General features: G+C 57.3%; 3 protein-coding genes across 3 annotated transcripts; all 3 read left to right on the top strand.

The window, feature by feature from the left end:
• The first annotated feature begins 48,170 nt into the window (after positions 1-48,170).
• LOC146187908 (iripin-8-like) lies at positions 48,171-49,425 on the top strand. Its single transcript, XM_084603058.1, has 2 exons — positions 48,171-48,757; positions 48,819-49,425. The coding sequence occupies exons 1-2, from the start codon at positions 48,171-48,173 to the stop codon at positions 49,354-49,356; spliced, it is 1,125 nt and encodes a 374-aa protein (XP_084459184.1). The 3' UTR covers positions 49,357-49,425.
• A 2,851-nt stretch (positions 49,426-52,276) lies between these two features.
• On the top strand, positions 52,277-53,071 carry LOC146187907 (E3 ubiquitin-protein ligase XIAP-like). Its single transcript, XM_084604950.1, has one exon. It carries the CDS (start codon positions 52,277-52,279, stop codon positions 53,069-53,071), a length of 795 nt encoding a protein of 264 aa, XP_084461076.1.
• A 2,002-nt stretch (positions 53,072-55,073) lies between these two features.
• On the top strand, positions 55,074-56,309 carry LOC146187906 (5'-3' exonuclease PLD3-like). Its single transcript, XM_084604949.1, has one exon. It carries the CDS (start codon positions 55,074-55,076, stop codon positions 56,307-56,309), a length of 1,236 nt encoding a protein of 411 aa, XP_084461075.1.
• The last annotated feature ends 14,401 nt before the right edge of the window (positions 56,310-70,710 follow it).

Raw genomic sequence — 70,710 nt, 5'->3', positions numbered from 1 at the left:
ACGTCCCTGAGCGACGTGGGCTGTTGCTCAGACACTATGACGAATGCGCCGTTCGTGTCCGAAGTTAGCCGATGCCTGGGAATCGTGAGCTGTGGCTTTTCGGGCTTCCTCGAGGACGTCGTCTGTGCACAATTGTTGTCCTGGGGAACGGGCTGATTGCTCAACAGTTGCCTAAGCAGCGTGGCATCTTCCTTTCGCTGCTGCATCGGCTGCTGCTGCTGCTGCTGCTGCGGCTGCTGCGGCTGCTGCAACAACAGCGGGGGACACCTCGCCGTGCGCGTCTCGTTTTCCGGATCGAGAAGTGTCGCGCTCAACTCCCGCAGCCAGGCAACCGTTGCCCCAAAGTGAACCCAACTCGGATCGCCTTGCGCGGGATTTCCGGCGAGTCGGCACGTGTCGTCCGCGTGCACTTCGGAGAGGGCCGGGGCCACTTTCTTCCAATGCGCGGCCAGGTTCCACAGATCGGTCAATTGCCAGCTCTCGCCTACGTCGATGCGGTGCAGTCGGGGCATGTGGAGGAACGGCGGTTCGACGAACGTACGCCACGGCAGCGTGATGCGCCGCAATTCCGCGGCCACGGAAAGTATCGAGGAGCGTCCTCCTTCGCCCTCCTCGACGCAGCCCAACAACGAGACGGGTCGCGGTGCACCGGCGGGTCGGTAGCGCAGCGCGTAGCGAGCTCCGGGGCTGCACAGCTTGAGCACCGCCAAGATTGCCGCGTGGTACTCGATGGCGTCAGCAAAGTTGGTCATCGTCGCATCCTCTATGACCATTTCAGCAAACGAAACACAGCGTGCCTTTGCCTCGTCCAATAGCTTTGCATAGAGGGCCAGCATTCGCTCGTTTCTGGGGAGCTGGACGGAAATGTGGTCGTAGTCGCGGTTTGCCGTCAGCACCGCGCACACTGCTTTCAAGTCGCAGTCGCTGATGATGGACGGAAGCTTTACGCATCTCACTTCTTGCTTGAATTCCGTCAGCAAGTGCTGTAGCACGAGACGCGTGGCGTCGCAGTGATCGTGGCCCAGCTGCGGTTCTCGGCCGCAGCAGGCGGGCCGAACGACGAGCTGCGGAGTGACGGGCAAATCGTCTGGCGCCGCAGACACCGGGTGGTGAACAATCTCGTCGGGCACGGCGTTGACTGGGCCCTCGACGAACACCACCTCCACGTCCGGGTCGAACGCCTCGTGCAGTTGAGCGAAGGCCTCGTATTTCCCTCGTCGCTGCTGCTGCTTCTCCGATGATTGAAATATGAGCGGGGCTCCAGATACGATGGCACGCATGCGATCCAGGGTCTTGGCCAAGCGTTTCTTGGGCGACTCGCCGCCTTCTATTTCTTCGTCGTCGAACAGTTTGCGCTTGACGCCCGACAATTGCCATACCTGTTCGTCGGAAAGCTGAAGTGGCGAGGACGAGTCCTCGCTTGTCGAAGACGACATACTGTCCTCTGAGTCGGCCATGCTACGCCTGGTGCCGCCGCGGCGCCCACGACCCTCTTTATCGACGCCGGTCGGGTTGCCCCGCCGCCTCTGTCCGCTATTGGTCGACGCCGGTCGGGGATAACTCCACCCCCCCCCCCCCCCCCGTCTACGTCCACGCCCGTTGCCGGACTACAGTGCCTGGGCAGTGCCGACAAACAACAACCCGATGGCGATAGGTGACAGGTGACGTGTTGCGATGGCACTGCAAAGCGCAAAGAGGCCGGGAGAGCAGGGGGAAGCATCGAAACGTAGACGGTTGGAAAAGAAAGATCGCTGTCGTTTGAATGACGTTCGTATCACAGTCGCTCGTTCCGCGCGGCGTAGGCCTAGAGCAAGTACGCGAGAGGATGTTCTCGCTGCACCGGATCCACCCGACAGGGCGGTGCTGTTTGCCCCGCCGCCTCTGTCCGCTATTGGTCGCGTGGCTCGCTTGTTGGCGACCGGTAAAGAGGGCTCCGAATTGCACAAGTTTGGTCTTCCCACCAAGCAGCGGTCTGAGCCACGGAAGCGGAGTGTCATCTCGCCTTCTTCTCCGATAACGTTCTCTTCCGACGTGCACCGCTTCGGACCGCCGCCAAAGGAACGGCCGTCAATACCGTACGCGTCAGCTTTTGGGTCTCGCGAAATTGCGGGTCGAGCGCCGGACGTTGTTGCGCGCGGCTACTACAGGCCTGGCAGTAGCCCCCGTAAGGACGAAAGCAGCCGGGAGGAAAGTAGCAAGAGCGAAAGCAGCAGCGGTAGCGGTTCGCGCGAAACAACGAGCAGACCCAAAGTGCTGCTTCGGTCCTCGAGTAGACGCCGCTACAAATCGTACTCCCCGTGGAGCAGCAGCGAAGACGACGAGGATATACTGCCGTCGTTATGCTCGCGGGCGCTCAAACGCCAACGACACGAGGTGCCTGCGTGGCTCGAGGCAATCGCCAGGGGAGAGGCCGTGCCCGAGCCACTGCCGCCCCGGCCTACGGAGCCGCGCAGCGTTGAAAATTCTGGCACGAATCCCGCTCTCGTGGCACAACACTTGGCTCGCAAACCAACACGGGGCTTGGACGTGGACAAGATATTTGCGCATCTACAATTGCCAAGCGCGTTCGCCAAGGCGGGAGAGGACCTGGTCGTCACATCGTTGTTGGGCGAGCGCGCTAAAAGATGGGCCGAGCGAGCAGAGGAGATGCGCCAAGAGCGCCGCAGGACGACGAGACCCAAAAAGCCCAGGAGAAAGAGGCCCGATTCGCCGGTGTGGGAATTGGACACGTCTCTACTCGAGGACGACGCGCCAGCCCCACCGCTCGATGCCTTGGCAAACAGTCGGAAGCACTACTTGCTGTACCGCCGAGCCAAGGCGAGGCCGCGAAGAGGGGTCTCGGTCCCCGTAGACGACGTCGTGACCACCAAGGGCGCCTACCACATTCGAGGTGCCCCAGAAGAGAGTATAGATTTCTATTATTCTCCCGCGCCGTTGGCGGAGCCGCCGCCGCAGCGGCCGGCGCTAGAGGAGGCGCCGCGCGGCCAATCGATATTGGAACTGTCGAGACATCTGTACCTGGTAGACGGGCTACATCGGGGTTTGGGCGTCATCGCGCTCGTGACGGTGCCGGCCAAGACACTCAACTGGGCCACGGGGCGCAAGCGGACCTTTTCGAACAGCGGCAATTGCGTCCTCGACGCGCGCCTGGCCGTGTACGACGAGGTGACGCGCACCGGAGGAGTAGACTACGTGTTTCATCGGCGGCATTGCCTTCTGTCCGAAGTCAGCGTGGAAACGTCGCCGGACCACAACCTAGCAAACAGAGCAGCCGAGAAGCTTGTTCGCGTGGTGCGCAGTGCGTTTCCTTTACAAGCGCGACAATTACAATAAAGACAAACGGTGCGCCCGTGTGTGTGTGTGTATTTATTGGTCATAACACAAATGCCATCCGCGACAGTAACTACTCCGACTGGGGCAAACACTTTCTTTGTTCGTCTTCATCGTTGGGTCTGACGCGCTTGCGCTCTTGTCGTCGGCACTTATCGTCATCGCCATCATCACACTGCCTGTTGGCGGCCGCCTCGCGAATGTGCCACGGCCGCAGCCAGCGCCTGTTGCTGCCGAGCTCGTTGACCAGGTGCTCGTACGTGCCCGAGCCGAGCCACGTCCTGGGCACGGCGAACAGCATGGCCCGGGCGCACACGTCGAGGGCCTCGTCCACCGCCCTGCGCGCGGTGGCCGGCAGCGCAAAGCCCAGCAGCTCGGCGACGGCGTCCCGGAAGGCCGGGTAGTCGGCCCAGCTTTCCATGTCGTGCACCACGTCCGGCACGTAGCCGGAGCCCGGCTCGAGGGCCTCCTCCTTGACCCAGGCGCGGCTCCACGCGAGCGCCTCGGTTCGCAGCGGGCCGAAAGGTACGCGCGCGTGCTCGGCCACGTAGTGCGCCACGCGCATCATGCGGCTCTTGTTGCTCTGCGCAAAATGCAGCCACACTTGCGACCGGCCCGCGCCCACCGCGTCGAGCGGCGACACTTGGGTCAGGTACCTGTTGCGCATGCCTGTGATCACGTCGAAGCCGTCGAGGCGCGGCAGCCGGCACTCGTGCAGGGTCTTGCGGCGCAGCAGCGCGAGCACGGCGTCGTTGTGGGCCTCGCCGTTTCGCCGCCTAGCCACGGCCGTCGCCGAGCTGGCCGGCCGAGGCAGGTCCGCGTCGGCCAGCTCGATGCCCCAAAGCGCTTCGTTGTCGGCCGCGGCGCGCACGAACGCCGGCAGGTTGTCGCCGATGGCATCGGTCAGCGAGCGGTGTTGCAGGCGCAGGCTTCCGCAAATGCCGGCCAGGTGCACCAGCGCTGTCGCCACGGCGTCCTCGTCTGCTTCTTCTCGGTCGACGGGCAGGCCCAGCACCAGCTCGGGCGGCGACCGCGCGTGGTCGTCGTCGTCATAGCCCCACAGCAGTCCGGCCGCGTTCTGAAGCATCTCCTCGTCCATCTCGGGAACCGGTCCGGCGCCCACAACGACTCTCAGCGTCACGACCACGTCGACGGGCGTGTCGGTGGCACAGCGCAGCACAAACACGTAGTGACTGGGCACGAGCTCGACGCGTTCCACGTGCTTGACGAACCCTTGCGCCGGCGTCGTCAGGTCATCGAAGCATCGCTTGGCGAATGCGTCGGCCAGCTGTAGCAGCCACAGCCTGCCGTCTGTGCCGTCGTCGTCGTCCGGCAGCGGCCCGCTGTTGGCGGTGGGGAATTGAAGCTGGCCGTGAACCTCGCGCAGAGTCTCCGGGTAGGCTTGGTGCAGGGATTCCGCCTGGCGCCACAGCTCGGTCGGGTCGGATAGCGGCCTGGTAAGGTGGACGGCTTCGGGGCCGCAGTGGGCGACGCCCAGGCTAGCGATGCGGTCGCTCTTGGAGAGCGGAATCGGTAGCGCGACGCGCGCGGCCTCCGCGTCGGGCACTCGGAGAACTCGAGTGTTGGCCACCAGCGCGCCCGGCACGGGCGGAACGAGGGCCGCGTCTCCTCGGTTGAACGACGGGCCCGGGCCCCGATACTGCACGTGCCTGCCCGCGCGCAAGGTGAAGCGCCGATTGGTGCAGGCCACGAGCGCGTCTACGATCTTTGTTTCGCACGGCGGCGACGATGCGGCGCAGCACAGTTCGAGCACCGCCCAGCGACCGCACGCGTACATGGGCACCGCGTCTGGCAGCGCGTCGGCCGAATTGAAACGCAGCGCTAGCGAGCACAGCCTGGGGCGACGCAGCAACCGCTCCAGCACCTGCTTACCGAAATGTGTGGCCGTGCCGGCGACGATCACGTCGAAACTCTGCACACACGTGTGCACCGCTAGCAATTCCAGCGTGTGCCTCCTCGCCAGATCCGAGGCGGACTCGGCGTCGCAGTGCACGTACAACGCGACCTCGCTGTTTGGGTACTCGGGACAGGGACCAATGCTCAGAGTGCCCGCGAGGTCGGCCCCCCTGGCGACCGGTTCGGTCGTCGACGACGCCGCGGCGCGGTGGCCCCGTTTGTAGAGCCAACATCTCATGCGCTGTTCTATGGAATCGCCTTCCGCCTCGCTCGACGGCGCTCCAGCGGCATCGCACTTTGTAAAGCGGGGGTCCACTAGCATGGTTATGACTGTGGGACGCGGTGGTGTTCTCCTTCCTAATAATAAAAATATTTGGGGGAGGGAGGGAATAGTGTTCCTGTATATGCTCCCTAGGGAGCAGAGTTGCGCGACTGACATCCCTGCGCCGCTCTTGGCGATGACGTCAAACGTTCCATTCGAAGGAGGAGTCAACTTGCCTAGCGCAACAGGAGGAGCCAACTTTACAGGAGAAACATTTTTCTCGCCGCTTGCAGTGCCGTCAGCTGTCGTCGCATCGGTTTCTACAGTGTGTTACCACTTTTTTGTGCGCTCTAATGGCATGGCTGTGCAGTGCAGAACGTTCTCTTCAAATATGACGGGGTGCAGTGCGCCGAACTGCATAAACCGCACCGAAAGCGGCAAAGTGTTTTATTCAGTGCCCTGCGGAAGGTTAGTCCTACGTCGGCGACTGCAGTGGCTTTTAAGTATGGGCCGCGTGAAACAGCCCCGAAAGGAGCTCGAATATGCGAGGTATGTTGTTTTTATTTCATCTTAATGCATTCTTTGCGCTTATTTTCTGTAAAATGGCTTTGTTTATTAAATTTTGTGCGATCCATAGACACGTTAATTTGCTTGCGCATCTGCCGACTTCATCGCTCGAATTCGTCGCGATGCACTTGAGAACTGCTCTTTTTCCGAGTGTAAGACAACAGCTCCTGCAGTATAATATGTTGGCGGTATATAATGCTACATCGCCTGCTTTTACTGACTGTCACCTCAGCGTTTCGTGAACCACATTATTACTTCCAGTGCAATATTAACTTTCCTCTAATGTAAGTCTGATTTCACTCTAGCATCGCCGTTTAGTGAAGAGGGTCACGAACGACAGTGAAGTGCAGAATTTAATGCGAAGCTAATGTACGTCTTAAAGTATAACTGAACAACGCGATTCATGACTTGCACAAAAACTATCTGTTGTGCTGGCTTTTTCTCTGGCTGACTGGTTTTAACAGGTGTAAATTGCATCCTTTTCTGTAATTTTAATGTCTCGATTTTCTTACTTGCGGCTCAGTTGCGTGTAGTTGTTGCTGTTCATTCGCTAATGTGTACTACAGTTAATGTCACCGCGAAGCTACGGTTAAAATTCTGATCGTAACTTCACCAGCGGGAACCCTGGAAAAATGCACGGAACGTGGTAATGCAGGATTACTGCTATTTTTTGCACACTTCTATTGCGGGGGTCATAAAATATGGTCATGAATTCATGATTGCACTGTCGCGTTAAACCCCACAAACGAACCATGATTGCACTGTGCATCACCTGTTGCACATGGACCTTATTTAAATACAAATCCAGTCAACAATGTTGGTACATGTTTTCATCTGCACATAATCCTATGCAGGATCATTTCACAGCAGACCATGCAGTTTGAGTGGTCCTACTTCAAAGGAAGGAAACTACTCAAGCCAGATGTGCCTACCATCTTTTCTGGTGAGTGAACCACTTGTAATTTCCAAACTTGCATTGCTCTTAACTTTCCGTTCATTGGAATACCAACAGTGTACTCTTGCTCATACAGGCATGCCTTTGCAGGCACTGGAAAACATGGCTGTTGTGCCGTCCACACAGACGTTAGGTGAATACATTCAGCTCAATCACTCAATAGCTGTGTCATGCATGAAAATTGTGAGGTGCACATTTTTCATTCTGCCTCTTTCACCTGAACAGCCGTATCAGTGTGCTGCGCCTGTGACTGCCCAGAACATGCATTCAGTATCAGCATATGAGATCGTTAGTGTCCAGTGCACAATATGAATACTGAACATTAGGCTTTTCTTTGTATAATAATAATTGTGTAGGCTTGGAAATAACTCTTCATTCATTGCAATGTCAACAATGTAATCTTTTTAATGCACACATGCCTTTGCAGGCACTGGAAAACAGCATGGCTGATGAGCCGTCCCCACCGAGTTAGGCTAATACATTCAGCTCGATCAGGCTGTAGCTTTGTCGTGCATGAAAATTGTGAGGTAAAACAGCATGGCTGATGAGCTGTCCCCACCGACGTTAGGTTGGGTAGCTGACCCTTATTGTGCCACAGATTCTCCTTCTGTCACTTAAACTATTGCACTTCTCGCACTGTGGTTAAGCATGAAGTGTGTCTTCAGGCAACATATTTTTATCTCTGTGCAGGAACCTCGAAAAAAAGACCGGATGCTAGAGCTGGACGACCGATCAACCTGGACCTCCTCAAACAGCTCTCAGCTGAAGACACTTAACCATGTTGAATGTCATTCCTGGTTTCTCTTTTTCTTTTATAACAGTGCAGCGCCTATGATTTACTCCAGTATTGTACTCAAATGATATTTGTATGGCTGACATTGTGTCTACTTCCCCCTGACGCTGCAACCACCATTTGGCAGCTTAGTCTGAAACTGAAAATAGATGCTCTATAATATTAATCAGCCACACACAAACTTCAACGTGGTGAGTCGTGCTTACCTTTCAGAAATAACCTTTGTCTTTCTACACTATGCATTATCCCAAATAAAAAAAGTCTATGGAAAACTAGTGTTTACACCTCTATGGTGTTATGGACTTTAATGACTACCAGTGTTTCTGCACAGGGCCTGCATGTCCATCTGTGTGTTCAGCATTACAGTGAAGTGTACAGTGATTGTCAAGTACAATCTCTTTAGCCTCTCTACTTATTCTGCAGTAATGGTGTTATGTAATGTACCTGTTACAGGAGCACTGTTCGGCTGTATAGAATAAAGTTCTAAATACCAGCTGTTTGTAAAGTGTTTTTCTAATCCCTACTCCTGCACAGAAGTAGGTTGTCAGTCTATGTCTGCATGCTAACTAGATTTGCCTACTTTGGTTAACTGTTCTACTTATCAAAAACCCCTGAAGGACCCTCTGATAACGATGGTATTTAGGGGGGGGGGTACAGAAAATGAGATGAATATTAAAATACAAATTGGGATGCTACAATCGTAGCATTTTGCGTTACAGTGAATGCAGCCGTTAGACAAAAACATTCATATAATAAAAACGAAATGATGCTTACAAAAAGCACGCGACTGGATAAGGGCAGTTTGAACGATCGCAGCATGGAAAAGTTTCAGTGGACGAATGCAAGTCATATATGGTGCTATGGGTAATATATTGCAAGATAATGGAGCGCGAGCAAGTCTGCGACCTGTGCTATTGGTTCAATTCGCATGTCTGTCAATTGCATTGCTTTAGACTGCCTGGCTTTGCATTGCGTGCAGCGGGGTTTCGTTGTAAGCTTCGTCTAATATTACAGACAATCCCTACAGAATTGTGCATTGTAATGTTCTTTCTGCCGGGGGTTGCAAAACGTTTCCACCATTCGCATGTCTGTCAAATGCATTGCTTTAGACTGCCTGGCTTTGCATTGCGTGCAGCGGGGTTTCTAAGCTTCGTCTAATATTACAGACAATCCCTACAGAATTGTGCATTGTAATGTTCTTTCTGCCAGGGGGTGCAAAACGTTTCCACACAAAACTTGCCTAGTATTGTCATTACTTGTATTTTTACATCATTAATGTCACAGCTACGAGCTACTGCAACCGTTTCGCCATCTCTGACAGATCATGCTGTGCCAGCATGTTATGCGAATCACATGTGTTTTCGATGTTATGTTTTCCAGAAAAATGCACGAAAAAAAAAGCGAACTGCTTTACATCGTCTGCCCCGCCGTGATCACAGCCCCTGTACGCCCAAGGAGTGGCTTTCCCGCAAATCCCCCCTGTAGACGCAAGGAGCGGCTTTCCCGTAGAGCTCTGAACATAATGGCGGACCTTCGCGCAACTCTGCTCCCTGCGGCAGCATATACAGGAACACTAGGAGGGAAAATTTGTGGTCGCCACCTATTGTCTGCAGCGCGTTAGCGACAGGACTCGGCGAAGAGTGTCTCCCACCTGCTCGCGCACTGCCGCGGCCTCGCGCTCGTCGTCGAGAGCCGTGGAAATTTGCTCGAGCGCGTTAGCCAGAGGTTGCATCAACGCGCCGTCGTGCTGGGTGTTGGCAGTGCAGCGCTCCGCCATGCAGTCCCAGAAATTTCCGACACGACGCCCAGAGTATCAGAGTACATCTTTATTCATGATCCGCACGCCAGCGCGCGTAAAGAAAATTTTGTCCTAACACAACACCAAAGAGTCGAGCTTTTCGCGGCAGCATTCCGCCAACCTACTCCACTGTCGTTTGAGAAACGCCTCGATGGAGCGCGCCGCGTCTTCCGCGGTGACGAATCCCATCTCGACGGCGACGGCCTTCCTGAAGGTTAGACTGTTCTTCCAGGCGTCGATCGCCCAGACAATGTCGCTGGTCGACTCGTGGATGCGGCCGGAAGCCACCCTACGCGCGAGCTGGGCCATTTCTCGCGAAACGTCCGTCACAATTCTGCAGCCGTAGCACATGGTTTCGTGCACCGCCTCGTGCGCGTTCACCAGCGCGTCGCCCGCGCAGTTGGCCACGGTGCAGCGAAAGCGCGGCTTCGAGAGGTCGGGGTCTAAGCCGAGGTATTGCGTCAGCTGCTCGTTGACGGACATGGCGTGAATGCTTTCCTTGCACCACAGCTGGCCGACGAGCTGTCGCATTTCCTCTATGGCCGTGTTGTTGTCGCTCATGGGAGAGGGCACGGCCACCACGATCTTGTACACCGCGTGTTGCGAGACCAGTGCTCGGATGTTGGACACGACGACGTCGTCGTCTTCTAGCTCCGTGGTCCACGACGCCAGGCTGAGTGGGTGCAGCGTTACAGCCGTTAGGTACGGGTTCTCGACCAGGGCTAATGCGGTCGGTATCACGTAGGGCGTCAGTTGCGCGACCGACAGGGAAAACGTGCTGCAGCGGCGAGCGGCCTGTTCGATCTCGAGCCACGGCACGGGCAGGAATGCGTTGGTCATCAGGGACACGTGGCGACCGCTGACGAGCGACGGGCGCGGAGGCACCAGTGCAAACTCGCTCAGCAACGAGCGCACCGATCGCCCTTCGGTGGTAGTCTTCAGGTCGAACTCGTAGAACGTCGTGACGCTCGGCAAAGGCGTTGCGACGGCGACTCCCACCACGACGTGGTTGTCGAAGCATAGCCGCGACGGCTGGCGCACCTGCAGTCGGAAAATGTCCCCGTAGGGCCTGGGCAAAGGTGGATCGTTCTTCTTCTCTAGCAGCCAATCGAGCCAGCGGGCGAGCGGGCCGTCCTCGCAGGTCGAGCACTGCTCCAGATTCTTGCGCGTCAGCCTCTGGAGCACAAACACGTAGCGCAACTTTGGCAGGACCGGCAGAGCGGCCACGTCGAGCGCGCTGCAGGAACACGGACACCGCGGCAGGAATACGGTGTGCACCTCGGGCCAGGTGTAGTCGTTGGGCGCCTTTGGGCCTCTCGTGAAAGTCACTACGCGAGCCAATCGCTGCAGAGCATTCCAGGGCGGGCATGTGGCCTCCAACGACGGCCGAGTGCCCCACGGAGCGCACACCTCTGCTCGCACGCGCCAGATGGGATATTGCCGCTCTAGGACGCTCGTGTCAAACACGCGTTCAGTGGGACACCAGCGCACGATGTCCGCAAGCACGTTTGCTGCCTTATCACCGATGAGCGCTTCGCTGTTGCGCAGCCGCATCTTGAGTGCGCGACAGCGGGTCATTGCAGACATGTCCAATCGCACCATCCGCAGCGACGGGTCGTCCATTTCGAGCTCCAGGGACGACAGGTGAAGTTGCGGCTGCTGCAACACGGCTATCAGGGCAAGAGTCCACACGTAGCTCTTGCCGGGCATCACGACGATGCGGTCGATGCATTCGGAATGCACGTTCAACAATCGGCGCAAGAGTTGAACGTGCGCTTCTCCCTTGGCCGGATCTATGATGTGGGTGTCGATTTCCCGCACTACGACGGTGACAGTACCCTTTGTTACAAATACGTCGGCTACCACTAGCTGCGCCTCCGAGAGATGCTTCTCGTCGGTGAGCAGTTTGCACGCTGGGCCCCCGCGGCACCTGAGGGTTACTGTGGAGGAACACATGGTGATGTATTTGCCTGTTGTGTACCCTGTCCGTCTAATATACCTACACGGAAGTGCAGGGCGGGATCCGGGCGGGGGCCCGCCCCACAGCGAAGTGCAATGATACCAGAGTCCGAAACTTCCATTCTCGTTTCGCGGCTCGCCCTCTCCCCCCAATGCGAGAGGCCAACATATCCGTGTCGCGGATCTCTTCTCACTCTCCCTGTTAGCCCATTGCAGGAGGGGGGACCCGCCCCCAACTGAGAGAAATGCACCAATGCCAGAGTTGAAAACTTTATTCCATTCTCGTGTCGCGGATCTCTTCTCACTCTCCCTGTTAGCCCATTGCAGGAGGGGGGACCCGCCCCCAACTGAGAGAAATGCACCAATGCCAAAGTTGAAAACTTTATTCCATTCTCGTGTCGCGGATTCCTTATGCCTCCTCTCCCCTGTGCCATCCGCGTAGAGCAAAGGCCGCCATCGCGTCAGCTGCCTCCGTCTCGTGAACGTAGCCCATCTCGAAGGCGACGGCTCGTCGAAATGCGGGGCTGTTGCTCCACACGTGCACGGCGTACGCTGCTGCGGGCGACGACTCTTCTTTTTGCACCACGGTGCGCGCTAGCTCGGTCAGATGTTTCCCAGGATGCACAGCTTCTAGCTCAGTAGCGAGGTAGTCGTCCTGCTCTTGCGCCGCCCAGTCGTACGCGCAGCCACGGTGACGCATCAACAGCTTTTCGGGAAGCACCACTCTGTAAGCGTGCAGCGTACATTTCTCGGACAGTGCGGACACCAAGGCGCGTAGTTTGCACAGCACCGGCGTTGGCGCGTTGTTGTTGTTGGCGTCCGCGAGCTGCAAGGAAGACGGCAGTCCCCACTTTTCAAACAAGGTAGCCACGGGGCCGCCTCGCGATCGCAACGAAAACGCGCACAGCCACGGATTGTCGAGCGCAGCCTGCAGCAATGAGAAAGTGCACCGGGGCGCGGGCGCAGGCGCTGCGTAGTCTAGCGTCGTGCAGCGAGCCGCAGCAAAGGCCAGTTCGTCGCCGTCGGCCCAGTCGTCGCCGTCGGCACACTCGTCGTGCACGATCACCGCCCGGCCGAGAACGACGGACGGCGGCGATGCGGCCACGTGGCGAAGTTGGCCCAGAGCCGCGCGAACGGCCGCTGCTTCACTGGTGTCCGTCTCCGCGCTGTAGTGTAGCAGCGCTCCGTTGGAAAGCCGGTAGGACGCTCCCAATTTCAGGGTGCAGGCGCCGTCGCTCTTGCGATACGCGGCGACGCGAAACAGGTCCACAACGCTGGACGGCGGCGGCTTCGAGAAATCCGCGTTAGCCAGGGCAGCGAGCCATGCCGCACTTTCGCGGCAGCCGCCTGCGCGACGGCAGATTCGCGGCGGCGACGGAGATGTGTGCACGTCGCGCAGCTTGGGGAAGTTGCGCAACGCCTTTTCCGCGGTGGCCCTGGCTGCGCACAGGCACGCCGGCTCGATTCCGAGCGTGTGCGCTTCCGGCCAATACATGCGCAGCGCCGCGGCATTGGTCGCGACGACCACGCGCGCGCATTTTGCAGACGGCCCGTTGACCAGCGCTACCTCTCTGTAGCAGTTTGGGAATGGCGCTAGCACCGACGTGGCCACAACTCTGCGTAGGGGGCAAGTGGCTACGATGGTCTCAAACAAGTCTGGTCGCTGCACGTCGCCCAGGACTCGAGCTTTGAGCGTCGCGCACCGTGGCAACAGCTTGGTATCGACCACGTCGGCCAGGGCGTCCAGCGCCGCGTCCGTCAGCGTCAGCTCCAAGTACGAGAGACAGGGCGCGCCGCACTCCAGGACAGTTTGCAGAGCTCGCAAAGAGAAGGCATTTGCGTTGGGCGGGCCGCCGACGTAAACGACGGCTCCGATGCATCGCCAATGCAGACGCAACAGGTCCCTCAGCAACTCCAAACGGCGCTCCCAATATTCGAAGGAATGCCCGGCCCGCCAGTGGTGGTAGTTGATGCACAACGTCGGCACGGATCCCGCTTCGGACACCAAGTCGCTGTTTTCGTCGTTGCTGTTATTCTTCCCGCCAAAGCATAGAGTTCCGGCATCGAACAGCTCCGCCGAAAGCGATGAGTGGTTCTGCCGCAGCAGCTCGCATTTTTCAGGGCCCTTGCACGTGGTTGGAAGCGCGAACATTTTTCGTTGGGTGGACGCCGTCGTCCGTCTTATAAGGACGGCGTGGGTTCCGCCTCCCCGGAAACCGCTTCGTATTCAATGTCAGCCTCTGCGCTCTCCAATAATTTGTAAAAGTATGACAAGTCGTTCTCTTCGCTCTCGCGCCCATAGTTTGGGCCAGCGCTCTCGGTACCGCTGCTATCGCTGCTGCTGCCGTTCCCATTGCTGTCATCGGTATAGTTGCAAATTAATATGTCCTCCTGTGGAGATTCCAACAGCATCAACGTCTCGCTCTCGGGAGGCGTGCAGTCGTCGTCAGTTACGGGGACGGCGCGAGGCGACGGAGGATCGCTCCACCGTTTGCTAGCCGGGGTCTCGGGATCGTCCATGAGCGGCGTCCCGCCGTTCTCCTCGTCGTCGCTCATTTCCGAGGCCCTCCGCTTACGGCGCGTAAACATGTTACCCATTTGCAACAACGCGGCGCACAACGGCATTTGTCGTATTCCAAAGCGCTACCCAGATTATTAATAAAAGAGTGTAGCGTGCGAAGGCGCTTGCGCAAAACGACGCGCCAGCAACAACCCCAAACAAAGGGTGATGGTAACTTCACACCAAATCGGTCTAGGGGCGGAGCCTCCGCTTTTCACGTGACCAATGACGTCATGGCATCGGCAAAAAACACATTAAAAAATGCTTTGCTCCGGCGCGGCGGCTGCGCGGAAAGTGTCGCCGAGGTAAGTCGCCTGCTTCAACTTTTTAGAGCTATAACGTCCGCTTGTGTACCGTGCACTCGTTGTAGCTAGCCAGCAGCGGGAACTTAAAATTCCTTATGCTAGCATAAGCAGTCTTTCCAGCTATTTATTCACTTTTTTTTTGCAAATCTTCGCCGAAAGAGCGCGCGAATCTCGTTCAGTTTCACAATATAGCTCCGGCAACAGAAATGTGCGTGATGATTATACAAACTTACTATGCGCATTCGATGTGAGCTTAGAGATATTGTTCTTGAACGATACCTTTAATTGTGATCATTCGAACCGCGCATTTGCGGAGCTACGCCGATCATCAAAATTATAGGCTTACTGATCTATAGCTGCATATTGCGCAACTTAATTCCGTGCACCTAATCAAATGGCACATTTTTAGCTGGCATGGCGTTTCGTCGGCACTTACCTCAATCATGCACAGAACCTTCATGATGAGATCGTCATTGAATTCACCAGCTGGCATATATATATATCAATTTTACTCTCAGATCTTACTTTATTTCATTTTATACATATGTATATGGTCCTATACCTAATACCACTTGTGCGTTCTTATGCTGTGCTCATCATATTTTCTTCTAGCTGCAGCTCAGGTGTTTCATGCATTCTTCAATACCATATCCTGGGGCAAGAAAAATGGTTTGCTTCCAGTTATTAACAATATTAATTAAACCGTTAAGAAAAAGAAATAAAGAAAATGAGCTAATTATAACGGCTATGTTTACTATGTCTCTCACAGCAGCATTCATCAAAGCTGCATTTTTATTATGCCTGCTCTCATTCGATCATACCGTTCTAATTTAAAGAATTCAATTATTTTAACAGGACAAAAATCTTGACCAGCTAGTTAAGCTCGTGGGGCTATTCTGGACCTAACTGGCTTTAGCTGGAACCAACTGAGGATTTTCCCATAAACTATACCCTAGATGGTGAAGATTCCTGCTTGATATAATTAATAACAAAATCTCAGAACTGAAAGCATAACCCCCATGCCCTTCACAAAGTTAGCAGAACATACAGTACCTGTAGCTTTCACACAATGCATCAACTTTTCTATGCAAGTAAAAGCAATCGATGCATTCATTTTCTCGAAGAAGGCATGATATGCAGGGAAGACTTCGAAGTCATTGAAAATTCAAGTTTATTTATTATGTACATTATTTACATTGTAATGAACACAATTTTATTACAAAGAACAAAAAAATGAAGCCATACGCAGGAATTAAAGACAGAGATGAACTATGCATGCAATAAAAAAATGCACCAGAAACATACTCTAATTTCCAGATATATAGTATGCACTGTCTGTAAAAACCAGCTAAAGAAAGGCTAATTCGCACATGGCATACAGTGCGTGTGACTCAGGTGTATGCATAGCAATAATGGCATAACATGGTAAACACTCTTTTTTTTAGGGAAGTATTACGAGTGCTTTTCAATTCACACCATTGCCATCAGGTGTGCAGGGCAAATACCTCTGCCATATACATCAGCTAATTAACCGTATCTTGTGCCAGCTGCACCCGCCTAGTCCTCACAAACTTCTTGATCTCATCCGCCCACCTTTCTGCCTCCCTCTGTGACGTTTGCCTTCTCTTGAAATGCAGTGCAGTTACCTTATCACACACACACACACACACACACACATATATATATATATATATATATATATATATATATATATATATATATATATATATAGGGCCCCTGATATCATTCCTGAATCTATATGCATGTACATGCAGATTTGTATATGTAGTTACAGGCGGTTACAGAAAGGCTAAATTCCTAACGCTAGGTGAATGAAAAAAAAAGAAAATCAGCTGGGTATAACCATCATCAATTTCAAATCTTGCACATACCGAGTTGTCATTCTTCCAGTAGTCTTCGTCGAGGATGCAGATTTTTACAACTTCTTTCTCTACCCAGAAAAGCACGTCCATAAGAATTTTTCCGTCATATGATGAATCATGGAGAACATGTAAAGAGGTACGCATTTATCAGGTTCGTATAAATGACTCACACACACATACTCTCTCTCTCTCTTTCGCGCGCACACAAATAAATTTTGCGCAATCCTTGCTACAATCGAAAAGCGAAATTATTGCTATTATGTACAGTATATTCACATTACAGCATTGCACAGTTCGCCTTAATGCTGTCGTGCTGCAGCTAAATGGCACAAGAAACATCGAGTGATGCTTGCATGCGTATACACATACGTATATTACTGGCTATAAGCGCCAACACTGAGAAAGGAGCTTACCTTTGGGTAACGCATCGAACTCTCCTGAAGTCCGCACAGCTACTTTAGTTGTCAGCCGAGATCTCTCCAACTTTCTACAATCTTCTTTCAAGTATCAATGTCAGTAGCCTCCTTCATCATGTATGTCGCTGATGTAGCATCGCAAAATGAGCTCCTGACGTTCAGGAGCGTCACTCATGGTCGCGAGGAAACAGTGGAATGGATAGAGAAGATCGAGAAGCGCGCGCGCGGATCGACGACCGAAAGGAACGCGAGGAGCGCGCTTTTTTATGGGATGTATTTTTTGCCGACGCCATGACGTCACTGATCACGTGAAAGCGGAGGCCCCGCCCCTAGACCGGTATGGTGTGAATGTAGCATCAACCCCAAACAAAAGTTGTTTTCCCGCCCGGCGCGATGGAAACTTCTAGAATGAGAATGGGCGCCGATACCCGATGCGCGCCGCCGCGAGACGGACGGGGGGCGAGAAGGCGCCCCGCCAAAACGATAACTGGTAAGGGACAAGAGAGGAGGCGAGAGCGCGCGATAACCTGTAGCGCGCAAGGGACGGGAGAGGAGATTTAGGGCAGGTGAGAGGTAACAATAACTACACGCTCGCCGCTCACCGCCCTCTCGTCAGTCGTCCGGTAGTTTCCACGCGGTCAGGTCACGTCGCTCGTCGCTCCGTGCACGTCTTTCGCGTCGCCCCAGTGTAACCAGTGATGTTTTCGGTGTCATGTGAACAGCCCCCTTCTACGGAACCGGCGCAATCAATCGGAATTTCCTCTGCACAAGCGGCCGACTTCAACAGCGGGCGTGAGATTTGAAAACGGAATCCCAACGGTCACGCTTCCTCCTTTCCTCGGTGGCAACGGCTTCGCACATACAGCGTTCCGGGAGCGAGAATACAAAAAGCGTGCAGTGTGATGGATCAGTGCAAGGTTGCCATATTGCGCGGCGTTGTACGGTTATCGGGAGGCCGGCCCGGTAGCTAACAACCCTTGCATGCGGTAATTTTGCGCGGAAGGTGCCCTTAGCGGACAAGCCATGTGTGAGGTGTTGGCTGCAAAGGCAGTGAAAGATGCGTGCAATGCAAGTGAATTAGTGGACAACCCAGGTGTCTGCGATACAAGTGAAGTGCTCAGCGGACAACCCAGGTGTGAAGTGAAGGCTGCAAAGCCAGTGAAGATGCACGCAATTCAAGTGAAGTGTTAGCGTACAAATCTGGTGGACCACTTGTCAAGTGACAGGCTGCAAAGCCTGCAATGCACGGGAAGTGTTAGCGGACAAATCTGGTGGACCACGTGTCAAGTGAAAGGCTGCAAAGCCTGCAATGCAAGTGAAGTGTTAGCTGAAGTGCTTAGGGGACAACACAGGTGCCTGCGATAGAGGTGAATTATCGAACAAGCGAGGTGTCAGGTGAAAGGCTGCAAAGCCTGCAATGCACGGGAAGTGTTAGCGGACAAATCAGGTGGACCACGTGTCAAGTGAAAGGCTGCAAAGCCTGCAATGCAAGTGAAGTGAAAGGCTGCAAAGCCTGCAATGCAAGTGAAGTGAAAGGAGTCAAGCTGCACGTGTCAAGTGAAATGCTGCAAGGCCTGTGAAGATGTCTGTAATGAAAGTGAAGTGCTTAGCGGACAACCCAGGTGAAAGGCCAATCAAGATGAACGCAATTCAAGTAAGTGTTAGCGGACAACGCAGGTCGGGCGACGTGTCAAGTGAAGGCTGCACAGCCAGTGAAGATGCACGTGAAGTGAAAGGCTGCAAAGCCAGTGAGAGTGCCGCAGTCGCACCGGCGAAAATAACCCCATCAAGTTACGCCATTGTTTACAGGCATGCGTCAAGAAGTCAAGTGTTGACCTGCGTCAAGATGCAGTGCTGAGCAATGTTGCAAAGAAGACGATTGTATTGCAAGGCGTTTGCGGGCACGGTTATCGGAGACGGCCGGCTTCGGTATCCCTCCGTAGCGAACCTTGCAATACAATCGTCCTCCGACTCCTGCAACCAAGATGCAGTGCTGAGCAATGTTGCAAAGAAGACGATTGTATTGCAAGGCGTTTGCGGGCACGGTTATCGGAGACGGCCGGCTTCGGTATCCCTCCGTAGCGAACCTTGCAATACAATCGTCCTCCGACTACTGCAACCAGTGACGATCGCGAGACCGGTAGGCGGGATCCCGCAATGAGGCGGGGCACGGGGTGTCGTCACACATTGCGGGCGATGCAACAGGGCTTGGCCCACACCTTCCGTACCATCCCACTTCTGTGATACTTTGTGTCACCGCCGGTCGAACGAGAGTTGCTGTTGGGGCCGTACGAGATATTAGCCAGGGGTGGCCGTAAGAGATGGCATACCCCTGCTGCGGTGAGCTGTACGAGAGAGTGCAGGTCGGACCGTGTGTGTGTGTGTGTGTACGCACGACAAGAAGGGGGCTGGTAGGCAGGATCCCGCAATGAAGCGGGGCACGGGGTGTCGTCACATTGCGGGCGATGCAACAGGGCTTGGCCCACACCTTCCGTACCATCCTGCTATTACTGCGTAAGCAGTTACTTTGCCAGCTTCCCCTTGTCGGTGCCGTAGAGATCTCCCCCCCCCTCCCTTAACTGCACGGGCTGTACGAGAGAGCCCCCCCCCCCCCCCCCCCCCCGCACCCCATCCCCATCCCCCACCTGCTGCCGCTGCCTTTTCCAGAAAGGCCGCAAGATAGGGCCTTTCGTCATCGCCGCAAGAAGAAGACACGCACATGTGCCCTCCCTTGGTGTTCTACCTTGTCTGTCTCTTCTCTTGCCATCCTTCCTTCGTTCCGAGCTACGTGACATGTGTCACAGTACAGGAACATCTTTTCTGTCACATTTATCATTTTCGTTCCGAGCTACGCGACTTCGGTCACAGTACAGGAACATCTTTCTCCATACCTTCCAAGTGTTTCACTACTCCGAGGGCACGTGCATGCGTTTACCAAGAGTTGCAAGGGATCCAAGTGTACAAGGGATGCCTCCGTTTTCAAGTGATGCAAGGGATAAAGTGTTGCAAGGGATACAGTGTCTCAAGGGATCCAAGTGTACAAGGGATGCCTCCGTTTTCAAGTGATGCAAGGGATAAAGTGTTGCAAGGGATACAGTGTCTCAAGGGATCCAAGTGTACAAGGGACTGCCTCCATTTCAAGTGCCGCAAGGGATAAAGTGCTGCAAGGGATACAGTGTCTCAAGGGATCCGTGCAAGTGTTCAAGGGATTCAAGCCAAGAAGAAGACTTTACTGACGTGAGCGCTGCGGTTTGGGATGCCCGAACGGTGAGGCTCGATCGGAGAGTGCACGAGAGAGTTGGACGTTGGTGGAAGTCTGGGATTTGGTGCGGTCGGGGGCGTGGGTTTTCACGCTGACTCGGCTTTCACTGGGTCTCTGGGCTTCTCCACCCGCCTCTGCTCTCACAATGGGGAGTGCCACTCAGAAGAGAGATGCCAGGGATCCGTTTGGGCGCCGCGCGCGAGCGTCCATTTACCACCCGTGGTGGTAAAGTACTCGCCCCGTATAGGTGAAATGGGATACCGTTGGCGGAAGTTTGGCATTTGGCGAGGTCGGGGGTCTTACCGGCTCGGCTTGCGCCGGGTGTTGAGCTTCTCCGCCCGCCTTTCCCGGATTAGCAAATGCGGGACGAGTAGTTTACGCATTACACCACATAAACCGTTTTGCGTCTCGTCTTTGGGGCGAGATGCCTACTACAGCTGTTGATCCCAGGGCGTGTCGAGGGAGACAGTTGTTATGAGCAAAGTATTCGCCTTCTATAGGCAAAGCTGATGTGTGGCGTTGGTGGAAGTTTGGCATTTGGCGAGGTCGGGGGTCTTACCGACTCGGCTTGCGTTAGGTGTTGAGCTTCTCCACCCGCCCTCTCACTCAGTCTAGCAAATGGGGGACGAATAGTTTGCGCACCACCGGTGGTGCCTCCCAAGTCGTGTCGAGGGAGCGCCTATATTATTACATCAGCGAGCCTCCTCCATCGCCGTCGCATCGGGCTTTGTCGACCACAAGGAAGAAGACAAGAAAAGGCAGCGGCATAAAGAGGCAGTTAGCGGGGGTGGGGTGGGGATTCAATAAAGATGTACACACACACATTACGTTCTGTTTCACACTCTTTATTGTCGGTTATTGATGCTGAGCGAGCCATGCAGGGCGAAGGCCCGTTGTTTCGGCGCTTCAAGCGACAGTTTGGGTGGGCAACACTTTAAGTGGAGATTCACACGAGCACCGAGACCGAGGGCCGTCCCCCCCCCCCCTTTGCATTGGGATGTTCAATAAAGATGTACACACATCGGAAGCTTTCATTTCGGAGCGAGCACGGAGACCTCTCGCTTTGTGGCTGTTGCCGATGCTGAGCGGCGAATACGGAGGCCAAGGCCCGTCTCGCCGTTCCAAGCAACGCGAAACCCATGTAGACTGAAATTGCAAATGCAAATACGGGTAAGTTGGCGAAATTGTTCATAGTAGAGTAGACTTGGCTCGGCGACACGTCGTCGTCGTAATCGTCGTCTAGCGTTACGTTTCTTTCTTGCCGCAGTCGACGGCGCAGCATGTTGCGTCGATAACGATCGCGCTTGGAATGCTTGTCGATGACCGCCACTGCAGCGTCCTCTGTGCGCGTCGCCTGCAGGGCGTATCTGGCAACGGCGCGAGCCGTAATATTGAACGCGTCAACGTTTCGCTTGACCTTTATGAAGGCCTGCACGAGGGAAGCCGTGGGATCTTCCTCTTGGTAGTGCAGTGCCACCAGTCTGTTTGTCGGAAACGGCGGCGGAGCAGCATCGTCGTCGACGACCTGTCGAGCCAGCCGCAACGCGCACAGCGCACTGTCGTCGCCCCCTATAAGATTTCTCAGGTGCAGGGCCACCTCTTGGCGCGTGTCGGCGACGCAGCGCTGTGGATCGCAACTTGGCATGTCTAGAGTGTGCAGTCTGTTTGCCAAAGCGGAGCGAAACAGCAGAGGATCGCAGCGCGTCCATTGCGCTGCCGCCACCCAAGTGCACCGTGCTAGGCACACGGCCATCTCTCGAGCACGCATTCTGACAGCCTGGGCCTGAACAGGGACTCGACGTCTTCCGCAGAGACGGCGTCGGGCGGTTCGGGTATGGTGAGCGACAGCAGCACCCGCTCGAGATTTGGAAAACACGCTCGCGCCGCGGCCGCCAGCTTACACACGGAGTCGAGGATGAGATTGTGCCAAGCGCTCAGGTCGAGGGTGTGCAGTTTGGGCCAGAAGCCGCACAGCATGTCCAGGATCGGCGCAGGCATTGGTAGTGGAACCTGCAAGACAAAGTGTTACACGTCAATACTTTGGTGTGGGAGGGGGGGGGGGGGCTTACCTGCGTTGCAAAGCGCGATAGCTTGAGCAGCGACCGGGGCCCGACGGCGTACGTGCTGGTACGAGCCGTCAAAAAGTCCAACCGTGCACTCATGTCGCCCGTGTCGACCATCGCCGACTCTACGGCGCAATCGAGCAGGTGGCCGACCGTGGCGTTCAGGGCTTCTTGCTCGGTGGCGGCGGCGACCGGCAGTCCCGTAAGCTGCAGTCTCATGTGGTCGCAGGTAGCCGTGCCGCTCGTTCGTCGTTGTCCGTGACCGGCAACAGCGATCCCCTCGCGTTCACGATTACGGCAGCCTGGGGCATGCAGTGGCGGTGGTGCTTGAGCAGGAACTCGCCTAGATCGAGCGCCGTCCGTCGGCGCTCCTCGTCGTCGTCGTCGTCGGAGGGCTCCTTGTCGTCGTCGTCGTCGGAGGCGGCGGCCGCGGCGTAGGCTGCGCACACTAACGTGGGCACGTAGAAGCGGTTGCACGGAAGCAGGGTCTCTCTGCCACCGAGGTCTGTTCGTACAATCCTCATCCATGGCTGCAGGATCCCGTTGACGTTGCTACGCATGCAATTAACGACGGGGCAGGCATCGGGCCCCATGCAGGCGTCGGGTATCATTCTTACTCTGTACTGTCTGTATAAGCGCGAGGCCAGCTGCAGGTGTCGCTGCACGCTGCGAATAATAATAATAATAATAATAATAATATATATGGCGGAGGGGTGCTTTTACAAGCGTTGCCGCTCGCAATGTGTTCCGACGCACGAGAGTTGGCGGAATTTGAGCGCCGCGTTAACGCTTCGTTGGACGACACGCTGACGCGTCTTCGTCAATTGGTTGCTGCAGCCGAAGCCGAGCTTCACGGAAATGCCGAGATTGCACTGTGCGACATGCGCAGGGCTTTAGACGACTACCACTCCAGGCAGGGAGAAGGCAAGTGGGGTTGTCTGCCGCAGCAGCAGCAGCAGCAGCAGCAGCAGCAGCAGCAGTCCGACCGAGACCCCATACTCATGGCCGCACTCGCACTGTGCGACTTGGGCCCGACCCGCTACAAGCGCAAGTTTTCGGACAAGCTGTACGCTCGCGCCGTGCGCCGAGTGATGAATGCGTTCCCTACTTACGATAAGGCTCAAGTGGAACGCCTTGTAGACCAGGTTCTGCAGAACCCTCACCTCATATCTTCGTGACAGTGTTGGGTGGTGAGCGGGGGCTGCTGTATATAAGAAACGCGGTGCGTCAGGTACGCTCGTGCATACGCTCGTGCACAGCGACCATGGGCAACCTTCTGTCGTGGGTGCTACCGTTTCGCTGGTCCAAGGATGTACAACACGATGTGGATTTCCCTCGTCGGTACAGCCGAGCTTTGATGTGGGCGGCGATGACTCTGCACAGAACGTGTGCGTTCACGTTGTGCGACTTTATGCAACGACAGCTTGCGCAGGCGGACGATTTGATGAGTTACGGTGATCCACGCCTGGTACAGCTGCGTCGTCAATTGCAGGAACACTTTGCCAAGCTCGAGCAGATGAGCAAACTGACCATTCAAGAGATGCTCGCGTGTCTGAACGAGTTGGCAAAGTTTGTAAAGCTGCGCATCCTGAAAGCCATCGTGGAAGCGGACGCCGAGCGACAAGTCAATGCTTTGGGTTTCGTCGCAAGTGCTGTGCACGCTGCACAGTCGCTACACATGTACAACAAGAATTACGTGCTCTCCGAACTCATCACCGACGGCGTGTGGAGCAGTAGCGAAGAAGAGGGTGAGGAGGGCGACGGCAGCAGCAGCAGCGAAGAAGAGGAAGAGCAGTAGGGGAGGGGGGATCTAGATATCGTACGAATAAACAGATTTCTCAGACGAACACCGTGCTGCACGTTTCTCAAACGATACCGTGCTGATTCCTCTGGCGAGGACTACATAGTCGTGTTGTACCATGGCAGCGTCGGAGCAACAAGAGATGGAGTTTGAGGCTCTCTTGAAAACGATCTTGCAGTCCGACGTCAGCATGCGCAAGTTGGTAGCCGCCAAGTTGGAGATCCAGAGACTGTTGCGCACAGTTTCCCAAGAGGAAGCATGCAACGTGCGTCAGATGCTGGAATCGGTGGCTGTCAACATGAGACGGCACGAGCTCAATCTAGCCAACATGCCCAATCTTCTCGAGTGCCGTGAAATTATGCACGTGAGCATCGTTCGTTTGAGCAAGCACATGAAGGAGATGGCTGCTGCAAAGGATGAAGCCGTAAAGGACGAGGAGCAGCGTATAGATATGGAAATGGCCGACTATGCGCTCAAATACGACGGCGTAATGTACGGCGTCAGTATCTTGGAACGAGTGCATGATGAAAACATCCGAACTGTTGGCCGGAACATGGTTGATCGCATCAGCAATTTCTTTATAGATGTGCGCGACCGCTACGTGGACTGCAGCGATGCCGATTTCACGGATTACTTCATCACCAACTTCAACCCATGCTTTATGGAGTTTGCAAAGGAGATGGCCGGATTGGTGAAACACACGCCCCCCATGTCAGCCGATGGCCGCCGCCAGCTTCGCGACAACATCGTGGAAATCACTACGAACAAACAGTTGACAAAGGAGGAGCGGCGGCGCAAGTTGGTCGATACCATATGCGACGTTGAAAATGAGCCGGCGATGAAGATGGCCATGTTAGAAGAAGTGGACAACGTTCCCGCCGTAGCCGAGGCCATCGAAAACTGCGTCGATTTGCTACAACGCACGGTGAATCGTGGGACTCGCGAACAAGTGCAACAAATCGCCGACAACATTTCCAACCTGCTGCAGACGATGGATGAAATCGAACAAGAGCCAGCATTGGCGGCGGCGGCGGCGGCGGAGGAGGAGGAGGAGGAGAAGGAGAAACCTACAGAGCACGAGGAATCTGCAGAGCGGCAGTGAGACAAATCGAAATAAATATTGAAAATAGTTGCACAGTTGCTCTCTTTGCATTGTCCTCGTATAATTATGGCCGACGATGCCAAAGCGTGTACCGCTACCCACTGAGCACAGAATATCTTGTAGCTGTCTTGATATGTCTATATTGGTCACATATATCTTGAGCTATCAAAGACATCTACAAGACGTCGCTTGGTGCTAGTCTAGAAGACATCATCGGCAAGATGTCTGGAATCTGTCTAGTGAAGAATTTTTATGTCTTCAGCTACGCAAGACAGTTATTAGCCGGCTTACGCCAGATGTCTTCTAGAGTTCTGCTTCAGAAGTCTACCATACTTCCTAACAAGACGTGTCAGGGTCACATATGCGCCTATAGTGCAATATGTACACAATTTAACTGGACGACACTGTTCTGCATACTCTAAGCATAAATTGTCGAAGGTTTGTTCTAGCAATTTTTCAGCTTGCAAAATACTGTATCCAAAGTGCCTGCGCTTTTGAATTAAGCATGCAATTTGGGCTGTTTCCAGCATGCAGGACCAATATGGCACCAAGAAATGCTGTTTAGGCGATGGGTATCTCAACATAATGTACAAAAGCCGCTGACACCTTCATTTCTGCAGCCGATATCCACACGCGTACTGTGTTCGACCTCGCTGGACGCAGTCCAGTCCGCCGGAAGACTCCAAACTCCGAGTGTTCACAACGACAAAGTAAGCTAGCGATGTATCCGTGTGTGATAAAAGCCAGTAGTTCGCACAGAGGAAAGATTTGCTGCGCCGATGTTAATACGGAACGCCAGCTATGCACGATCCGCTATTCCCAAACTTCGCGCGCCGTGGCCTTTTCGCACCCCTCCTCTTTACAGCGAGATAGAAAATAGTGCGCCAAAATAATTACGCAAGACGCAGGTTGTATTTACCGTTTTGAAACAAATACGTCATAAGCAACAGTTACATTTTACTTGTATAGCTTGTTTTATGAAATATATTTTAGATTTCTATTGTTTTTAAAGTTATTGTATCAATGCGCTGCTCGGCGGCTGGCCATTTCAAATTTTCGTCGTGTCTAGTCGTGTCTGCACGTTAGGCCGTTGGTTTGTGACTGCGTTGAAAATGTATCCCGCACAGCGGCTGCTACTTCTGGCTGCAAGGCAAGCTTCGCTGGGTGAGTAAGAAATTGTTTCTTCTAAATGAGTCACTTAATGGAGCAGTAAAGTGACTGAGTGTTTTCTTTTTCCGATAAAAATGCTGCAAGGACCGCTGTTTGCATCCGCCGGCGCAGGCTGTATGGGCGAGCAAGATAGCGCGCGCGGACCGTTTAGTCAGTACGAAAGGCGGTGTTTTATGGCGCATCTACAGTTTTGTGCATGCAGGAAGGTTTTTCGCTTGTAATTCCACTCGCCGCGTTTCGTGAACTGCCATTGGCGGCGGAACCTCGCGATGTAATTCTTCAAAATGAGCTTGGCGATCCGACGTCTTTCGTTGATTGCCGCTGGTTCTAACGCTTTCCCAGGAAACACAACTGAGCACGAAAGTCTGCATGCTTAGTGTGGCCTTCACTGTGCAGCAAGATACAGAAAATGCGCACCGTCGAGTGGAAGCCGTGCATTGTTTGTCAGCCTGCAGAGCTCTATACGCGCTAAGTTATGCCGCGGTTGCGAAAAAGAAAGAGAACGATCTCAATAAGCCGCCTTAGAGGGGAGGGTAAGGTGCATTCTGGCCACAGCGACTCTCCCAACTGCTCGCAAAATACTCTCTGCCTGTTCACAGGCACAAGTTTAAACACATAGCGAGATAGGAACGGCGTACAAACATTCTGCAGTGATTTAATTTTAATAGTTCATAAAATGTTTACAGTCAGCCATTACATTGCCGTGATTAAGTGATTTTACATTTTCATATAGTCAGAAAGCACAATTTAGTTCTTATAAGTTCCTGAACTGCATGCTGTGTGATGTGCTGGTGCTCTATTTGCTTTGGTCCTCAGGCTTTTTTTTTTTTTTTTTTTTATTGGCGGAAATGTTTTAAGAAATTAAGCTTCAGTTGAATTGGTACAGAAAGAAATCGAAATCAAATCTTTCGGACGGACCTCATATAACGAAAAGCCTATTATAATACACAAAAACATATCAATTTCATTTGTTTTCTTGCTTCAGGGCCAATAGACTCTTCCTATCCAGAACTGGGAAAAGAAAAGAGAGTACTGAACCATAACTTACTTTTAAGGCGTATAAAATGTAGCCATGTTATAAATGGGTTCAGTGTATGCCTTCTGGCTGTCCTCAACAACAAAGCTGTGACTCCACGCAAACCTTTTGATAGCATATGGACTCCTCCCGAAGTGAAGGTGTTTGGCATCAAAGGTGAAATACCTTCATTTAATTTCAGTTCAGTTCAGTCGTGTCCGACTCTTCGTGACCCTATGGACCATGTCACGCCACGCTTTCCGGTCTCTCACTATCTTCCTAACATCACATAACTTCATCTGCAGTGCCTCAAGGATGCCATCTAACCATCGCGTTCGCTGCCTACCCCTTCTCCGGCGACCCTCAACCTTTTCCAGCATCAAATCTTTCTCCAGCGACTCCTCTCTTCTCATCAGATGACCAAAGTAGCTGAGCTTTGACTTTAGAATTAATTAACTTAGAATTAAGTTTAGAATTTAGAATTTAATGCTCTTTTTCACATTGTGCTGTTGTGTCTGTGTTTGGTGCTCTTGTTATTTTGTGTCTGCGCGAATTTTCATGTAAACAAAACACTTACCCAACAGCTCAAGCAAGTGAGCTATGCATTCTTTTTTTTTTTTTTTTTGCTCTGGGTGCATGCTCACTGTTTAAAATATTGCTTTCATTTGTTCTAGGAAAAACTGGTGATGCATACATACATAGGTACCTACATATATACATGCATAGATACATACATAGGTAATGCATCCATACATAGATACATGATACATAGATTTATTTCTTCTCTACATATGTCGAATGAAACACTTAGCAAACTCAGAGGCAGGAACCTTACCCAGCATAGAAAGTGACTCTCAATAAAAAAAAAAGAAATGTATAAATCAGGAAAATGGTGGTTCTCTACAGGTGTGTCTGTTGGGGAAGACAAGAAAATGTTTTAGCCTTCGAGGTCATCAAGGAGTTATTAATATACATATATTATACTCGGCACTATTTTGTGCTGCTAGTGCGTATCTTGGTTAAACATATTTCTATTGTGTACTCAGTACTCTCAACCTTATGTGACATATTTTGAGGTTAAATTCATATCCTATGTTTTGTAGTCAGTGATTTGCTTTATTAAACTTCACAAGAAATCGTTAAAGCATTGGAACACCTTGCAGGTTGCCACCACCTCCACGGCTGCCTAGCAACTATCCTTTTCCTGTCTGTGCTGCAAACACAACTTAGCAATGAGGGCCACAGGACTGACATCTCCCTGGCCAGTCGCGGGCTACTGACTGAATACACAGGTATGGTTTGACTGTGCCAAAAACTTAGAGTTGCCAACAGTGGGACTTTTTCCTTCTGTTTGGGAGCTCATATATCTAAATCGTGCTTTTGATTTTAATCCTGGCAGGTGTGACATGGAAAGCCTTCAACACCAATCAAACTTAGTTTTGCCGACGTCACAAAAGAGTGGTTGGTGTTTGCCTTGTGACAAAGACCAAGTCCACATCTAAAGGCGCTGCACAGCCACCATGAACAGTGCCACAATAGCAAGCAGCTGGGATCAAGGCACCTTCTGTGCTCATTTACAACTCAAGTTTGAAGCTTTGTAATTTTGCAAAGGTAGGCCTCCAACAATTGACAGAGAGGAGCCTCCCAATCAATTGAGCCACAAAGGAATTCCCCCTTTCATAGCAGTAGGTGACAAAAAGAGGCAGTGCAGCTGGTGTTCAGTACCAATAAAGAAAAAGCTGCCCAGCCTAGTTAGCTGTGGACAAGGGCTGGAGTGGTATCAGTGTTGAGAACGATCTGATTGGCAGAAAAGCCTCCTTTGAGGGATATTCGCCCCTTCATTCTTAATTTGTAACTGACTGCAGTGGATCTGATAGCCCCGGAAGTTTTTTTTTTTTTTTTAAATTTTCTCGGCCCTCTAGGGTTGTACAAAATAACAGATGCACAACCCATGCCAGCTCCCTCATTTTACAATGCTTTCATGCCAGAATGTTGGCAGTGGTATTCAGACCTTGTTTTTTTTTCAATGCCTTTTCTCCATGCATAATAACAGGCTATTTAGCGTAACACAGTCGCACACAAGACAGAGGACACCATCAGCGCTTACAACTGTTCAGCGGAAAGCAGCCGATATACATAGCCTACTCAGGTGATGTGCACGGGTACAAGGCAACATGGAAACAGCACCATTTTGTCAAACTATGCGTGAGAAATTTTTCTTCAGTCTCATAAGAAAAACCAATTTGCTGCTGCCACAGCTGCAACCTGCTTTTTTATATGAAGGGCTTCTAGTGTTTCATGAGCCGTTACCCACAGTTTTCACAATTGGTGCAAACCCTACGGTGCAAGAGAAGTCGCTCACCTTCATTGTTAATGTCTTTTGCATGTTTCCTAAGTTGGCCATTGACGCAGAATCCTGCTTGTGCAAAATAAGATTTTTCTACGTGACAGTAGAATTTTATAGACGGTGGTGCACTTTACGAAATGCTGGCCATGTCTCTTCTGACAGCCGACCTGTTTGCTTTCGTAGCTTATGTGATGGCTTAGCTGAGCAAGCTTTCAGGGAGCAGAGAATACCATCTATACATTAAACAGGTTTGAGCTGTGTCAGTGACACTCCAGCTTTTCTTTGAGGCTGAACAGATATTTCTCATACCTTCTTTGATAAGATTGGTGCTGTTTTCCTGTTGCCTTGTACATGTGCACATCAGCAGTGAAAGCTATGCATCGACTGCTTTCCCCTAAATAAACAGTTGCCTAAATAAACAGTTGTAGTAAGTACACGTGGTGTCTTCTTTCTTGTGTGTGTCTGTGTTATGCTAAATACCTTTTTTATTTCTGAAAACCAACTATCTCAGCAGTTACCTTCCTTCTTTTTATACCAGCAGAATGTGAAGAGCAGCACGGTGTGCAACACTGAATTTTATTCTCTTTTTTTTTGGCTGTGCCTTCTGTACTCCTCGCAAGCTGTTTGCTGCACTACAAAAGGTAAGGGCAGTTGGTGCCATCATGGCTGGTTCATGCTGCCCTTATCTTTTGTAGTGCTGCAAAAAGCTTTTGATGGGGAATATAGTGGTTGGTATGTACAATGACAGGGATGCAAAACTTTTGCTCCGTCCTTTTTTTTTTCTTATGGTGCCTTCTAGTGTTTCTTGTAGAGTGATGTATGACCCTTACCTGCTACCTTTTCCTTAGTACTTTTTAGTTATGATAGTAGAATGTAACTATGACAGGCATGCAGCCATTGCATTTTTTTTTCAGTGCATTCTAGTCATGCTAACAGGAACAGCAGCAGTGAAGCAGTCTTGGCTTCTTTTTTTGCAGTGTAGATTTTTTAATGGATTTGATGTCGTGCCTATTGCTCAAGTGTTTGTGCAGTTTCTACAAGATGTATGTATGACCAGCATTCAGTTGGTGACATGCATGCACATATAGTATGAAATGCAACACGTGATGATGGTTCTTTGTGAAAGCGCCTTTTTCTGTATACTGAAGCTTTTTCATTCGAATTTGTTGCTTTGTTTTATTTTGTACAAACATTATGCAGATAGTTCGTTCAACCACTCAACCAGTTTTGTACACTTTTGCATACCTATCCCTGTTTATTTCTAGTCATTTCCTGTTGTTTGGAGTATGGATGTTGTCATTCTTTTGTAAACAGATCATTTTAAGCTTGGAGAGAACTGCATTATTATTTTGTCATTTTCATACCACTTGTAGTGTCTAGTTTCTGTGCTTGTAACTTCGTAGTGCATTGTTGAAAAAAAGTCAAATATATGATTTACACATTTTGTTTCCTAGCACCTTTTGTAGTTATTGCCGAATCTCCCAGACAGCACCCAACCATGGCTGTCCACCGTACAGTGTGGCATGTTTTGTAACAAAGAATGTGTGCAGTTCTCACTTACTGTTTGCAGTTTTAATGTCTGTAAGAATGAATGACAATGTGCATCATTCTTTACATGGCATGTGTTCATGAGCTTGCTCTTTCTGGTGTTTTCTTCCTTGGTACAATATTAGGCTTCAGAGAACCACATTTTTTAATTTGCATACTGTTGCTTGTGGCTTTCCTTGCTTTTAACATGCATGAGATTGTTTAAGTTGCCTATTTGCAATGTATAATAGTTTACTCATCTCATTTTCTAGCATTGGGTGCAGTTACTACCAAACTTTCTAAAGAGCACCTGATGGCCATTAACAGTGAAATGTGGCACGCTTTGTAATAAAAACATACAGTTCTCATTACTAGACAACAGTTGTAGTGCATGAGAATTAATGATTTACAATTGTACATCAGTTGAGCTTGCATCATAACTGAATGTGTGAAAGAGCACTGTGGGTGTGTGACGGCAATACAGCTTTAGTTGTAGTAGCATCTGATGAGACTATATTTTTTGTCTGGCAGTGGTGTTGAAAACCTCTGCAAATACATAAGCATTTCAGACAGTTTTGCGAGAAATAGCAGGGAATAAATAATTTAGAGCATTGCAGGAGATTCTAGAGCTCATTTTAGACATTCAGAATCTATTTTAATGATCTCTAGATGATGACTTGCAAGACGTCTTGCAGCTTAAAAAAGTTGGTGCATTAGCTGAGCTAGAAGGCAGCTACAAGAAGTACCAAGACATATAAAAACATCTTTCATATCTTGTCAAAGCATCTTTTAAATGTCTATCAGCTGTCTTGGGTGCCACTTCAGATGTCTATAAGGTGACTTGTTTATCTTGGGCAAGATGCCTTATAGCTATCTGCTAGACTGACTTACGTTTAGTAAGTTATTTGTCTTCCAGATTTCTAGGAGATATCTTGCAAGACGTCTTGTAGCCTAAAAAAGTGGGTGCATTAGCTGAGCTACAAGATCACTACAAGAAATATCAAGACATCTGGCAATGTCTTGCATATCTTGTCGAGACATATTATATACGTTTAGTAGCCATCTCAGAGGTCTACTGAGACATCTATCGGGCATCTTGCTTGTCTTGGCAAGACAGTTTATAGCCGTCTCATAGATGGGTTGGTGTTTACTGGGTATCGTAATGGCCACCTATCGCCGACTCACCGGCAACGCAGAAGGCGATTCCGAGCTCGAGAAACGCGTACACACCATGCTTTCCGTGGCGCTCGCCGACGGCGGCGGCAACGACGAGTGGGACGATAGAGAGGCCGCGGCGCAACTGCGGGACGACATGCGCCGAACGGTAGGGGAGCTGACCGAGGCGCAGCAACACGATTATACGGAGCGCGAGTTGAGCCTGGTCGCCGAAATTGCAAGGCTCGCCAAGCTCGCCGCGGAACGCCTCGAACGAGACGTGCCCGAACATTTCAGAATCGAGGGCAGGGTAAACGCGTTCGTGAACGAGGTGCGCAAATGTGCCAAGTCGGATCCGGCCGTCAGCGCTGCAGAAATTTACGAACGCGCCTTAGCCAACAGCAGCAACGGCGGCGATGCTGGAGAGAGCCCCGCCAAGCAGCCGCGCGTCCAGCACTCGGACACGTGGCACAGGCTGGATTCGCTCCTGCGAGCCGTTGCCATTGTGAGCACTGCCACGGCTGACGACGACGACGCCGACGCAACACCACCCGACGGAGGTGTGCTCGACTGCAGCTGCGAATTGTTACAGGAGGGGGAAGAAGAGCCCCTCGTCACGAGCGGGGCGGCCGGCTGTTGGGGCTCGCTGCAGCCCATCGTGGACTTTCCTCCGTCGCCTGCACCGCTCGAGTCGATCGCGGAAGAACAAGGCGACGATAAAGACCCGGCATAGCAAATAGGCGTAACCCCTCACACACGCACAAACAATGCACGCCCTGTATTATTATTTATTGGTCGGCGCGACAGCGCTGGCGGCGGCAAATAGCCAGCCCCAGTACTCGGCGGCAGAACACTTTGACTACGAACAGTACCGGCGCAGCATAGCCTACGCAAGAGCATTACAGGCAGCGCGGGCATTGAAACAACGCTTCGTCCTATTCACGCCTGCGTACCAGGACGCGGTCGTGACGGTAGTTGCGCGCGGCATGATACGCAAGCACCGAGGTAAACTACACCTGTTTACGCTGGAGACATTTGTCAGGCGACTTGCCGTCGTACTAAAGTACATTGCCAAACAGCCCGACCCCATCGCCGCGGCTGCTAAACTGTACACGGGCAACCCAAAGCCCGACGTGGCAGATTTTCGGCGTCGCATCAAGGAATTGGCGCGCAAAATTCGCGATCGCAGAAAGCGCTTCTGACAGCATGGCACCGCTACCGACGCTGCTACTAATACTACTACTACTACTACTCGCGGGGAGAACAATTGCAGCGATCGACGACAGGCCGCCGCAAATACAGGGCAGGGACGCAGACCTGTTTGTGGACACCTTTCTTCGAGACATTGAGCACATGCACAATAACGCGGGCGAGACCCTTGAAGAGGCCGTAGCAAAGGCCTACAACATCGCTCGGAATATGGCAAAGCGACGTGAACGCATGAAAGCAACCATCAACAGGGGTCGCTTTGGAGTTTGGCCTCCCCCCAACGCGTATTTGTTGTTTCGACAATAACAAAATTTTGCACGAAAATCGTCTTTATTCAACATCGCCGCTGGCGACGGCCCAGCACTGCGTAGCGGTCTCGCGCCAGGAACCGGCTCACGGCTCGATTGGTTTCGTTGCGAGACGCGTGGCCCATGTTGGCGGAAACGATGCGCACAAAGTTGCGGTCGTGTCTGTACGACGAGGCGACGGCCACGTATTCTTCTTCCATGGCCGCATTTAGCAGTTGCAAATTATTGCCGCCGTTGTCATGCTGCGGCGGTGGCGACGACGGCGGTTCGGCCGACGACAGCATGTTGCGCACGGCGGCGTTAAGTTCGTCTTCGTACAGGGCCACGCGCCGAGCCGCCGCGTTGAGTCTTGCGCGATTGATGCGCAGCATTTCCAGGTCCGGGCGCGTAAACGACGATCCGTACGTTTCCGTGCCCAACAGCAGGTTGGCCACAGAGTCGTCCACTTTGCCCAGCGGCAGGTCTAGCCGGTGCAGCGTCCGCGCTAACCGAGCGATCGCCTGCCGAGCGGCCTCCGGGAGCGCGCCAAACCTGAGCGGAGTTTGTGCATTACTCGCCAGGTCCAAGGCCACGAGTCGGTCGTTTGTCGCGGCAGCCACGAGAGCTCGAGAGAAGGCGCACGACTCGGGGTCCACGTACGGAGCCAAGAGTTCGGTGCACACCTCTCCGGCGGCCCGTTCCAGCAGTGCATCAAACGACGACGACGAGTCAGCGCCGCGGCTTCCTTGTTCCCACACTGGCACGCACAGCTCCAGGAGTCTTCGGAAATCAGCGTGGTGCCCGACGTCCACTCCGTCAACGCACTCGAGCAGCTGTAGGCACCGCGCCAGATCAGCGGGGGTGAGCGAGGCCCCCCGTTGCGTAGCGTAATTGATGTATTCTAGTACCACGTAGTCGTGGGAATCGTCTCCGCCGCCGTAAATAACAGGAAGACGGAGATGAACGGTCCACGCGGCGCGTATCATTGCGCCGTGGCTGCCAACGCTGATTCTGGGAACCGCTCGCACACAAGAGTTACGAGGCGGCCGCAACTCGTGTTTGGCGGAGCCCAGCAGCCAGGTTTCCACCTCGGCGTTCCACTCGAGCAGGGATAGGGGAGCTTCAAAGTCTGTTGACAGCGAGACGTCTCGGCCGTAGTCGTCCTGCAATACGCGCAGCGGTTCCAGCATTGCGCGCGCGTCCTTGACGGAGCAATAGGCTCCTCCGCTAGGCCACGCGGCCACCCCGGTGGCCAAAATCCTCTCGAGCGCGGGGAACGAGCGCCGCACGCCCTGCGCCAGGAGCCACGAGGTCTCGAGTGTCATTTGCCAGTCGCACGTGAGCGTGTGCACTCTGGCCCAGCGCGACAGGGCCAGGTGAAACAGCGTTTGAGCGCTGTGCACGACCAGGGCTCTCGCAAACATTGGCAAGCTGGTCACCGTCACTCGGTTGCAGCTCTCTCGTCGCAGTAAAGTATCGTCGTTGAGCGACACGGTCACGGTGCCCAAAGAGAAGATTGGGTTCTGCGGAACCGTGTAGTGGAGCAGGGCGTCCACCTGGCACAACTCGAGCAGGCGGTCCATGAGGCGCACGTCGGTCGAGTACGTTTCCACCTTTCTGTCGCGCGCGTACACGCGAAGGTGGCGCCAAGGGCTGCTGTCTCGCCACTGGTGAACAAAGGCTTCCTCGAGCTCGTTCAGGGGTGCGTTGTCTGCAACGTAGACGCTGAGAACGTGCCACGTCTTGTTCAACTCGGACAGGGCTCGCAAACCGCGACGCCACTCCTGGTCGTTGTTGTTGGTGGTATTGGTGCTCCATCGCAGACACAGACTGAGGCGCTCGTGCTCCGCCGATATGTCGCGCACCGCCGATAAGGCATTGTCAATTGTCGTCCCCGGCGAGCAACACGACGGCTGACAACTCAAGCACAACACTGGAGCCAAGAAGCGTTCGTCCAGGCATTCGCCGCTCTTAACCTCTTGCGCAGCAGGGTACAAGGCGAACCAGGGCCCCAAGACGCTGTGCGCCGACATTGCGTCTTGGAAGAAAGACAGACCGATCTTCTTGGCGCGACAAAGGAGATATATAAGCGCGCGCGCTCCAACAGCCTCTTGCGAAATACACACACACACACGCCGCCCCTTCCTGGCTGTGATAGTATTGTGGCGTCATACGCTACGCTGCCGCGCTCGCTGCAAGATGCGTAACCTCATACTCCCGTGCGCCGGATTCGGCCGCTGTCCCGTGACGGCGGTTTCCGTAGACGTGGCCAAACTGTCGTCTCTGCTGGAGCCGTGCGGGGCCGCGCTGGTGGACGCCGAGAGAGTGGCCGACGACAGCCACGGTCTCGCCTGGCCCAGCGACGCTCTGTTCGTGCCCACGCTGGTCGTGAAGCACGACGCCCACTCGAACGCGGCCATCGAGCACTGCAACGCCGCGTGTCTCGTGCGCGCCATGGAAACGCTGCGGACGCTGCTCGAAAGCGGACACGCAGGGGAATGCATACCCAACGCCAGCGTGACGTGGTCCCACCCGGGGGTGACGCCGCGGGCGCGCCGTGCCGCTCGACGGCTTATGCAGACGACGTCGCACTGGCGAGTGCTGTCGCTAACGTTCACGAACGGCGCCCGGGCCACGGAGTTGTTGGGTACCGACGACGTGGTCGAGGGAGACTGGGCTCCGCAAATGGCGCCGACATGCGACACGCTGCGCTTCGAGCAACGCGGGGACGGCAGCGGCAGCCCCGACGAGGAACGCCGAGTCCGCGCAGAGTTGGGCGCGCTCGTAAATCGCACCAGACTGTGCGCCGAGATTAGCGTGGGCCCGCTCTTCGAAGGGGCGCCCGAGGGGACCACGATCGCGTTCGTGCACTCGGCCAAGGTGCGTCGCAAACGCGACGGCGTGGCTGATCTGGCGAGGAGCGCTCGCTACCTGATCCCCGAATTTCAGCAGCACGGTAAAGCGGTGGCATCTTATTCGCGGCCCCATCCCGAGTTGCACACGCTGGACCTTCGCCGAGTCGGCCCCATGGCTCTGGGCTCGGCGTACGCGCTGGCCGCCAAGCTGGAAAGCGATTCTGGCAACTTGCCCGCGCTGGCTCGCGTTTTCGTGGATCTCTTGCCTGGCTCCGGTTTCAGCGACCGGCGCCGCGTTCCCGAGCCGGTGCAAGATTGGCGCGAGCGTGTGCACGTTACGTTGCTGTCCCGCAACCCGGACGTTCGAGCCCTCCCTGCTCCACCCGAAGATCACATACTCGGGTAAGTAAGCATTACGCGGTGTGTGTGTTGTGGGTAACCGTCTCTCTGTGTGTTGTGCAGAACCTCAGACGTTGCCGTGTACGAAGACTACCCACCAAATTCGCTGCCCCTGCTTAAAGTACGGTGGGTGACGGAGCTGCGCGTGGGACGCCTGCGTTTGCTCGCCACGGAGCACTGCGAGGCCACCTGGTTCGAGCCCGGCCCTGCGCTGGTCCTGCGTGCGCTGGGCCTCTGCCGCCCAGACACGACCACCTTGTGCAAGAGCGAGCTGAGCATTTCTCTGGGCACCGGGAACGGGCTGGACGCGGCGTTTGCAGAGGCAGCCGGCCGAGTGTCGAGCCTGACTGTGGGCAACGGCAATAACAGCTTCGCCAAGCCCTGGGACGTGGTGCCTTTGCTCCGGGCGTGCCTGCGCAATCCGCGAATGCACTCTCTCGTGGTCCACTATCCCGTCGCGAGCGTTAGCGACACCGCCAAAGAGCTGCTCGGACAGCTAATGGGTCGCATGCACGTGTGCTACGTGATGTTGGTGGATCCCGCTGCAACTGTGGCGACGCCGGCGCTCTACTGCGCGCCACCAAACAGCGGAGCCCTGGCAGGCGTGTACGTCTGGACCAACAGGCTCGTCATGAACGCGGCCGCGCGCACGGTGGCAAACTACTGGCGACACCAGACGGGCTCCGGCATGAAGGCCCGAGACCCGCGCGACGCCCTGCTGGCCGACGCCGTGGGAGCTGTCGCCGGAGCCAACAGGGTGCTGCTCGCAACCAACGTGTACCGACAGGACCCCGTGTTTCTGCGGCTCGTAGCCACGTGCATGGGCTACGTTCTACCGAGCGAGGCATGCAACGCCGTGTCGGCGTTCCTTAATCAACACCGCGACCGATTGGCGTCCGAGATCTCGGGGGCCGCCGCCGCCGACGACGACGTGGGCAAAATTGCCACCATGATGTCGGGATGTTACCTCAGCGACCGCATGAAGAAGCGGCTGTTGAACGAAGCGACAAACGAATGAATAAAGACACGTCTCTTTATTTCTGTGTGTGTGTGTCTCATACGCAGAGCAAGGCTAGTCTGTACGGAGCCCACGTTCCGAAGAGCTGTGTGGTAGCGGGATCCGAGAGCTTGTCCATCGCTTGTTTCTGGTGGCTCGAATGCTGGCACTTGCAATCGTAGAACTCTCGCACGGGCCAAATGTCGTATTTCCAATAGCCGTCCTCGTAAATGTGCGGAGCGTTCTCCTCGATGAGGTAGTAGTTGCACATGGCCGCGCGCAGGGACGTGCGGCTACTGACGGGACAGCCTCGTTCTTCGTGACCCCAGAGAATGTCGAGAGGCGCGGCGGCCACGAGAGCGGCGTTCTCGGAAATGCCGCTCGCGATTTCGGTTCGCGCACCGTCCCAATCCTTGTCGCGGCCCGTAATGCTCGCTCCCAACGCGTGCACGCGCCGGGCGAGCGTCACAACGGCTCGGCGATAACGCCACGCATCCGAGCCTACCGCAGAACTGTCTTGTTGTTCTTGTTCCGTCGCCCCGCACAGCTGCAACGGCTCCATGAGAGAAAAGAATCGCAGGTTCGGATTAGACGCGGCCGCCTCGAACACGGGCAGCAGCGGGTACGGCTCGGCCAGCTCCGTGCGGACGCTGTCTGACACGGCCCGAGCCGACGTCCAGAACGAAGATATCGAGGGGTGGGCTGCGCACAGGGCCAGCTCGCTCACCACGTCTTTGTCCGCGTACAGTCGGCCGTCCTCGACAAGTAATGCCATTTCGCGGCCGTGCGGCACGAGCTCGTCGTTACCCAGGAGACATATTGTACGCAGTCGATCCACCTTTTCCGGCGTGACGGCGATGGCCGAACGAATTTCGTCTCGGCGCCGTTGAGCGGCCTCCAGGTCCGCACCGAAGCCCTCGTCGTACCCTTCGAGGCGCGCCAAAATGTCCTTGAGGTCGTCGTAGCTAGAGATCTGTTGAAGAGCACGATGGTCCCGCATCGATCCCGATGTGCGGCTCACAAACACGTCGGAAAATCTCAACTCGACGCCAAGCGGCGTTCCTTCGCTCGCCACGTAGGAAGGCGAAACGACTACGGTGTAGTCGATCACTTGACGAAGGGGCAGGCGGTCGGGGTCGTCGCATTCGTTGTGCAAGTAGGCAAACGACACGGCCACTCCGTCGGGCGTTTTCGGAGTGTCTAACCTCGAGCCGTACATGTAATCGCGCACGTGTTCTATCCACGCAACCAGTCGCGGCGCCTCGCAGGGCTTGGGCGCGGTCGACGGTCTCGGCGCCATGCCTTGCACGTCGCCGGGAACCGAGTGGAAATATCTTCTTCTGTACCTGGAGCTGCCGCGCGCCAGCATTTTGCGAAGCGCGGGCATGTATTGGCGCTTGGCAACTTCTCGGTAAGCGAGCGCGTCCTGCAGCGGAACTTGGCCGGCCATGTTTAGGTCTAGCGTGTGCACGAGGGGCCACTGGTCCAGCAGTACGTGGGCCAGCCTTCGCGGCGCGCACACCACCGCCGCGCGCCTGAAGCGCTCCAGCGGAGTAGTATGCCGTCGCTCTGGCTGCTGTTCGAGAAACGCCTGTCGGTCCAGAACCACGCCGCCCAAGTCTGGAAAGATTCGTTGTCCGTCTTCCTCGGAGCCGTTCTTGAAGTAGTGCACAATTTCAATGTGGCGCGTCGGAGCCGCGGCGCGGACAAATTCTTCGAGCAGGTCGTACTCCTCGCCCGGCCAAACGGGTGGAATCTGCATTGCCGACACGACGAGCACGTCGCACGTGGGCACCGCGGTCAAGTCGCTGAGCAGGGGCGTCAGGGGGTTCCCGTACGACTCGATCTCGAGAATTTTCCAGTGGCCGCCTTTCTCGAGCACGGCGCGCGCGTTTGCGGTGTCGACGAGGCCGTGCGGGCAGCTCATGTCGATGCGCAGGCTCTGGTGACACGAGCGATGATTCTCGGCCACGGCTCGCATAACTGAGCCGGCGTTGCGGCCGTCGTCGGGGGGCGCGCGGCACGTCACTCCCAGAAACGTGCCCCCGTAAATCTGCCGGGCCATGGCAAAGTACGGCCGCAGCCTCGGCGGCGTCAGGCTGCCGGCATCTTCCGAGGTGCCCCAGTGGGAAAGGTAACCGCGCAGGCCCGCGCTGTCGAGCGGGCATTCGCGGCGGCCGCACTCCTGGAACGCGGCCGCTTTGACTTGGTCCTCGTCATCAGACATGGCTACGCTCAGTACTATACACAGAAGGGGGCTCCTCGGAGGTTGCCGCCGCCACACATGCAGCAAACATACACAACGCAGAGAAGAATGAAACGCACACAAGATATATTTATTATTATTATTATTATTATTGCAGGAGCCGGCGCACCTCCCACGGGAGGAGGAACCGGGCTATGGCGTCCACGCTGCCGGCGTCTAGCTTGGCGCCCAACACGCCCAGCGCGCCGGCATCGTATGCTTGGCGCACCAGGAACAGGGAGCGTTCTTGCAACTTGCGCCACAGAACGTTGACGGCTTCTTGGCGCGGCACAAAGCCCAACGCCTCGCTGGCGTGCCTGGCGACCACGTCTTTGCCCCAGGTCTTGCTGAGCACCCATTCGTCTTCCTGACAGCCGTGCGTTTCGGGGTAGAGCCAGGCGCGCACGGCACAGCCTATCCAGCGCTCTGGGTTGTCGTACGCGTTTTCGTGGAGCAGCCCCGGGAATGCTTTTCGCAGACAATCGGGCACCGAGCGAGAGCCCCACATGTCCACGGTTTCGGTGACGCACTCGAGCAGACCTGGCGCAGCACCTGGCTCCCGCTCGTCTTGCGGCGGGTATTGCATTGCGCTGTCGCTTTCCCATTTGCGCCACGCTTCCGGCCACATGCATGCGCCGTACAATCGAGTCATGTCTTCGCGCGCGTCCTTGTTGCCGAACGTTAAGAGTATCACGTGTATTTTGCGGCACCGGGGAACGAGCTGCTGCGTGACGGCCGCTTCGACGGCCAGCTCGTAGTCGCTTGTCATCCAATCCCTGCTGGTGGTGGTGGTCTTGCTCAACTCTTTGGTGCAGTCGTCCTCGGGGTTTCGGCGAAACAGCAGCCCCACCGTGAGTTGCACGCCTCGCTCGCGATGGCCGCACCGCGCGACGAAAGCAGACAGGGCGAGCGGGCAGATTCGGGCGAGGCGATGACTGCGCCCGGTACTGTCGATGTTGCGGTGCATGACGGCAAACTCGATTTGCCAGCGCAGCGTCGACACGCACACCTGCAGTTCGATCAGGTCCTTCGTCAAGTGCAGTCTCACGAGTTGCAAGTCCGGGGGCACGTCGTCCAGCGACCCCCCGGGCAGCAATACGCGCGCCACGTCGTCCAGGTCCGACAGCCACCGACACGCTCTGGCCAGGGCGCGATCTACGTGCGCGTTCTCGGAGAGCGCGACGATATATTCGGCCCAGAATTTTCCGGGTACCTCGACCGTGCGCAGGTTGGGCGTGGGGCCGGTCTTAGCGGACATGCTCGAGGGCAATGTCCAGAGCAAATGCATAGCCTGGTCGCTGGCTCTGGCGGGCGGCACCGTGACGGTGTGCACCGAGGGCAGCGGAGCCAGCTTGAAAACGCATTGGCAGCTGGCGGCGAGACGTAACTGACGTACCTCGTGGTTGGGTGGCGGAGATCCGAGTTGGAAGACCGAACCGCAGCTACCCAAAGTGACGGCCATGCTGCAGCGTTCCACGAGTCGTTGTTGAAGCGATGCCACCAACTGGTCGCCGGTCGCGTTGGCTAGGTAAAGTTCGAGAGAGTCGCACTTGAAATTTCCCACCATTTGTAGAATCTTGGCCGGTATGTTACACGCGCGGCCGTTGTCCAAGTCACCGAGGTAGGCGTCGTCATCATGATCGAAGAGGCACGGAAAGGCGTGAGAAACGCAGCACTGAAACTCGATGCTGACGTTGGTGTAGCGGCGACCGTTAGCCAGGAGCTTGCCGAGCATCTGCAAGTCGGGCATGTCTTGGAGCACGACGATGTTGAGCCGAGTGATGCAGGCGCATGGCGGCAGCCTAGATTTGGTGTACACGTCGATCCCCAGCGGAATAGAGGTCAGATCCAGAGGATGCCTACCCACGTATTCCACAGACGGGTGCACGGGCGAGTGGTCGATCCAAGCTCCGGCCCAGCGATTGTCGATAATGCAGTATGTATAAATGCAGGGCCCGTCGTAAGGACACAGCATACAAAGGCAGCGATCGGCCCTCCGCGCCATGGCGTTCATGCAGAGAGCGTCTGGACTGTGTGCGAATAGAAAGTATTGTGTTTGTATGTGAATGCAGCTGCCTTGCTGTGGTATGGGAACCTCTGTCCGCTTCGCGAGGGTTGGGAGCGAGCGAGCGAGTGAACGTCGAGAAGGAAAGGGGAAGTTGCGACCGCTGGAGAGGCCCGCTGTAGGCTGGCGTTCTCCTCGACGCTGCGTGCGCGCACGCGCCGCGACCGTGGTGTCGGCGGTAGTCCCTCCCCCTCCATTTACTATTACACGCATGGAATTAATAAGCCACTGTGCGGGGATTCGGGTTGTGTATATAGGACGCAAACGTCACGACAGTAAAGTTAGTCTGCGGCCAACAACAACGCCAAGACGAATTGTCATCAGCACGCATGGATCCCCTCGTTGTGCAGAGCATACGGCTGGCTTTCGAAGCGGCGGCGACAGCTCTAGACGCCGCGCGCATCGCGCAAGATTCCGCACAAGCCACGTACGGGGTGTTTGATGTGCCCGCTGCATTGAAAGAGAAAGACGACGAATCTGAAAAACAATACTGCGACGAGGAAAGCTCGTCGTCGCCATCGGAACAGGAAGAAGAAGAAGAAGAAGATGATGATGGGGACGAGCCAAAGGAATTCTTAGAGACCGTGCGAGACCAATTGCAGAGCGTAGCACCCAACCTCGTGCTCGCGCTTTGCGGTCAAGTGCAACTATTGCCCGCGCTCAAGCACATCGTAGGCCCGTGCGAGGGCCCGCACTGCAACGCGGCAGCGCATCTGCGAGAAATGTGCCGCTTCTTTTCCGAACACAGGCTCGTGCTGCAAGTGAAGCGAGGCCACGCACTGGACTCTGCGGGCGAGCGCTTTGAGCCCGCGCTGCACGTCCTACCGCGAGTCGTCTTGGGCAGTTCGCCCCACTGCGACGAGATCGCAGTCGAGGCAGCCGAGGAGCTGGTGACCCTGTTGTTGGACAAACACGCCGAATGCATTGGAAGCTATCGGCTGCACTTGGACGCGCCGCCGGCCCTGGTGCGCCTGCTAATGCAGCAAAATCGCCGCTTCGACATGCTCGAACTAATCCCGGGCCGCGCGGGAGACCTGGCTAGCCTGGTGGCGGGACCGCCCGACGCGCTGCCCCGAGTCGGGAGCCTGCTACACGTTCACGCGCCGCCGCCCCATTGCCAGACCCTGCGCGAGGACGCCGCGGCCGTGGCAACGCTTGTGCGGCACTGTGGGAGCAAGAGAGCGCGCGTACCTGTTCTGCTGCAGCCGTGGTGTGGCCCCGCGCGTTTCATGCGGGGCAGCGCTTTCGTGGCCAGCACCGCGGCCGCTCTAAAAAGACGCCTCGAGGAAGCCGACGGAGACACGTTTCTCGTGCTCGCAACCCTGCAGCGAGCAGCGGCCGTGCTGGAGTTGAGCGACGGCGGTCCTAGCGACGCAGCCACCGTGGCGCGCCTAGACTGGCCCCAATTACGAGCCGTTCAGTGCAGCGCCTCGAGCGAGGTGGAAGCGCAGGAAATGGTGCAGTCTCTGCGGCGCTGCAACGGATTCGACGGAGACGTGCGCATAACGTTCGATAATCGGAGCCCGGCGCCGCCCGCTGCCTCCTGCTCCTCAGGCGACGGCGACGACGACGAGGATTTTCGACAATGGTACACATTTCTGGGCGAAGAAGAATGCGACGCGGATTTTCCCCCGCCGGTGCCGCGTCACGCTAGAGCGGTGGGCATTCGGCTCGAGCTGGCCGCGCAGCGCAGCAAGTGCGTGGTGCGCTTTTACGTGAACCGCGACACGAGCGTGGCGAGCCAGAAAGACGTGGTCGTTTCGCTGCCAGCCGGCCAAGACCCCGCCGTTCTACTGGACAAAGCGCTGGCCGCTTTCGACGACTGCGAAGACGGAGAAAAGGCGGAGGAGCCGCGCTGGTTGGAAATCGACAGCCTTCACGAGAGACAGCTGCATAAAGTGCGCGAACTGCTCTTAACCGAAGCCGCGGCCTCCGTGTCGTATTTGCGTCTGGCCGGCACGGGCCTAGTGAGCGCCGGCTGGAACTTGTTTGAAAATCCCATGTCTATCGGCCGCTTACAGCTCAGTCTGCTCAACGGGCCTAACATGGCTCTGCGCAGGCCGTTGCTGCTCAAGCCTACCAAGTTCACGGATCCGCTCGTGGACGAATCCGTGTGGCTGCGCGACCTGCGGCCCGCGCTGGAAGCGGTGTACAAACGCCTATTGCAAGGCGACGCGGAGCAGGGCGTTCCTCTGTCGCGCAACGTTTGGGAAGACCAGGTCGTCGTGGGCAGCCTAGCGGCCGAATTGGATTACGCTTGCCTAAACGACACGGGCATCCGACTGCGATTAGCCGGCGCGCACAACAACAAGAACGCCAAAGGCAGCAGCTGTTAGCCAACTGTGCCGGGCGCGCGCTCCTTCTTCTTATTTTCTCGCCTCTGCACAGCTCAGCAAGACACATTCTCAGAGGCAGCAATGGGGCGCAGCAACAGCCAGGGGCCGCTTGGCCATCGTGCAGCACCTCGTCGAAGCGGTGCGTTCCTCGCTGCGCAATAATGAGCCACAAGAACGAATAATATGAAATAAAAACCTGTCTTTATTCGTATTGCTAACTGTTTCTTTCCATCACTCGCAGTCGGCCGACTTGTGCGGGCTCTTGGTCTTGCCGCTCTTTTCGGGAGGGGGCGGCCTCGTCTCCGCGACGAGCCGGTCGTAACGGCCAAGCACGCTAGACACCATGTCTGCGGCCTCGGCCTCGGAGCAGTAATCGCTGAACGATGCCACCAGGTTGAGAAACACGGGCGCCGTTCTGTACGCCCGGGTCAAGGGGAGCAATACGCGGTCCTCTGGCGTTGCCAGCTGCAAGAGGGTCGTGTCTCCGCCCCGGGCCTCGTAGACGACGGCGCACGCGGCGGCCCTCAGCCCCAGCTGGTTCACTTCCAAATTGAGCTCGCTAGCGTACAACTGCGCGCTGTGCAAAAGTAGCGACGACGCCGACAGTTGGGGGCACAGTTGCATGCGTATGGACAGCGAGTGCAACTTGTTCAGCGCCAGTCGGTCCTGCACCACGTCGATTAGTTTGGCCCTGGGCTCTCGAAACTCGTCGTACTCGATGCACAGGTCCGTGAGCACCGGGTTGGACGCCGCCGCTTCGAGCACCCGGCCCAGTTGATCGTCGACCCACTGAAACAACGACATATTATATATGTGAGAGGCGTAGTCGAGTGGGTTTGCAAGGAATACTCACGCTTCCGCTCGGGACACGATCCGACACTGCACCCAGCCGCAAACCGGTGGTGGGCGCCGAAGCGGCTACCTCAAATTCGGAGAGGAGCGAAGGGTGGTAGCTGATACCAAGGCAAATGTCGTGTCTGCAGCAGTGGACCGACTGCGTCTCCAATTGTCCGAGCACGCGACAGGCTCGCACGAGCTCGACGGGCGGAGGGTTCCTGACGCTGGGCAGCTCGACGCTCATTAACAGAGTGAAGTCGTGCAACTCGGGAAATACCACGTCCACGTGCCACGACACGAACATTTCGTTTCGGTCGGGCACGTGCGTGGCCTGCAATCTGGTAACCGACCTGACGTACTCGGCGGGGGCCTCTGGCATCGCCGGGCTCTCCAGTCCGATGGTCGCGGCCAGTAGAGACTCGTACAGCTGCGGTAAACAACAGGGGTTAGAGACACACACACACACACAAATCGTGCGCACAACACTAACCTCGTCCCAGTAGCGCGAAAGCGCCTCGGGCACGGGCCGCTCTCGCAGGCCAGCCGCAAAAAAGTCCAGCGCCGGCGCCCTGCACACGGGCAAGGCGAGTGACTTGAGTTGGGGAAATATCTGCGCTCGGTTGTCGGCAAACCACCAGGCCAGATTCCAAGCACCGTGCAGCGTTATGCGAGCGCCGCTCGTCAGGTCCACGGTGTGTAGAAGCGGCCACGAGCCGCCCGTCCAGTCCACCAGTGCTGTCGCTCCTCTGGACGCTAGAGCACCGGCCATGGCGTTGACGGGTAGCAAAGCGTTGCCCGCGACCACAACCTTGGCCCACCGGCGCAGGTCGTCAAAGGCAGACTGGTAATCGGGCGTGTCCCGGCTGCGCACCATCGTGGCGATGCAGTCCACAGCGGGATCCATGGCCGAGCGGCGCCAGCCGTGGCGCGGCGGCTGCGAACACGCGGCTTCCCCGCGTCCGGGCTCTTTCTGCAAATAGGAAGATTATATGGAATTGCCAATAAAGACAGCCCTCTTTACCTGTCGGCAGTCCTTGGGGAACACAGCGACTACGCCGTGAGCCCCTTCGTTCATGTCGGTGTAGACGATCTCGGCGCACTCCCAGGCGCGAACCACGAGGGAGCCTATGTACATGTAGTCGGCCATGGGGTTTGGATTGACGTCTCCGAGTTGCCGAACCACCAGCGTGCCGCAAGAAGGCACTCGATCGGCGTCCCAGCCGAGCGGAGCCAGCATGTTGGTGATTGAAGCCGTTGTTCCCTGCACGTCGAGCACGAGCGAACGCCAGTGGCCCTGGCATTGTAGCACCAAGCCGAGAGCCCGCCGTACTCCAGCGTGCGCGCCGCCGTCGTCGGTGGGCGGCCTGCACGATTTCCAAACGACGCGCAATTGGGGCACGCAGGCGCGGTGCTTCAACGCCACGGCCTGCAACAGGTCTAACGCCGTGGCCCTGCGTTCGGGAGAGTAGGCTTCATCTTCGTCGTCGTCTTCGGCGTCCCTACTGAGAAACAACGTCGGACTTCCGTCATCAAAGAGACCTCTGAGAGGTGGATCGATATACAACGCGGGCTGTAGCGGCGGTGGCGGTCCGTGTAAAATTGTCGCCCAGGGCCTCATGGCAGCCGAAAGAGTGTTTGCACATTCTTTACCCACGGGGCAAGCGTCGAGGCCCATGCACGGCCCGAAAGCGGCTTGCCACTCTCTATCTTGTAGCCCCATGGCGACGAGTGAACGAGACACAGGTGCACAAGTTGAGCGCCGCCGACAATTATGCGCGAACCGTTTTCAGGGGGTGTTACGCGACGCCGGCGGCGGTTGTGTGCGCTCGCCAGACAGCAGAGAGAGAGAGAGAGGGGGAGAAGAGGGAGGAGAGAGAGAAAGAGAGGGAGACAGAGAGAGAAGAGAGGAGAGAGAAAGAGAGGGGAGTGAGACACTAGACATAATAACAACACACAATTTGTCTTTATTGATTTCTAATCGGGCTCTTCTATGCCGGACTTTGAACGAGCGGCGGCTCTCCAATCGTAGTCATAATCGGTGGCCGGAAACAGCCACGGCGGTGTTGCAATGATCTCGTTGTTCGCAGTGGTGGGAACTCGGGAGCGGACGCATTCCTCTAGGTTGATTCGCTCGATCGGCGTTAGCCTAAAGGCATAGTCGCTGCCATAGCCAATCTTTTTATTCTTGTTCTTGCGTTTCTTTTTGCCTTTCCCTTTCTCCTTGCGCTCTGCTTGCGCTGGCTGCTGCTGCTGCTGCTGCGGGGACTGGTTCTTTTCTTCTCGTTGCTGCCGTGGAGACTCTTTCTTCTCCTCTAGCTTCTGCGCAGGCTCCTCTTCTTTTTCTTCTCGCTGCTGCTGCTGCTGGCTGGTATCACTGTCGCAAAAGAAATCCTTGAGCCGCCTCCAGGAAAAGTCGTAACCCGCAACCTTTTGTCCGGCGGCCACCACAATGCCTTTGCTGCTCCCACTGATATTACACATTTTCTCCAATGCAGCTGCTGTCCCTGACAAAGGAGTCACATACACAACGTGTTGGTTGCACTTGGCCATGGTTACGGCTGTACTGAAAGCGACCACAGCGCCCCTCTTATTACCTACCGGCAGTGGGCGGTGCCACGTTATCACAGCAAGGCCTCGCTTATTACGTAACGGCAGTAGGCGGTGCCCACGTTATCACAGCAACGCCTCTCTCCGGTCGCCACGCGCCGCTTGTATATGAGCAGCGGCATTGAGGTTTCGGGAAGGAACGCGCCATGGCAATCACGCAAGCTGTCAACGCGTTTGGCCTGCGGCTTTTCAACAGCGTATTCGCGAGGCGCCGTCCACGCGACACGCCGAGTGTTTGCGTGTCGCCCGTAGGAGTGTACACTGCCTTGGCCATCTCCCTGGACGTGGCCGAAGGCGAGACTGCGTCAGAGATCCAACGGGTCCTCGGATACGCCGAGAACGATGGCGCGTCGATACGTTCACAAGTGCTACAGATTCACTCGTCTTTGAAGAGGGAAGACGACGTCGTGCTGGACGTGGCCACGCGCCTGTTCTACGACTGCTCTCTGCCGCTGGCTGACACAGTGGGCCAAGAAACGATGATGTTCGCAGAGGCGTGCGACTTTCGCAGAGACCCATTCTCTGCAGCGGCCCGGGTCAACGAGTGGGTCAGCGCACACACGCACGGCAAGATTAGAGACATGGCAAAGCCCGACACGAATACCGTGATTACGCTCGCCAACGCCGTCTATTTTCTGGCGCGCTGGTGGACGCCGTTTTTGGAGAGCGACACCCGGGACCTTCCTTTCGTCGGTGCCTCGGGTAAAGAATATCTGGTGCCCACCATGAAGTGGTACGTACTCTCTCCTTTTCTAATTTTTCGCTCACGCTAACCGCTTGCCATGTATACGCAGTTGTTCCTACATGCGCTTTCTACCGGATTGCGACGCCCTCGGAGGAGCTACTCTCATCGAGATGCCGTACAAAGGCGGCGCGGCAGGCATGCTCATTATCCTGCCGCCAGCGGACGCACACGTGGACGAGTACCGGCTGCCGGAGGAGCCTCAGGTGATTGGCGACGCGATGAGGCAGATGAAATTCGTGCGAGTCCTCGTCACGCTGCCACGCTTCAGGCTCGACCCTTCGGAGCCTATCAATTTGGTGCCGGCGCTCGCACAAGACATGGGCGTGCGCTCCCTGTTTGGGCCCGAGGCGGACCTGCGTCGCCTGTTTGCATCCAAGGACGCCTTTGTGCACACGCTTGCGCACAAGACGGTTGTCGATGTCAACGAAACAGGCACGGAGGCGGCCGCGGCCACGTGCCTGTGCATGTGCGACGGAATGGAGCCGCCGTGCGAGGCCACGGTCAACGTCAACCGCTCGTTCCTGTTTGCAATACGCAATGCGAATCCCAATCTCTTGCTCTTTGTGGGCGCAGTACGCGAGTTGTGACCGAGGCAATAAAATGTTTCTTTACACAGCGGCCAATATTAAACTCTGGGTGACGCAGTGCGTTGCAAGGCACATCCCTGCACGCCCGCGCACAACCCACAATGTCTTTGAAGGTCGACGCCTATAGCTACCTAAAGCTCAAGCTAGGGGACGAAATATGGGCCCCCGCGAGCATGCTTGACATGTCGCAGTACATGAACCAGCCCGCCACGATTATCACGTCGACCAATTCTCCGGCTCTCGAAGCAGCACGTGTGCCAAAGGTTGTCATTGTCCAAGAGCTTACCGCGAGAAACAAGAAGATCCTGAAGGAAGCGCTCAAACTTGCCGATGGCAGATTAGACGCGCTCGTCATATTCAACAGCGCCGAAAAGGCTGCAAGGGTCCCCAAATGCAGCGTGAACGTTCTCGTAACTCTCGGATTCGTCCATTGCGGCGCCGTGACCGTGCACAAAGTTTGCGAGAAATACGGCAGCGGGTGCTGCAGTCAGAACGATCGCATGATCTACTTGCAAGAGCCGCTTGCGCTCGGATGTCACAAATGCATCAGGTGGGATCAGGCCAACAGCGCGCACGTGTCCGGGGCCATCCCGCTGGCACGTGGCTGGCAACTGGCCGATTACCTGCTGTGCGCACAGATGCCCAAACTGGAGTTGCTCAAAATCGAATACTTTGGCGGCATCGACCCGTGTCCGTGGGTGCCATCCATCTCCGATGCACCGCCGAAACTCAAAGAGTGGGACGAGGACTTGCGCAAGGGCGTGCTGACAGTAATGCACCGTGGGTTCCCACTGAAGCTCCCCGAACAGATCCCCCCAGAGCTGCGCGCGCGGCTCGTTTGGGTTCGGCACACCGAGGAAGGCGTCACGTGGCTCGCGCGGTTCAACAAGCAAGACCTGACGATCGAGTACGAATGCAAGATTTGCTGTGACCCAGGCCGCTACGACCACGAGGCCGTGGACTCGTTCTTGGCCCAATCGTTTGGCGTCGGCGATGTACGCCGGCCCCTGGAGCTAGCGCGCGCCAAGAATATACTGAAATGCATCGTCAAGGGTGGGCGCCGCAACTGCGAGTCTGCGTGTCCGTGCAAGGCAGTCCTCGAACATTACAGCGAGGACAACACCTTGCTGGACGTCGTGCGCCTCGAGCTGGGTTGCGTGTCGAGAAATCAAGTCCGGCAATACCTAACGTCCCTCTCCGCATCCTCCGATGAATGAGTAATCCTTCTTTCCCAATGATATGAATAAAGGCTTACCACACTCCTAGTGCAATGTCATAATATGGGCAATAGAGCTAGCGGCTACCTTTACGTGCACAATGCCGGCCAGCTGTTGCGCCAAAGGCAGTGGCCGCCTCTATCGGCGGTGGCCAGCACGGAAATTCTCGACGTGCCGGCGCTGCTCGTGACGGCGGACGACGAAGAAGCTGCCCAGCCGCCGCCTGCCGACGCCAATGCCGTCCAATGCATAATCGCGCTCAGGGGGTCTTGGTCTCGTCTCTCGTCGCTCCTCTCTCAGCGCCGAGCGAGCCCGCTCGGGGCGCTCGTCGTGGACGGCGGGGGCGACGACCACGACTGCTGGGAGCGAGAGCTGCTGCTGCCGGAGAGCATCGACACGCTCGTCGTGTTGCGGGCAAACGAAATCCCCGTCGGCCTAGTCGTGGCCCTGCTCAAACGCACCCGCTACCGCGCAGAAGTGGCCAGCCGGGACAACCTCGTGGTGCACGCGGCCGGTTGTCTCTCGGCGGCGAACGAAAGCCTAGACGAGAAAGACGCGCGCACCCTTAGCCAGTTTGCGGGATACGCAATGTGCACGGACCTGGGCCGCATGACTGTCCTGCCCGTCTGGCCCCAATTGCACACGCTCGATTTGACCAGGGCACCCGACATTCCGTTTCGCGACGGCTGGGAGCTCGCGGCGTGGCTCAAGCGCGGGTGCATGCCGGCGTTGCGAACTCTGGCGTTTGTTGGCAACAGCGGCTGCCCGACGACCGAGGAGCCGCCTCTGCGGGGTGAAACGATTGACGACGTCGCGCTGTGGGACCTGCAGCTCCGCAAGCAACTCGTCCACGCTGCCGAGACCGGCGACGAAGCGCCTCCGCCGCCCGCGCCGGCCGCGGTGCTCGACTGCCGCTACGACGAGGGCGACGGCCGCTTCGTGGAATTTACAATGTTCGAGAGCGCGTCCCGCGTGCTCGTCGAGTACCGCGTTCGACTGCCCTCGGCGCGCCGTCACCCTCTGGCACCGAGGCGTCTTTGCGAACAGCTTCGCAGCACCATTCGCAACGACAGGGGCCGCCACGACACGGACCTGGTCGTGCTGGACGAGTCGTCCGTGGCCGCACTCGCTCTGCGCGTGTTGGGCCTACCCGACAACAAACGTCGTCGCAAGGGAGCCGCCGGAGTGCTGCTACCCCGAGATCTGGACCGCCTCGTAAAGGCCGTGCAGGTGTACGCCGGTTACGCGCACGCCTCAGACGCCCTGACGATGGTGGAGGCCGCCTTCTCCTAAACATTATATGCTTCGGCAGCCACGCTTCTCTCTGTGCCCGAGCCCGTGACGAGTCTGCCCGAGCTATACGCGCGACCGGAGCGACCAACGAATTTGCGCGCGCCTCGTCGGTGCAGGCGTTGGGCCGCTTCGAACAGTGGGCCTCCGCCGAACTCGTCGTGGCCGATAGCAGCAGCAGCAGCAAGGTGCGCGACACCGTGGCGGCCGTGGAGGCAATCTCCAACCTGCCGCTCTTTCTCGCCATGGTGGACGCCGGCGGCGATACGGTGGAATGCTTCCTGCGGACCTTCACGCTGGCCTTGATCAACGTCGCCGGCGGGCGGGTTCCCGCGGCAGTATCTACTCACCGCCCCCCCTGGCAATACTAGAGCCTCTTCGGCAGCAGCGCGAACAGTAGACAAGAAGCAGCCATGGAAATGACTGACAGCATGGCAAATCGACTGTGGCCCGTGTACCAGCCTAGCTGGGGCGTCATGCGCCTCGCCGGATTCAAGTACAGGGGATACGGCGATACCGTGGAATGCCTGCGCTGCAACCTCGTCCTCTCGGGGCCGTGGACCTCGAGCGACATCAGGGCGCCGGCGCGCATACATTGCGAGCGTTCGCCGGGCTGCCGACCGTTCGTCATGTATCCTTACCCGAGCGAGGGCTTCGACGAGTCCGACACGCCCGACTACATGTTCCGCTGGTTCCAGTTGAGAGACATGAAAAGCAACCTGGTGCCCTGCGTCAAGAGCGTACACCCAGAGTACAAGGATGTGCAAGCGCGCCTGGCGACCAACGTACCCGCAGAGTGGGCTCGCGCTGGCTACTTTCGCCAGTACGCCGATTGGGTGTGCTGCTTCCAATGCGGCTTCTTCGCGCCCGACAGACAAGACTGCCAACGTCGAAAGTGGAACCCGCAAAGCAACCCGTGGCTAGTTCACGCCACCACCAACGCCGTGTGTCCGTTTGTGTTGTTTACCCTGGGAGCGGCCTACGTGCGCACCATGTTCAAGCAGCAGGACGGATGGCCCAGCAGCGAGAAAGACACACCTCCCGAAGTGGCCCCCTTGGTTCTGCTAATGCCGTGCGGACACCACTTGGCCGAGGTGAAATACACAGACCTCGTCGGGGCTACCTGTCCGCGTTGCGACTCGACCGTGGAAGCCTTACAGCGCGTCGCCGAGCCCAAGCAACGTTGCCGCGAAATAAAGAGCGAGTGAAAGAATTTCCTTCCGCTCGTGTGGAAGCCGTCCAGCGCGTCGCCGAGCGCAAAGCAACACTGCCGCGAAATAAAGAGAGAGTGAAAGAGTTTCCTTTCCGCTGGGTTGTCGGTTCCTAAACGGGGGAAGGGGCCATAAGGCTGCCTTCCCCCCGTCGCGTTGCCGGCCGGCCGGCCGGCCGAGAGTCGCACGCATAACCATGGAAGAGTGCAGAGGTCCGAGACGATGTTCTCTGCTGCGCAAACTAGTACACGCCGACGCTTCTGTGTTGTGGCGCTCGATGCCCATGTTGTCGCCCATCTCGGCACACACCTTTACTTTGGACGCGTCGCTATGCCCGCCCGAAACGATGCGCCAAGCGCTCGTCCATCATTGGTGCGTAACGCAATGCGTGCACCCGGGTAGCGGCGGCCTGCAGGAACTGCTGCGGCTGCCCAGCGCCTCGGTGCAAATTCTGGGCGTCGTGCTAGAGCCCGACACAAAGCTGAGCGCGGAGGACGACGACTCGTGGCTGACGGTCGGAGCGCTGGACCTGTATCTGCCCAGTAATCCGTGGCGCCAAGACGAGGCAACGATACTGCGACTGCTCAATTGCTGCGGCGGCCCCTACCGCATTTCGTACGAGGAGAACGTGCCGGTCACCCTGTACGGAAGCCGACGCGGCAGAGATCCGCTACAAAGCTTGGACGAACTCTGGGCCGGCGAACTGCGTCGCGTAGTCACCAGCGCCTCGGACCCTGCAATATACAGGCCGTTCGCGATGGCCGCTCCGGCGGCACAGCTACGCTCGGTCACCGCGTACGTCCACGAGAGCTCGCTCGCCGAATGTTGGGCGTTGGCCGCGCGCCTGCGACGGAACTGTCCCCGGCTGCGCGAGGTTTCGTTCACCAACGTCATCGACATGACCATCGACACGGGGCCCTCCAACAGCGTGCTCGAAGAGGAAGGCATGGAAGGTCTGCGCCTTCAGTGGACCTTTATGTGGCTGCACACGCTGTGCGAACGCATGGGCACCCTTCACCAGCTGCCGCTACCCGTGCCCAACGCGCTGCTAGCAGTTACGAGGCTGGTGCTGAGCAAGACGGCGCCGCTGATGGAGGTATGTCGTTCCCCCTAAGCAGGAGAACGCCCCTTTGTTTCAAATCGGGGCCCCTTGTCTTTTTCGCAGCTAGTGATCCGGGGACCCGGCGACGTAGCGCTCAGACTGGCCCTCACTTGGAACGCGACCGGCAGCTACTGGGGCCCCACGTTCTTGCGCAACCTGCGCGAGAGGATCGTCGAGAGCTGCAGCAACCCGAGCGCGTACGACTCGGAACTGATGTTCGCTTTGGACATGCCCAAAAGCCAGCGTCTAGCGGCCGAGCAACTGGGGCTCTTGGCGGCGTCGCTGACAAACAGGCTCATCGTGGTGCCGGGCACGCGCGTGCCCGACGCAGTGGTCGACGCCCTGCGCCACAGCTCCAAATTGTGGTCGCTCACCGCTCCCATCGAGTCGACGGCTCTGCACGCGCTCTCGGCCAATCCGGCCCTGCGCTGCATCAACGCCATCGACCTGTCCTCCCTGATTGACGAAGAGCCATCGTACACCACGGACAACATGCTTTGGGTGCGCTGCATGGCAAACCCTTACTTTGCATTTGGCGCGCAGCAGCGTCACTGCGGCGAAGCGCGAGCTGCGCTGTGCGCGGCGTTACCTTCCGATTCGTGTTTCTCGCAGCAGCAGCAACAACAAAGATGTCTACGCGGTACCCGCATAGATCGATTGCACGCCATGCACGAGGCAGCGCTAGCCGTCGCGGCCGCCGGCACTCCTCCGATCAAATTACAAGCTTTGGTGCGCGCCTATTCACACTGCGGAGAGTTTCGGACTGCGGTGGCCAACCTCATGGATTGGGAAACGCAGGCCGCCGCGGCCGCCGCGATAGCGGCCTGTTTACAATAACCAATATACAATAAACTGTTCCAATATCTGGATTTTGTATATGTGTGTCTGTATGTCACAATGACGCCGGCAGCAGCGGTAATGCTATTGGCCTCCGCTTTGGCGGCCACGGCGCCGCATCCTTTGCGGGCGTCGCTCGCGTTGAGAGGGCGACGGCCGACGGGCCCCGCAGCGGTGCCCACTCAGGACGCGTGCATCTATTCGTTGGTAGAAACCGTTCCGCAGAGCGACGACGCGCCCCCGGTGCAGTACGCGACGACGTACGACGCCATGCTCACTCTCGTCAACAAGACTAGACGATCGCTAGACATCGTCACCAAACATTTCTCTTTGCGCGACGGCTCCGAACTGGGCCACCAAATGTGGTACAGACTCAAGGAGCTCGGCGAAAAGGCCGGCATCACCATTCGCATCGTAGTGCAAGAAAATGCGCAAGACGCCTTGCAGCTGGCGTCCAACGCGACTTTGGTGCGAGTACTGTCGACGCAGCACCTGTCGGCCGGCGGGGAGCTAGACTCTAGTTTCTGGGTAGTGGACGACACGCACGCGTACGTGGGCAGCGCTAACGTGCACACGCGTTCCTTCACCGACGACAGGGAAGTGGGCGCGGTGATGCTCGACTGTCCTCGGCTGGGCCAAGACCTGCGCCGCATGTTTGCCATCTATTGGATGGTGGCCGGAGCGCGAGGCGGCATCGCCAGTGCCCTGCCGGAAACGTTGGACACGGACGTATACGCAGATTGGCCGGCGCTGCTGCGCTTCAACGGAAGCCGCGCCGAAACGTACGTGGCCGCCTCTCCGCGAACCATGTGCACGCTTTCGCGAACCTGGACGGCCGACGCGCTGGTCGAATACATTATTCCGGAGGCACGAAGCACCGTAGACATTGCGGTGCCCGACTACGCAACGTTCGAGGACCAGTGCGACGCGACGACGGCACTGCAATATTGGCCCTTGCTAGATAACGCGCTGCGCGAAGCCGCGATCAGGGGCAAGCGCCTGCGACTCCTCCTGGGCCAGGCGACAAACAATTCGCGATACGCCAAGTCCCTCGCTGCTCTCGGCTATTCCGTGTCCGTAAAGATTAACGCGTCCCCCGAGCGCTCGCGACACAACCGCGCCTCTTTCGTGGTAACGGACAATGCCGTCTACGTCGGTTCGTCTGCCTGGCGCCCCAAAGACTTTCTGCACTCGGCCGGAATAGCGCTCGTCGTGCGCAGACACCAGCCGCTGCAGCGACAGCTGGTCAACCTGTTTGAGCGCGACTGGGCTCGAGCACACCGGTTGTTGCGCTAGCCCTCCGCATCCTGCGCGCGCGCACGATATCGAGAGATAGAGAGCGCGACATCCGCGAAACCGCAAACGGAAACCTTTGGTCGCTCCGTTTCAGACACCGACAGAGACATGGAAGAGAAACGACGCCGTCTATTCGCGGCCGCCGCGAGCCCGTGCCTCGGCCGCTACGCCAACTGCCCTTTCGTGAGCAAGCTCGACGCCCTGTGTCCGTGCAACAAGCGCCTGCTGCCGCTAAGCGACGTGTACGTGTACGCGAGCAACATGGGAATCAACGCGCACGACGTTCAGCGACTCTTTGGAAACCAAGCACTGGCCGCAATTCTGCAATCGCAACACGTGGCCTGTGTGGACGACGTCTTTTACTGCGTAGACACGTGCACGGACATGGCCGGCCTGCTCGCCATCGAGGCGCACGTCCGCGCCCTGACCCTAGTTTTGCCCGCGCCCTGCTCTTTCTCGGCAGCGCCGGTCGTCATCGAGCTATCGTGCGACGAGGTGGATTTGCGCGTGCACAGATGCGGTGCCACTCTCGACTCGCTCACGGCCGAAGAGAAGCGCCTACTGACTTTGGGCAAGCGCCGTTTCACCGTCACCATGAGCGACACGACGGCATGCGGCATTTCCTACGACGGCGTCAGCCCTCTGTTGGACTCGGTGCGCTCGCTCTCGTCCATGCGGCCAGTCGAGTACGCTGGCCGACGCCTGCCCGAACTGCGCACCGTAACGACGGGCGTGCCTCCCGTCTCTTATTGCCACGCGTTCGAATGGACTCGCGTGCTATTTCTCGAGACGGCACCCGCGTTGCGAGAAATTGTGTTTCTCGTCGAGCCAAACTACGTGATCGCGCAACAGTGGTACCCGGCCAACTCTCTGCAATACCTGAGCACCAGAAGCACTGTGTGCTCGGACCGGGCCATCGCCACCGCACACTGGGTTTCCAATCTCGGCCAACAACTGTGCAGCGCAGACCCGGACGTACCTCCGAGCTCCGACGTCTTGCTCGGACTCGTCGAGGTAGATTTGCGACCCAACAACGCCGTCGTTCGCGTGGCGCTCAGAGGCCCCGACGACGTGAAGATGATCCTAAAGGTACGCGTTCCCCAAATCAACAACGCGTTGCTGCGCAATCTCGATGCCCTGTTGGACGCGCCCGGCACTACGGTGTACCCCAAGTTGACGGTGCACAGGCCAGCGCTGGACGAGGAAGGCGTCCGACTCACGAGTCGCCTCATTTCGAAGGTATCCTCGGTCGTGTTCAACGGAGGGTACGACGACGAGGCGTTCCTAGAGGCTGCCGCTTCCAACCCCAGGCTGTGGTGCATCCAGGCTCCACCGCAAGCCGTGCGACGGTGCGACAACAGGCTACTGCGCAATCTCGCTTCGCACGCGCGGATCATGGATGTTCCCGGTGGGGGAACAGCCACGAGGTTAGTAGCAAATTCTATGGCGGCGGTGAAACCACTAAGAGTATGTATGTGTATATATATTGCAGTGACAACGCCTGGCAGGCCCTGGAGCAACTCGTGCAACAAGTAGCGTTCAGTTGGCCTGCCGGAGAATTGGTGCTGACCGAACCGGGCGCGTTACTCGACTGGATCCACTGCCCCGTCTTTACCAAACTGCTGCAGCGAGAGCTGGACTGGGTTTGCGAAGAAGAGACTCGACGAGTGGTCGATTGGGTTCTCTGCCAGCGCAGGACTCAGCTATTGCATCTAGCACACACCATGCACAGCGACCTGACTACGTGCCTGGACAAGTACGCGCTCGATGCCGTGCTGCAGTATCTAACTCTACAGGATTTGCAGTCACTCCAAGAAGCGGCAATAAAAAAAGATTGATTCGGTCCCGACCTCCCCGTTGTTGTCATCATTCTGTGTGTGTGTGTGCATCACTCCTCGGCGGGGCTGCCCACCGAGAAGCGGTACGCAAAGCAATACAAAGGAATGGGGAGGGAGAAGACCGATAACGGAGTGAAACCAGCCGCGCGCGAGCCACAACGGGGGATGGCGTGAGTGATATCGGTAGTTAAGGAGGAGCAACGGGTACGTATATATATAGTCGTTAGTCGCGAAGCGAGTTAACATAGAGCACGCCATGGATTTGGACTACATGAGATGTCCGGGTCCGTACGACTGTTGGATGACACACATTATTTGTGCAACGCACGCAACAGGAGCCGATTGCAAGGCTTTCAAAATCAAGGATACGTATCTGTACGTGTGCGACATTGCGGCCCAGGATCAAGCCCCCGGACGCTTTGTGGCCATGTGCTATTATCCGGTGCATTCGCAACAAGAGGACCATGAGACGGCTACGTTCACGCGACTCGTGCTCCAGACGCACACGTGCGTAGGCGTCGTCTACCTGGTACTGCGCAACGAAAGCGAACCGTGCTGGCTGACCCTGCTTTCGGCACTGAACACACCCTGGAAGCTGTCCCGCTTTTCGGTGAGACTCTACGCCTCGCAGCTCGAGAAATTGTCCGTGCACAGCACCAAGCTTTGGCGCATGGCGACCGAGGAATTGGACGTGACAGTACGCATCGTGAGCGGCACAAAGATTTCTCCGCGTCGAATTCTGGATTGCATGTCGACGCTGCTTGTTCGCTGCGAACGTTTCTGCGTGCACTTCAGCTACGAGCACAAGATCGTCGCAGAGATTCGCGGCGGAATGGAAGCGGCGGGCCCCGCGTGCCGGCGAGTGACGCTGAGCGGCTCCGCGTGCACCACGGTACTGTCGCAAGTCATAGGGCCGGGCTGTTTGCACTTGGAAATGGTCACGTTCACGGTGCCTATGAAGGGAGACCTGCGCGAGGTATGGGCGTTGGCGAGGAACACCTACAAGCTGTACCCCGGACTGAGGCAATTGTTTGTGGATGTCAAGTGGCCCGGAGCAGCAGCAGCAGCAACAGCAGCAGCAGCAGCAGCAACAGCCGGACAGGACGAGCAAGAGCCGATCCGGTGGCTAGAGACGATCGGCGCTGCCTACGCTTTCGCTTACGAGGGAGCCAAGACCAAGGGGCCTCCTGCGCGGATGCCAGACAACGTGCGCGAACCTCTGCCCCGCGCCCTGAAGCGCGTCATCGCGGTGCAAGTGGAATTTGCCACCGTCTCGTTCACGATGGCCTTTGCAGTAGCGCCGGGCTTCGAGGTGGTGTTGTGTTTGGTCGTGACGCGTAGCAGGGGTGCGTTTGAGCTGTGCGCGGACGAGGCTCGCCTGTACGCGCGTCTGCTGAGCGTGTGTCCCAACAACAGAGACTGCCTGGTCCACGTGGCAATCGGCGTCTCCGCCGAGGCCGAACTCGTCCTGCGCAACCACATTGCCCAGTACAGCGGCGAGCTACGGCTGCCCCACGTAACGTGTTTACCGCAGAGCGACCCGCTAGTGACGACGCTCGACCCGTCGCGCACCTGGGGACTGACAGCCAACGACGGGCGCCGCACCGCTTACTGCGTTTGCGTGGGCGACAAGGTGGAAAGCATGCCCTGGGACGGCTCGGTGGAACCCGTTGCGCGACTGCGTCCGCCCGGGGCGCTTTGGCCGAGCGTCACGCTTTCCAGCGAAGAAACGCCGTTGACGGACTGCCGATACAGTTTGTGCAGCATTGCCAGTAAGGAGCAGCGACAGAATATGTTGGCGGCCGCCCGACGAGTCGTCAACATGTGGCGTGTGGGGAAAGAGAAGCTACGAAAGCGCGCACACGACTGGGCCCGCCACGGCAGCAGAAACGAAGTGAGCATTTCCAAGTGGCGCCGACACCCCGTATTTCTCTCCCAAGTGTGCAGACTCGCCGGCCACGTGTCGGGCGCCCGCGGCAGGAGAATAGTAAGCGAAGTTTGCGAAGAGCACACGCGCGCGGTGCTAGACGCCGCCGCGCCCCACTTTGATCGACTCGGACTCTTGTATAGGCATCGACCCGCATGGGACAAGCTCGTGCAGTACGTCGGACCAGACAGTGCGATGCGCGCCTTTGGAGGATTTGCTATAGTACAAGACGATTCTCCATCCTCCCCCGCGCCCACATTTTGAAAGAAGCCGTACTGTACGAGCGGCTCCGAGATCAATAAAGTTTGCCCGTGAAAGCTTTTCAACAATGTCTTATTATTTTCGCCCAGTGTGCTCTCTCGCGCGTGCGCATAATTCACCAAATTTTTTTTTCAGTCAAAGTGCACGGGGTAAAGCCGCAGACTCGGTTGACATGAATAATGAGATGAGCCACAGCGCGTGTCATGGCGAGCGGTGGTGATGCGGCCGCGGCGGCTCTCTTGGTTGGCAGCGTATATGCAAGTGTCACGGCGCGCAATATTGAAAGTCTGCGTTCATCGACTTTCACCGGAGGACCCTGAAATCGCGAAGAATTTGTTCGCAGTATCGACGCAGTCTCTTCAATGGCCGTCTCTAATTATACATCGTTTGAGTGGTGAGTATTGCCGCCGCCGCCGCAGCCACCGCCTCCTCACTGTGCACTGTGCTGCTCCTAGAAAGTGCGCTTCCCTCTTCTTGTTCTTCTTTTTTTTTGCAGCTACATTTCGCAGGAGCTACGCGTTCGCCGCGCAGAGGCAACGCGGGCTATACAGGCCTTCCTGAGCGTGCGCAACACACTCGTCTGGAATCTGGGCAGCGGGAGAGGAGCGCCCACCTGTCGGTTTCGTTCTCGGCTGTTTACCCGATGAACAATTACGCTCCACTGCCGCGCACATCCGCTTGGCCGACGCCGCGGCGGCAATGGCCGTGCACGTGTTGCAGTGACCCAAGGCAAAAAAATAATATTATATGGCATTTGGACCTTGCCACACGACGGAACCATGGATTCCGCGATTAACGAGGCCCTGCGCAACATGTTGCGTACCGTCAAGGCAGACATAATGACGGGTGCAGAATTTAGCCAACTCGTACAGCGCGAGTACCCGGTCCGGCCCCAAGACGGCGCGCACGGCCAGCTGCCGCCCTCGCGGTGGTCCGGCCAGGTGCCGCCGCCCGACGAGCCCATCTTCGTGGCCGCGGACCCGCACGCAGCGTTGGCCGCTCTGAGCAAGCAGCTCGATTTGAACCGCGTAGACGAAGAGTTGAGCTTGCGCTCCACCACGCGCTCGGAGGTGGCGGTGCGCATCAACGATCGCGACAAGTACGAACTAGCGCTGCCCGTGCGCAACAGGATCGCGGCCGCCTTCAACGAACTGTCGGTGCGCAAGGGGGTCCGCGGCGACCACAATCGCCACTGGGAGCTGCTGCTACCCCTGGGAGGCGCGTGCGCCGCCGTGGGCGCTCTGCTCGTGGCCGTGGGTGCCGGGCGGCAGCGCTTGGTCGTCAAGGGATAAAAATAATACCAAAATAGGCGGCGCCGCTCAAAAAGAAATAGAGTAGGGTCGTCGAACTATACTACTGCTACTACAACAACAAAGAAATGGGGGATCCTGGCGCCGCCGCCACCGCCAGCGTGGCGCGCAAGAATCGCGTGCCCGACGCGTCGGACAAGGTGGGCGAGGTGTTCAAGCGGACGGCCGAAAAGTCGCTGTTTGCCGCGTACATCGACGTCACGCGCGGAGACACAAAGAGCACGCCGTCCGAGGACACGGTGAGCCGCATATTCACGCTCACGCCGTTCTACTGCCGCTACATCGGCTTCCTGCACTCAATCTCGGAAACCGTTCGCCAGTACTACGGCAGCGTGGTCGACGGGCTGCACTCCATGGAACAAATGTTCATCAAGCGCTGTCGGCTCAACAATATTTTCGGCATTGCGTGCAAGAACATTCTCAACGTTCTCGCCGAAATGGTCAACGGCGTTCAGTACGAGGAGGTGCGCAACCTGGCCGGCTGGAGTTTCTCGGCCATGGACACGAGCGCGCGCACGCTACTCATCATGGAGGACGCAAACTACGCGGTCATCGCGGGCCAGGAGGGAGACCGACCGCTCGGGCGCGGCGAGCTGTTCGGCTCGCTCGTGGCCATTTACCGGTGCGTGGATCTGTGCGACCGCATCCAGCGCACTAGGCGCTCGGGCGCGGTGCAGAGGCTGCTCGGGGACCTGAAGCGCTACTTGCTGGCCTTTGCCACGGCGCTAATGCGCACCATCGTGCTGCACACGGACACGATCCGCGCCAAGCTGGAGCGCGACATCGACGGCCGCCTGGACGCGCCGATGAAGCTGCGCTGCGCCGCGCTGCGCGCCCTGCTGCAGTACGCCAGCAGGCTGACGTCGGGCTCGCGCAGCGGCTGCATCGCGCCGGCCTCGGACCACGTCAAGTGGCAGGCCCTGATCGAGCTGCTGTCCAAGTACGAGTACGTGACCAAGGAGCGCGTCATGAGCGAGACGACGTACCACGCGGCCGCGGTGAGCGCGAGCGCCGTGCTGCGCGAGCGCTACACCATGCTCAACATCATCGAGAGGCTGCAGCACGACTGCTCGTCGGCGTTCCTCGACTCGATCGCGTGCCTCATGCCGGGCCAGTGCGACACCAATTTCCTGACGATCCGCACGGACGTGGCGGCCTCGGACCCGCACTCGTCCACGAGCGACATGCACATGCGCGAGCTGCACGACCCGGCCGTGGCGACCACGCTGTGCCTGCACAACCGCGCCATAAAGACGGCGCGCGACTCGCTGCCCGTGACGACGGACATTTCCAACTACCACCGCCTGAACAAGATGAACGCGTCCGAGACGATCGTGGAACCGCTGTCGCTCAGCATGAACGTCGTCGTGTTGGGCGTCACCAACCACGAAGAGCGGCGCTTCGTGTTCGCCTTCGTGACAAAGTATCCGCAGGACTTTATGCGCTTCATCACGCAGGGCTGCTGCGTGTCTCCGGGCAACATCGCCATGTGGCTGCGCTGCCTCAATTTCGAACACATGGACACGCGCGCCTTCCTCGAGATGTATGCGGCCATGTACTCTTGCGCGGGCCTGCCCGTGCCGCGAACCACGCTCGTCATGTACCACCCTAGCTCGACGCGATTCCGCATGGCCATGAACGTCTTCTATCACACCTACTTTTCTCGCGCGCTGGGCAAGGGGCCCGAGTACCACCTGTACGACGGCGCCTTCTTCGAGCGCTTCGGCGCGTGGCTCGGCTCGATGCACCAGATCGAGTACACGATTCCGTACCGAGTGCCGGCCGTGCTCGTGTCGCAGTCGATCGTGTCGTCCAACATGTACCTGCGGCCGCACGCCACGACGAGCGCGGCCATAACGAGGCTAAACATGGACCAGCGCTCGCTCACCACCACCTTCAACCAAATCATTCGCGACGTCATCGAGGACGAGAGCGAGCTGAACGTGCTCACAAAGGGCTTCCTCGAAATGGTCATACTGCGCGCCTACAAGGGCGTCTTTCGCTCCGACTACATCACCACGTGTCGCTTCATCTCCAACACGGCGTTTCGCCTGTTCCTGTCCAAGTGCAAGTCGCTGTACGCGGACGAGATCAACATCTCGGTGCCCAACGAGGACGCGTTCATCATGCGCCTCATCACGGCACCGCTGTCCGAGGCCGACTCGGAAGAAGTGCGGCGCCAGCGAGAGACTGCGCGCGTGCTCATTGACGGTTACACGCGCGCGGGCGTGGATGCCTTTGCGCAGAAGCAGCGCCGCATTCAGCTCGAGCAGCAGCGAAAATTTGCCGACGCGGCGGGCGTCAACCCGCTGTCGGATCTCACTTCTGTGCCCAGCCAGTTGGGAGCTCTTCGCGACGACGACGTTGCCGTGGCCCAGTCGCTCGCCGACATGGGCGTCGAGGGAACCTACAATCCTACGGGCGATCTGTTGTCTAGCACTCAAGTGATTCCCGATCTCGTGAAACCACCGTCGGCACCTGCGCCCATAATTGACATGAATTTGAAAATTTGAATTATAGACGCTACCTAGACGTTGTTTCTCCCTTCTTTTTCTTGCGGCCTCCTTCTTGGCCGCAGATGTCCCCCCCGAATGGCGTAGGAGAGGGTTCTGTATGATGCTAAGGGGAGGGCTTGGGGTGGGGTCGGGTAAACAAAAGCCGTGTGAATGCTTGCTCCAAATGTATGTATCATAGCTTTGGGGGTGGGGTCGGGTGACCAAAAGCCGTGCGAATGCTTGCTCCAAATGTATGTATCGTCACCAAACATTTCTCTTTGCGCGACGGCTCCGACCTGGGCCACCAAATGTGGTACAGACTCAAGGAGCTCGGCGACAAGGCCGGCATCACCATTCGCATCGTAGTGCAAGAAAATGCGCCAGACGCCTTGCAGCTGGCGTCCAACGCGACTTTGGTGCGAGTACTGTCGACGCAGCACCAGTCGGCCGGTTCCAAATGTATGTATCGTACCACACACACACCTAGCTGCAGTCAATAACCACAGCAACCACCACAAACCGCGAACACGGCCGCGAAGGAGAGGACGAATAAGAACGAGAACATCTCCAGGCGACGAAGGCGAAGAGACCATGTACGCAGGAGGAGAATATCATTTTCCCCCGAGATCGCATTACGGCCGCCGCGGCCGCCGCAACAAGGGGAGGTACCCTCACTACCTACCGCCGAGAAGAGTGCAGTCTCCTCCGCCGCCGCCCGTGCCCGACACCAACAGCGAGAACAACACCGACAGCGACTACCACAGCGACGCTTTGTGGCGTGCAAAATGTTCGTCGCACTTTGTGCCCGTAAGTCTGCTGTCGTCGGCGCGCGGGCCCGGCCGTCTCGCCGATTACATGTCCATTGATTGCGAGCGCCACGAAACCTCCTCGGGAATCGCCAACCGGCTGTGGGCTTGTATCGCCCAATACTTTGCATCGTCCTCCTCCGTGCCGCCGCCGTCGCCTCCTGCCGAAGATTCGGATAGCAGCGAGGAACAGAGCAGGCCTCGGCGACTGAGCAGCGTAGTTTTCGAAAGCAAGAAGCAACCGCAGCAAGAGCAAGGAGATGCGGCCGCCTTCGACGTGCTCGACATTTCTCCGACGGCCGACGAGGTGCTAGAACACGGCAGCAACTCGGAAGAAAGCATCGAGGAAGAACGGGAAGAGGGCGAAGAGCGCGAGGAAGAAGACGGCGCGGCAAACGACTACAGCTCCTCGACAGAGCCCAGCAGCGACGCGTTGGTCACCGAGTATGTGCTGCAATTCGAGAACGTGCGTTCCCCCTCGGTGGCCCGCATGATCGTGGACGCCATCGCCTTTGTCAACTGTTGCCGACACGTGTGTGTGCTGGACGTGATCGTCAAGCGCTACACGCTCTTTGTGTGCGTGCTGGCCTCCACCAAGAATGCAAAGTGCGTCGTCGAGCAATTTGTCCACGCGGTGCTGGATAGCTACTTTGCGGCCAGCTGCTGCTTCCTCGGTATGTTTCGCGTCGTCTGCCCGTCTCACGAGCAGCTCGTCAAATTTCTCAACCCCCCGCGGAGCCGCGGAGAGCCGCCGCGTTACAGCGAACGCTTCTGGGTCGGCGTGCACGAACTGCTGCAGACCCGCATGGGTGATTACTCGACCTACATGTCCGTCATGGACGTGGACGAGTACCTCCTGCTCGAACATCTGCACAAGACCTATCGCGGCCGCAGCGGATTCGTGCCCTCCGTGTTGCCCAGCATCCCCGCGTTTGTGCCGGGAGTGTTTCAGCGCTTCATCGCGTCCGGAGAACACCCCCGGTCCAACCGCGCGGCGGCGGCGGCCAACGTGGCGTCCGTGGGCCTGGGCAATCTCATGCCCGTCATGTACACAATGTGAGAAAAGCACGGCAAATAAAGACATTTCTTTATTCCTCTCTTTAGCGGTATTCGGCGTCGCCTTCTTCTTCTCCTTCTTCTCCTTCCCCGTCGATGCTGTCCGAATCGTCGTCGGAGCCCGCCCGTCGGGAGGCCCGCTCGGCGCGGCGCCTGGCTCTGCGGGTGCGCGCGGTCGTGCGCTCGGGAAACTCGAGAGCCACCGCGCGCAGTCGCTTCATGTTGAAGGAAATGAGCGTGTCGGCCAGGGCGCCCAGGTCCAGGAACGAATCCTTGGAATGGTGCGACAGAGAGATGGCGGCCCGCGGGTCGTACGCCATGGCCGAACACGTGCACAGGCACCGGGTCTCGTAGTTGCGGCATTCGCGCTCGATCGCGTCCGAGTCGTGCCAGGCCGAAGTGTCGCCCTCGTGAAGGTGCGACAGGTACAGGCCGTTGAGCACTCGATTGCACTTGCGCACGCTCATCTCGACTCCGCGGGCCAGCAGCGCTTGCACCCGCTGCTGCTCCTCCTGCGCCGAGCGCATCATGGGCCCTTGGTCGAGCCGGAGCTCTTCGCCCACCGCGGAAATGTAACGCAGCAGCGCGCGCACGCTCACCGGACTGGCCTGGTGCGGCAGGCCGCCGCCTCCGCTCTCACCGCCATTGCCCGGGTTGGCGTACCACTTGATGCGCCACTCCGGGTCGCCCGTCGCGTAGTTTGTGGCCCACAGCAGCAGCCCCAGATATTCTCGGCACGCGGCGTCCATCATGCGCTGTGCCTCGGCCGCGTTTCCGCGCGCCCTGCGCAGCATGGCGTTTTCGCGGCGAGTAGACGTGGCCTTTTGCGCCGGCGCGTGCACCTCCAACGCCCGCATCAGAGCGCCCAGAAAGTCGCTCTCGTCGCGACAAGCCGTCAGGGCCCTCTTGAGGGCCTTCAGGTGCGCCGCCGAGGTGCCGCCCGGAATGAGCGCGGGCACCATCTCGAAGGCCCCGTACAGGAGCAGCGGCACGACGAAGCCCACGGGGCCGTCGCGCCACGTGGCGTGGCCCAGGAAGCGCACAAAGAAGTCGTCGCGAATGTGAAACATGCCGTTGTAGCGGTGCGGGCCCGGCAGCGATTTGAACAGCACCTCGACCCCGTCGGCGCGATACGACCCTTCGGGCCCCGGCGGCTTCTCCTGCAGCACCTCGGCCTGGCGCGGCGAATAGAGATAGACGTCTCGCGCGGGGATCTGGTCGATTCGCGCGGCCATCTGCAGCAGCGCGTCCGAGTCGTCCGTGATGGCCACCGCCAAGTCCCAGCGGCCGCCCGACGAGTGCGCGAGCGCGTCTACCATCTTGACCTCGCCCTCTCCGGCAAACGACGGAGGCAACACCGTGATGGTGTCGATCACGGACGCCGTCCGATACGAGATGCGCGCCTCGGCCGAGAACAGGCGGCGCGACACAAAGTCCTGCAAGTGCAGCATCGCGTCCCCGAACGCGGTCAGGCGGCACGCCTCTCGCATCACCTGCACGGGATCGTCCTGCACCTTTGCGACGCAGGCCCGGCGCCGGTACAGTTGCGACGCCCACTTGAACACGGGCGGCACGCCGTCGAAGCACACGATCACGTCCACGGTGGGCAACGGCGCCACGGGCAGGACTCCGGACTTGACCAGATAGTGCACCCTATTGAACACGGTTGCAAACACGCTCTCGAAGAACATGTCGTAAGTTCCGCAGCGCTGCTGCGGCTGCTCGGCCGTTCCCCGACACGTCGGCTGTTCGCGGGGCACGGGCACGAGTCGGTGGTCCTCCTCGTCCATCTCGTACTCTTCTTCGCTACCACTCTCGCCGTGTTCGCGGCGCTGGCGAGCCGCTGCGGCCGCCGCGTAATCGGGCCGTTTGTCGTCGGGGAATGCGCGTAGGTTGTGGTACATGAACACGTTGGCATCCACCGAAATGAGCAAGTGTCGCGCGTGTCCGTGGCCCGTGAGTTCCGCTATTTCGCGGCGTTCCACCTCTGCCGTAGCGCGACGCTGCTTGGCCGTTCTAGCAGCAGCAGCAGCAGCAGCAGCAGCAGCAGCGGCGGTGGGTTTGCGCGGCGGCGGCGCTCTGGAGGGCCCCGGCAGCGCATCAATGTCGCCGGCAGAGAAATCGTCGCTGCTCGCGTCGTCCTCCGAATCGTCTGTTACTGCGAGACGGAGGCGCTTACTGGCGCGCGCTGCTGCGGCGCGACGCTTTGGACCCTCCGCCGCCCCGTCCTCTTGTTCACCCCCGTCTTCGTCGTCGTCTTGTTCTTCTTCTCCTGCTTCCTCTCGCGCGTGCCGCTGGTCTGCTTCACCCACCGCTTCGGCGCCGCCGTCCGTGCCGCGGTACGAGCCGAACGCGGGCCGCATCAGGCACCGGGCAACCGTTCTGTTGATGCGCGCCTCGTTCTCCAATTGGTCCGCGCCCGCGTCGGCGCGAAGCATGGTCGCAATGTCTTTGCGCGTGGCGTGCAGGCATCGTGCGTTCAGCATCCGCCACAGCGTTGGGATCCCCATGATGTTGTTCTTTTGGCGAAACTGCACCCCCCCCCGAGTGTAGTGTTTTGCAGCCGTATTTTCAATTCTTGCGCCCAATCAACAGATAATACAATATGCGAACGCCTTCCTCGACCGAAAGCATGAATCGATTGCACGGCATCGACGCCCGAAAGAAGACGTTGCGCTGAGCAGACATTTCCAGGAACGGCGTTTCGAAAAGAAAGTACGCGGCCGCCTCGTTGCGCGACCTGGACGGCCTCCTTGTCGAGCAGGCGGCGGCCCAACGAAACGAACGTCGTCGGGTTGGTCGATCCGTTCAGCGGCACCTCGACGCTCACGGGCAGCGCCGAGTTCTCGTGTATTTCCACGACGCGCACGTCTTCGGCGTTTCTCACGTCGTCGAACACGGCGCGCACCAGATTGAACAGGAGGTGGCGGAACGGGGCGTGCAGCGGTTGTCCGGCTAATTGCTGTTGCTGCTGCTCCCGCAGCGCGGCCGCGTCCTGGTAGTCGTACATGACGTACGAAGAATCGACCTCCGCGTACAGGTTGCGCGAGGTCAATTTCCAAAATGCGTGCTCCATTAACTTGACGAGTTATCGGAGCGGTGCATCGTGGCCCTTGAGACCGTCACCGGCCTGTTGGTGTTGCATCTTTTTTTTTTCTCAATTCCTTTAACAATGGCAGATTGCAGAGCAGCGTCCATGCCCTGTCTGTCGGACGCCGACTGCGCGACGCTGTGCGACAACGCCAGCGGAACCGGGGGAAAGTGCTTCGACTACGGCGCAGGGGTGCTGCGTTGCCTCCCGCCCGCTCTGCGCGATCACAGGTCCTGCGACCCAAACAAGAGTGACGTGTTGTTCTCGCTGGATCGCGCCACGGGCATGCTGCTGCAGAAATGCGTGCCGCGCCTGGATCCCGAACGAGGCCCCGTAGACTCGCCACACTACTATCCGCGCGGGGGCGGCCGGCGCGACCGCACCACGGTGCAGATTGCCGTGTACGGATACAACTCTGTCGGCCCCACCATGGAGTACCGCTCGCGTTTCCCGACGGGCCCGCTACTCGATCAATTGCTCGCCCTGTCGCCAGAGTTTCAGAACTTTGTCGTCCTGAGGGACGAAGAAGAAGAAGAAGAAGAAGGAGACGAGGCGCACCCCGTCACGCCATCGGCTCCGGCCCCGGAGCCCGTGGCCGCCGCGCCCGCCGATCCGGGCGACTACTGAATGTAATCAGTAGACGTAGCGCCGGCCCTGTTCCAGGTAGTCGGCCCGCAGAGAGTTGTAGAAGCGATCGAACGCATCGCCGCTCACCGGATTGACGCGGTCGACCCACTCGTGCCACCATTCTTCGGGATCCAGCGGCGGCATGCGCACCGGTGCTATGCGACCGGGGCCGCCGCACATTCGCATGTTGCCCAAAACTACGTGGCCCCGTTGAGGGGCCGCAAACGGACGGTGGCCCGCCAAGTCCCCAAATACGATGCGCAGTCCCTTCTTGCGGCCCGCGTGAGTGAGAACGCAGCGGCCGCGATACGCGTCGTAGCGCGCAAAGGGCCCTTCGCCCGGCCAGCGTTCCTTGGCCCAGGCCGGGTCGCACGGATCGCGCACGCACACGGGCTTGTTGGCGCGCATGGCGCGCGGGCAAATGGCCGTCATGTCGTCCGAAGAGAGACCCGCGAACGCCGGGCCGGGACACGAGACGTAGCCCACCGGGCAGTCGCAAGAGACGCCACCCCCTTCTCCCGCCGCCGCCGCCGCCGCAGTGACGCCCGGATAGCACGGGTCGCGCACGCAGTCGTACTTGCCGTCGGACACGGTTCCCGGCGGACAATCCACGCAGCGGCATTGGTTGGGGTCGTGGTAGCCCGGGACGTACGGCGCGCCCGAGGTCTCGTGAACGAAGCGGCCGCCGATACAACAGCGCGGTTTGCCGCTCGGCGCTTCGACCAGAGTCGGGTACTTGGATTCGCACTTCCACTCGATCACGCCAGCTATCGTGTGCGGGTACTGAACGCCAAACGCCGACGGGCACGGCGGGTGCAGGCGCGAAGTGAGCACGCCGCAAACGCCGCCCGAAGAGGACGGGGCCCCCGGCTGTGCGATGCAGCGGTAGCCCGGGACCCCGCACACGGCGCAATCGTCGTCCGAGCGACACGACTTGGCCGCCACGTCGCATTCGTAACTGTGGGAGTCGCCCACTCCTCCCCCGCCACC

Source organism: Amblyomma maculatum, chromosome 5 (assembly GCF_055883805.1).
Source record: "Amblyomma maculatum isolate TAMU_Amacu chromosome 5, ASM5588380v1, whole genome shotgun sequence".
In the NCBI taxonomy this organism is placed as follows: domain Eukaryota; kingdom Metazoa; phylum Arthropoda; class Arachnida; order Ixodida; family Ixodidae; genus Amblyomma; species Amblyomma maculatum.
The sequence above is the reverse complement of the archived record's forward strand: the minus strand, read 5'-3'. Positions and strand labels throughout refer to the sequence as shown.

Coding starts and splice junctions, on each gene's coding strand:
- LOC146187907 (XM_084604950.1), top strand. CDS start 52,277: ATGGAAATGACTGACAGCATGGCAAATCGACTGTGGCCCGTGTACCAG.
- LOC146187908 (XM_084603058.1), top strand. CDS start 48,171: ATGGCAATCACGCAAGCTGTCAACGCGTTTGGCCTGCGGCTTTTCAAC. Junction 48,758..48,818: donor CTGGTGCCCACCATGAAGTG/GTACGTACTCTC, acceptor ATGTATACGCAG/TTGTTCCTACATGCGCTTTC.
- LOC146187906 (XM_084604949.1), top strand. CDS start 55,074: ATGACGCCGGCAGCAGCGGTAATGCTATTGGCCTCCGCTTTGGCGGCC.